The sequence below is a fragment of the Dermacentor variabilis genome, chromosome 9 (genome assembly GCF_050947875.1).
Source record: "Dermacentor variabilis isolate Ectoservices chromosome 9, ASM5094787v1, whole genome shotgun sequence".
NCBI classification, from domain to species: domain Eukaryota; kingdom Metazoa; phylum Arthropoda; class Arachnida; order Ixodida; family Ixodidae; genus Dermacentor; species Dermacentor variabilis.
In genome coordinates, this window is record NC_134576.1 from 53,729,642 (window position 1) to 53,801,730 (window position 72,089).

General features: G+C 42.6%; 1 protein-coding gene and 1 long non-coding RNA gene across 2 annotated transcripts in view; one reads left to right on the forward strand and one right to left on the reverse strand.

Moving 5' to 3' along the window:
• The first annotated feature begins 232 nt into the window (after positions 1-232).
• On the forward strand, positions 233-7,078 carry LOC142558008 (uncharacterized). The gene is made up of 3 exons (XR_012822914.1): positions 233-433; positions 5,153-5,297; positions 6,168-7,078. It is a non-coding gene; the product is annotated as an uncharacterized LOC142558008 (long non-coding RNA).
• A 53,527-nt stretch (positions 7,079-60,605) lies between these two features.
• The window catches only part of LOC142592696 (uncharacterized), a 409,269-nt gene continuing 397,785 nt past the window's right edge, over positions 60,606-72,089 (reverse strand). Inside the window, exon 6 of the mRNA XM_075704271.1 lies at positions 60,606-61,177. Within this exon, the coding sequence (XP_075560386.1) occupies positions 61,023-61,177 (155 nt within the window). The 3' untranslated portion in view covers positions 60,606-61,022. The remainder of the gene's footprint in view (positions 61,178-72,089) is intronic.

Here is a 72,089-nt window from a genome sequence, read left to right on the forward strand (position 1 = left end):
AACAAAGATCATGAGCTATAACATAAACGAATATGCAAAAAGCACGTATCGCTCGGCTGACTCCATCAGCGTTCGCAGGAAAAGGCGGGAAATTTGAGTCAATTGCATAGTCACTCGAACCATGGATCAGAGGGTCCACCTCGCGGTGGTGCTCTTCAACAAACAGGCCAAGCATTGGCCTTGCACGTGCTAGAAAGTTGTGCTGAGGCCCTCCGATGTGGTGCAGTCTCCGTCAAAAAACTCTAATACGGCACACGTACGGTTGCCCCCATAGTGCGCTGCTAGCCGGAGCATCCGGTGCCTTCGGAGGCTGCCGCAGAAGGCGGACCGGGCGAAATCTCTACTTGCGCACTGCGTTCGTTTTCGCCTGTTGCAGAAGATTTTTGTAGCCAAGACGAAGGAGCAGCGCCCAGATTCTCGATATGCGCTGAAGGTAACCTTTGTTTTCTTCAATACAATTTTTTCGGCTGCATTTAGTATGGAAACCACGCCATCTTCAGAGTTCTCCGAACGGCGCTTACTGTATGGACAGGCCATTTGGCCCTTAATACTATTTTGTGCATAATGAAGTCTATTAAGGCAATCTTGGGCTTCTGCAGCAAGCAGACTCGTTCCATGTATTTGTTTGCGGGGCTTTTGTGGTGGCGTCCTTGCTAATGCTAAGACAAGTTTTGAAAAGGCTTTACTGTATTTTGCGGACGAAGTTATTTGCCTACCGTAAGCAGACACGAAAAACAGCAAGAAGTATATTTCTGTATTGTGTAATTACCATTTTATTCATTACTGTTTGCAGTCACGGCGCTCTCTGCTTCGGGGGCAAATGAATGTTCATAAACAAGTAAATATTTCCATGCTTTGTAAGTTCAGGCTTCCTGCACACTTTCGCTGCTGCGTACAGCCTTCACTCTCTGGCCTGCCACAGAAACGCCACGGAGCTGTGCACACAGACTTTAATGCGTTCGCATTCTTAGGGCACTTCACGCACTTTCTCGAGGCGATGTATGTATGCATGTATGTGATCTATGTATGTATCTAGTGGGCTGCTGAGCGCGAGGTCGCGGGATCGAATCCCGGCCGCGACGGCCGCATTCCGACGGGGGCGAAATGCGAAAACACCCGTGTACTTAGATTTAGGTGCACGTTAAAGAACCCCAGGTGGTCGAAATTTCCGAAGTGCTCCAGTACGGCCTGCCTCATAATCAGAAAGTGGTTTTGGCACGTTAAACCCCATAACTTAATTTAATGGACGTATCTATCTATGTGTACGTGCATGTATGTATGTAGGCTACATATGTATGTATGTATGTATGTATGTATGTATGTATGTATGTATGTATGTATGTATGTATGTATCTATGTATGTACGTACGTACGTAAGTACGTACGTACGTACGTACGTACGTCACGGGTAGTTCAATGGCCATTGTCACTGATTATGCGACAGCGCGTAGAACGTGCCGCTCTTCAGCAAACCCTTTAACGTCGACATGGATCGCTGTAGCTGCGGCACTGCGTAAGTACCAGTGCTCAAAGATTTTGACGCCGACTAGAAGCACTGGATATGTGCCACTGTGTCTGTGCTGGTCTTCAACGAAACTGTATCCTGTCAACTTGGGTCGCTTGATATGCACCAGTGGGTGTTCGCAGCTCCTCAATCGAGGTCTTTTACGTCAATGTGGGTAACTAGGTACGTACCACTGAACGTGTGCGGTCTTACGATGCCGCAAAAGATCCCTTAAATTTCTGCGACGCTAAGCCGAATCAAACCCCCCTCACAAGTGTTCCACAAAGACAGCAACCCAACTCTTTAGCAGGCAGCGTCACAAGTGCACTGGTATATGCCACGTTTCATTGAGCGTCTTTCACGCCAGCGTTTTAGTCTTTCATGTCACCGACTATACCGGTGAGCATGCATTGCGGAGGCCATGCGTAGGTTTCGCATTGGCGATGCAAGATGGCGCCGAGTTTTCTTAGAGAAGCGCGAAAGAGTAGTCCCGCTGCAGTAAACGCCTTAACTTGTCTCGCCAGCGGCACCACGCTGTCTCACAACATTTATTCAATGCTGAACGCACTACCGTTGACCGTCGTTCTGAGATGGGTTCTACGGAAATTTTATCTATTCCACAGGGAAACCATTCTTTAAGCTTGCTTCGGTTCAGCTTAAACCTTATTTCTGTGTTTGCCCCTTTCAGCGACACTTGAATACTCGCCTTTGGATGCGCGCACTTATTTTTGATACAAATGTTTGTCAGTTTTATAACAAAACCAACACTACGTCCGTAACAATCTTATTTTTCCTTTCTCTGCCTTCGTATAATGACTTGAATACTTTATATACAACCCCTGATGCATTCTAAATCACCAATTTCAGTATAAGTGGCAATATGAATCCTTTCCAGCTCGTAACTTAGGACGACAACTAATGCCTCCTACTGAACACACGCACTCTGCATGCGAGTGGGATGATCGGAAAAGCACCGAGCGGGTATGCTCTTTAAGGCCATGGCCAAATGAGTTATATCTCAACTTGATCGGAACATGGTGTAACTTGACCGCAATAGCGTTAAAGTAACGAACTGGTTACGACTTCAGCTGTAATTTACGTCACATGAAATATATCCAGGTAACCAAAGCAGGCTAATGGCCACAAGACTCAGCGTGAGCTGGAGTGTTACCACTAGTGCCAGAACAAGCAATGGCAAAAACATTTATAAAACGACTTAAGAAATATATTATTTTTATGTATACTTTTACTTACTTGGTAGACAACGCTTGTTCAGGTGTCGTATGGGCGCCTGAAGTTGTGGTTGCAGACGTCTGCATAAACGTCTGCAGATATCTCTTAGATATGCATTCTAGACATGACACCTAATAGACATTGCACCTTTGGCGAATGGTTTTATAATAAATTTCACTATGTGAATGGTGCTTCGCAAAAAATATATCAAAAACATTTTTTTTTCAGGAAACCCTTCACCAATTTGAATTCCTTTTTAACAAGAATTGCAGCACTCCAGTGACTGTTCTTTGGAAATTTTTGTGCTGAGGTGGTCTTTTATTTCCACCAAATTTTCTAGACATTTCCGTCCACATTGCATCCATTTCCGTTAAACTACCCCCTTCCAACATTTTAAACTGTGATCATACCAATCTTTGTTGTACACTAGTAGGCACTTTCGATGCTCTTAGTTTTCAGATGCCAGTACGCCATACAACCCCACTGATTGTCATTAACGTTTCCCTGAAACCGTTGGCTCCCTCGAAGAAGCGTATTTCACTCCTACAGCCCATGCCTTTGAATACTACAGGCGCCGAAAGCGATGACAGCGCCACTACGTTTCGGACCCCATAAAGCTCAAAGCTGAATACTTTTTTATTCTTTACCATGTGTGTATTATTTTTGTGTTATTGTACTAATTATTATAAATATGTTGATGACCGTTTCGCTTGCTATACCCTATAGACGTGGCTGGAGTTCATATTTTTACGAGCCATACATGGGATAGCCAATAGAATCGTTCGCAGCGCTAGCATGATTTGCGCTTTTTGTATCTAATTTTGAACTTGCGAAACTGGCACGCCATAGGCAAACATGCAAAGCTGGGTAAGCACTCCTACGGGTCGACCAGTTAAAACCGCTTAAACTAGAAGAACTCGTTGAGTAAACGCACAACCGCGCTGGAAATTCGAGGATCACTACGTCTGGATTGCTGCCTCCACGCAGCGACCATGGAACTCGTCAGCTTTACTCGAGTAAATCCCTTTCAGTGGTTTCCTCGCAATGCATCCATTAAGTACTGTGACAAAATTGTATGTGCAGTGTTTATGTTACTTTCTAAATTATTGAACTTTTTGCGGCGGAAGTGGCTTGGCATTTTCTTGAGCAGAATTGTTGTGGCTACTCGCCGCACGCGTGTTAATCTTCTTCGCGTAGTGTAGTATTAATATTACTGATTACAACACAGTGTTGTCACACGCAAATGACTGTACACCTGTCATGAACGTTTTAAACACGTCGAAGTTGCTAATCTATGAGTTGCAGCGGTGGCTTTCTTTCAAAGTATGTTTTCAACTGCTTCTGGCATAGTAGCCTAATTATTTTGAATATAATTTGAAGTATTACTTTGCGTTTTCAATTAGTGGTTGTTACATGTAATATGTTACTGCTGCTTATTTTCATGCAACGCTTCTAGCATTGCACAAACGACAGAACCACATTTTTATGAGTCGCATTCGGATGCAGTCTAAGTTGGTTAAAAGGTTCTATCTCCTTTCCCAATTCTTATTTTTTCTTGCGAAATTTTGTTCTCCACATAAGTGAGCATAATGCCCCTTCTGAAGGCATATCCCAGACCCTCTTGAAATCTCTATGCACAGAATTGTATTGATAATATAGGCATGTATTAGTCATAGTTTTGTTGATTATTAAGAAAAATGCAGCAGTGTTCTGTTGTGAGTAACGTGCTTCGTCCCACCTTCTCGGAATCAACTTACATTCTACACGCTGCTTCACTTGTAAACCGGTTTCCGCATCCCTGGTGCATAGCTGCGTGAAGACTTGATTTGAAGATTGGGCAAAATTGTTGGCATTAGGCAAAATAATCTTTGTGGTACAATTTGTTATGTATCCTTGTCATTAGGAACTCTGTCACTTTGACAAACCAGTAAAAACAGGCAGAAGCTCGACATCATTGGTTTATATGTGACGATGACTGATACAAGCGCTCGTGCGGTATGTAGTGATTACCAATGGAAAACAACTGTGGAAAGCCTCCGCATTGTGCATGATGCAAACTGGTGTCTTATATTAAGAGCATTTTAATATTTGCGTATTTGCGTTCTGCTAATGACCGGCTGTGTTCATCTTTTGTTTTGCCATTTTAGTTTGAAGAAAATCCCTGATGCCTGATCAGTTAGTCCTTTATTACTGTTTGCTGTTTTTCATAACAGTCATATTAGAAAGTGTCAGTTAGGTTTGTCTTGGGTACAGTTAACCTAAAGGTCGCCATTGCTCTCGACATTGCCTACTGTTTACATTGAAAGCCCTCGTTTCAGAAATGCTGCTAACTACAAGGCATGTCGAAAACTGATGCAGTCACGCATAGTGTTCCTTGCAGCTACATAGATATGGTATACTATTTTCTTTGTACAGACGCTTCCAGCTGCAAGCAGAAAGCTGCCGTCAATAATAGTAAACATTTTGCATATCCTGTGCATTGGATTCGTTGGATTCCAATGCAGTGTTCCTGACAAACACACAGAAATGCTCGGCTCTTCCCTGCAGAGCATAACATAAGGTGAGTGTACCTCATGGACATTCAATGACAAAGTAGGTACTAATTAAAAGCAAAAAAAAATTGCCATATTCACATGCATGTTCGGGAATAAACACGAAGCAATGCGGCTTTTGCACCACTCTGCAGCGATGTGCAAAATTCCTTGTCTCTAAGCTCTTCCAACTATTGCCACTTTATTACCAAGATGTATATTGTGATGAAATGCACAACACTGAGATTTTCATTCTTGTGTTCTAATATATTGAAATAAATATAGGACCATATATGGTAGGCTTTACTGAATGTACATTATGTATTAAATCAAGAAATATAGAAATACAATTTTTAAAACCCACAATAATACCCACAGAGTGACTTACCGCGTAGTTCAGAAGCCATTTAAAAGGGCACTCATTGTATCACTGCAACAGTATACGCCATTTAGCAGAGAATTGCAGTGGGCCTTAACCTTCCGTCACGCAGATAGATTTTAATTGCACTAATAATTTGCATGAAATGGACCATCTGCTGCTGCTTGCCGCGTTTATAGCGGCAGTTAGTAATGCTCATTTATTTATGTTGTTTCTGCGTATAAATTGAAATGTGTCATGCAAATGCCTCACTTATATTGTCGGTTATGTCGCTTCCTAGCATTCTCTTTCTTGTCCGTAGTAATAGGCTTTGCGCCAAAAAGTAAGTATTGGCAGGGTTATTTAGCACGCGAACTAACTTTAGCTTTTAAACTCTTGTCTGGCAGCGCATATTCTTATGACCACATCTGCATATTTCTCAGCATTAGGAGTGGGAATATATTTTATATATCACGGTTCGTTAGGAGAACAATAGGTTGCCCTGAAAAGAAGGACTTCAATTTTACTTTTCTGATTTCAGGAAACCTGACGGGGCAGCTAGTGGTGAGCACTGCCTGCCATCGACATGCGCAGGAAGTGGTATGATCTCAGGAAGTGGTATGAACTTAAGTTGTGAGTTCAGCGCTGTCCTGTGTGTTCCTGCCTTCTGTCATCGTCTTTTTGCGCTGCCCCTTCAAGATGTTCAACCAGTACCAACTCGCCCAAATGTCGATCCTTCTCAATTTTTCAGCGGTTATTGATGCGAAAGTGTCAAATGACCCACTGAGCGAAAAGGCCGGCATCTCTCCTGTGCAGCAGTGAAACGGCGCGTCAATTGCCACGGGCTGTGATGCCACTTCACGACCGCACATCTACGGATCAGAGCGGACGAAAGGGAATTCCTGTTGTCGTCCTTGCGCGCCAGATGTTGTGTGAGGGGAAAGGGATTCGCAGTGGCGCCACGTCGCCTTCGCTTCGATCTGGGAAGCTGGCGCGCGGTCCATATCTCCCTCTCATGCCCCCACCGTGCTTAGCTGCTGCGCACGCCTGCCGGCCTTGGTGGCCGCTGCTGGTTCCTCGGTCTATCACCGCGCAGGATGTCGGTGCCGTGCAGCGTAGGCACCGCAGGCTGCTGCTGCTGCTGCTGCTGCTGCTGCCGCTTGGTGGCGCAGGCAGCACGCACCGCTAAGGACCGCTCGGCGGCGTTCACATGGACAACAATGCTTTCTCATTTGCAAGTCATAAATACGTAGGTGCCCTCAGGTTTTTTGGGGATCCAATGCTTTTAACTCCCCCTCGACGTAGTTTATTGCCACTTGATTTATTGTGATGACATGTATACCACTTAGATTAATTCTTCTTCTGTTATATTTTAATAGTTGTAGGAGCGTATTCTGTATGATATATTCAATGTATTGTTTTGATCATAAATAATCAAATTATTCTTGAACAACTATAGTGCCAGCCACAGTATGAATGACTGCTTGTTTCACAATTCATTTGCAAGGACACTCATAATTCCAATGCAAACAGCATACACTATTTAGAGGAGAACTGCAGTGCGCTTCGCATCATCTACCCTGCAACAGCACAAATAATGGTGTTTTCTTGCTTTATGATGCAATCGACACGCTGCTGACGCAGCAATTTGTACTTACAAGGGTGTTGCATTGTCGTGACGGAGAACAGTTATTGTCAAGCACCGCTAACGACGGTCGCTTTATTAGGCGACTTAGTGCTCAACAAAACTCAATCGCAAAGACAACCGCGAGCATAGTCGACGATAATATGAAATCTAATTTGTTGATCAAACGCGTTGACTATTTATTCATGACTCGTGAAACACTCCAACATATCTGCTGATACTCGCGTAAGTTCTAGCACTCCAAATTTTAATGTAGAAAGTTCGAAGAAAACATATACAAATGATAGAACCAGTGACAACAGCCGAGGAACTGCCTACACAGAAAGGCGTGCCTGCGCTGTGCGGCGAATTTTACCATTTGTTAGCCGGTGAAATGTACTGTCCGGAAGCAAACGTGTCCACGCCCCGCTCTAAAGCATAGTCCTGATGCTACACATATAACATGAGAACGAAAACCAAAAGCACGCGTAGGAACAATGAAATAAAGTGTCAAGGTTTGTTACCGCCGGTAAAACGGATTAAGGCCCCCAACATTGACCACTTCGCGTCGGGAGCGGCACCGCTGGGAATGATTAATGTCCTCTTGCAAGGCATCCTGTTTCAGTGGCTCAATACGTAGGAGTATTTTGTAGAGCGTGAAGTAGCTGGCAAAAGCTGCTCACTATGTCTTCGGTGGCGTATTGGGATCCAAATCCAAACCAAGCTGGTATTCCACGTAGCGTCGTAGCGTGGTCTGTCGGTCCTTTGCTTGTTTTTGATACTAAAGTGGTCGAGCTGTCGGCCTTCTTCGGTGTGCTGTGGATAGAATACGACGTCCAAGTTCTCTTTGTCGGTGATGTGCGGCAGCATGGCGACGAGTGCCGTCGCAGGGTTCCTTCCGTATGCCATCTTGAACGGCGTTATTTGCGTTGTATCTTGCACGGCCGCGTTTTAAGTGATGGTTAAGCACGGAAAGAATGTCATCCCACGTGCTGTTATCGATTTTGACATATATTGCTAACATGTCGGCGAATGTCTCGTTGAGCCGCTGCGAAGAAGCAATCGTCGGCGGGTGGTAGGAAGTTCTCCTAGTATGGCTTTCCTGGCTGTATTGAAAAGTCGCTTCAGTAAACTCCACGGTAAAGCCGTTCCTCGGTTGGTAATGTTGTAGCAAGGTATTCTCGACCAAGAATTTTACTACTTCGGTCGCAATACATTTGGCACGACTTTCGTTTCGGCATAGCGGAATAGTCAGCAGCCATGACGTTCCCCTTATTTCCGGATGTTGACGTCAGAACATGTCCAAGAGGTCAATCCCACTTTCCTGGAATGGTAGGCAAGAAGGTTCGATGGGCTGTAGCAATCTCACTGGCGTTGGGAGATGTCTTGCGTTGCTGACAGTATCGCCATGTATTCCGGGAACGCGGGACGTCGGTATTCTGGCGTGGCCAATACTAATTCACTTCTATCCAATCAGCGAAATGCAAACACCATGTTGCCCGCCTGATGTATCATCATTCAGAGCGTGCATAACTTCTGCCTACAATGCTGAAGGCCTAACGTGAAGGCAGTTTGCGCGGACTTGGCAGGAGTTCTTTAGGAGGACGTTTATTCCACGCTTGCTTACCTATAGGACACAATAATTTTTGTCTTCGAAGTACATTACAAGGCATGGTAATTGAAGGAGACGTGTTGCTCTTCAGCGAAGTCGTCTGCACGTCTCATCTTGTTGTTCGCCTTGCAGCAGCGGGACGACGGAGGCGCGAGACAGGTGGTGAGCAACATAGTGTTTACGTCCGGACGTGCAAATCACGGTGATGTCCAATTCTTTCAGTCTAAGGCCCTCCCACGCAAGTTAACCTGAATGATTGTTTCTTTGTTATTTCAACTTGGAATCAAACACAATGCGTGGTGGTCGCTTGCGACTTTTTAGGCGCTGCCATGTTGTTATGGGTGAAATTCAGCCGTGTCTAAATTAATGGCAATTCACACTTTTCCGTCGTAGAATAATTACATTCCGCGTTTGATTGCGACAGGCTAGCGTAAGAAAAAACACTTTCAATGTCTTTATTTTCTCTGTAAAAGCACTGCGCTGAACCCTACGCTACTTACCTCAGCATGCATATCGCTTCCAGCGTCTTCTTCTAAGTGTTGTTACGTTTCGCCTACGACGCGCGGTATAGCCGGCGTGGATGCAACGGACGCCGGGGCTTCGTTCAAAGCGGCGGACATTTTGGCCCGTTCGGCGCCGCCGCTACGCCTCCCCGCCAAGCGCGTCCAGGCATGTTTCAATGCCACGTGTCTTCAAGTGCGTGTGTGTGTGTGTGCATGTTGGTGCCCACGCTTGTCAAAGCGCGGCAGCCGGAGAGAGGAGCTCCCCCAACTGTGAAGCGAGGAGGCCTGCGGCGCCGGCCCGGCGGATGCGTCACCTACTCGTCTCAACGTGCCTGAGCGGCGCATCACGTGCACCTCTATCGAGGCGTTCCTTCTTGCCCTCAACTGCGAGAGTATAAAAGCAGCTGCTCCCGGACGCCGAGAGAGGCTCCGATTTCTTCTGTTGAGTTACGTGCTCTCCCGTCTCTCCACTTCGGTCGCCCTGACCTCCCGCTCTTTTGCGATGCTAGAATAAACAAGTTGTTCTGTTAGCAGTCGACTCATGCTTTTCCGGGACCTTCGGATGCTTCCAGTTGTGCCCCAGGCCGCCAGGCCAACGCTACCCTTGGGGCTTGCGACCCATTTGCAACAACGGGTGTCAGCGCTGAGATTCCAACAACTCGTGCCAGCGGTGCGATTACAACAGTGTGCAAGCACCAGGGGTCGTTTCAGTTCTTCAAATTCTGTGACCTGCTTCGTAACCTAGGTGCACTCAACGTCGAATTTTGTGAGATCGGTCAACGCTTGGGGGGGGGGCGATGTTTGAAATATACTTCGGTGCTGGACACTGTCCCGTATTAGACACGTAGGCCAAGAATCTGCACACCGTTTTTGTCGGCGGGCTATGGAAAGTGAGCGGCGACACCTGTCATCTGCTGATCAGGGCAGATTCCACATCAGCTGATGAACTGGCCCAGGACCAGAAGCCCATCGTAAGTGAAGCGACACTTTCCCGGTTTGAGAGTGAGCCCAGATGACTTGATGGCCTTTAGTACTCTGCCAAGCCACCTACCGTGATCATCGATATTTCCCGCCAAAATGACGACGTCATCCATGAAGAGGAAACAGGTCTGCCACTTAAAGCTTGCCAACACTGTCTCCATCACACAGTGTTACGCTTCATGTCCGGACCACAGCCGGAGTGGCACGATTTCGAACTCGTAGACGCCGTGCTGCGAGTTAAAGGCGGTCTTCTCACGATCCCTCTCGTCAACTTCTCTTTGCGAGTAGTCAATCTTTAGATCCTTGACAAAACCTACTTAGCACTGCAGAGTCGGTTAAATGAGTGGCCTATCCATGGGTGACGGTATACGTCGTTTTTCATGATCTCGTTCGAGTGACGATATTCAAAGCAAGAGAACTCCGATTTCCATCTTTCTGCTTCGATAAACTAAAGGAAACGCCCACCAACACTTGGGCGGCTGGATGAATTCGCCCTCCAGCATTTCTTGAAGTTGTTGCTCCATCACCTCCCGTTCTCGTTCAGAAACTTTGATGGAAGGGTCCAGCTCCTTTATCGGTTATAATGCTAAAATTTGCCATTACTATGTCTGGAATCCTCGATGATGTAAAAAGCAGTCGTTGTGTCGTCAGACAATACTTTTGATCTGTTACTGCTGTCCAATGAGGAGACATAAATTGAGTTTGAAAGCAGGTACGGGAACTGTGGCCGTTGATGTGGATGTGGGAGAATCCGAGAGGCCAACTTCCTTGCTGGATTCCACACTTTACCCGGTGTATGCGATCGTCGTGCCCAATACATCTGAGCTGTTGTTGCTCACCTATGTGGAGACTTAGATTGATTCTGAAAGCTGGTGCGGTAACTATGGCCGTAAAGGTAGATGCTATAGAGTTCAAGAGGACGAGTCCATTACTGGTTTCCACAGTTTCCTCGATGTATGCGATCGTCGTGCCCTTGTTGGGCTGTTGTGGTTGCTTATCGTGCCGATTTCAGTTGGCGTTATTAGGTGTCCTCCAGTACGGGACGTGGGGTGGCTTTAAAGGCATTTCCGTGTAGTCTTGACTTGGCCTTGTTCAACTTCTACCATTAAAGATTCAATAATGTTGCAATAGTCGGCTCGTAGTCCACAAGAGTCACAAGTTTTGTGCGTTGCAGCGAGCTCGGGGCGTAATGTCATGTCTGCATAGCATCGTCCCAGTGCAGCATCTCGTCATCAAATCCTGCCTCAGCGATGTTTCCTTTGCTTGTAGTCTCTGTCTGGAAGGTGGAGTGTTGTTGCCGCGTCGTTCGGATGGTTTTTGCAGCACCGTCTACGGCGGCAAAGGATCTTCGGCATTCCGAGCAACGCAACTTCAACCGCACCTCCATTGGTGGCTCCTTTCAGGTTTCCGAATCTGACCTGACAGATCAACCATGATTTGGACTGCTGCATGTTCAGTGTTGCGCCGAGAAGTAAAGCACTGGTGACGGCCAAACGGAATGTAGCCGGAATCTCCGATGCGTTTTTACGAGGTAGTCACCAATGTCGCGTGATTGTTGACATTGTTGTGGATGGGGTAGCTTGAACGCAAACCCCCTTAATCTCATCTTGCTGAGTGGGCACCGGCGGTTGATGTGGCCCGCTTCTCCGCTCTGATTACAAAGTGGGTCGCGGTTGGTACTGCATCATATGTCTGTATTCCACGGGCCATTGCGTGGTCTTTCAAGTGGGCGTGCTGGTTGTGGTGGCAGCAGCGTCTGGCGAAAGAATCGCGGCGACATGGGGTCCTGGCACAGGCGCGGGAGTGGCGGAGGAATGTCATGGCGGGCGACAGTTGCGTGGGCCATAACATTCGTTGGGGCTCCAGCGATTCGCGCTGCCCATCGGAAACGCTTGATTACCTCTAAATGACTTGCGAACAACGTCAGCTATTCAAGCCACTTGAGACTGCGGCTTTACGAGCATGCTTTGTACGTCCTGGCGCCCGAAAGCTGTGAAAGCCTCGCGCAACTTGTGGGTGGCTAGTGCTTGAGCTTTGGCGTAGTTTTCCGTGAACGTGCGGTGGTTGTACCGCCTGCTGCGCATCTCGAGCGTATTCTTGATAGTGTTGGCCTCCGACAGGGACTCAGCGATGGCCATGGGCAGGTTGCATATTAACTCGGCGAAGAGCTTTCACACCTAGCACGAGAAACGTAACTTTCTTTCTTTCAGACACGTTCAGGTCGGCATGGCCAAACAGACGAGTCATCTGCTCCGTGAACAACGCGACGTTCTCGCTCAGAAGCCATAGTTGGGTTCCCAGAGAACTAGAGCCTCTTAAACGAACAACACTCGTGAAGATGTTGCGGAAGCCGCCACAAAACAGGTGCCACGTCGTTAGGATGGTCTCCCTTTTCTCAAACGAGGTTCTTGTGGCGTATTCCAAAGTGAACATACGTGCCGGAATTTGTCTTCAGCGTTCCATGTGTTCAACGTAAAGACCCTTTCAAACGTCTCCAGCCATTTTTTTGGCGTCTTCCGACGATGATTCACGAAACGACAATGAGACCAGGTGTTGTTGCATCAGGATGGCTGCAGGACCGAAGCATTGGAAAATTTATCATTACTGCGTCGGTATTGAGGTATACACGCAGCAACCATGCGACTCGGCAGCTTTACTCAGGTAAGTCATGTTTAGTGGCTTCTTCATCTTCCTTACACTAAGCGTTAGAACAATTTTGTGGGTGCATTATTATTTTAGTTATTTTGCGAATTACTCAACCTACTCCGGCACAAGTGGCTTCTTAGTTTTGCTAAAGAGTACTGTTACTTAACGCACGCCCTTACCAGCTCTGCGCGTTTTGTAGTGTTAGTATAAGTGATTAGGTAATAGTATGATCTGACGTAAAACGACACAAAACTCTCCTGAGTTTCTAAATTTGCTAACCTTCCTACACTACATTTTGCTGAGGTGTCTTCCTTTCAACGTTTGTACATAGTGTCTGTTTGTACAAACAGTTTGTAGCATAGTGTCTTATTTTCGAGCATCTACTTTAAAGCGTTACGTCGCTTTATCAGAGACTGGTTGTTATATTTACTAGCATGCTGCTACTTATTTCCACTGATTCCTATTTTTCATTTTAGTTGTTCATTAACAAAAGAACACTTTTACTTCTTACATTTGGACACAGGTTACAGCCGTTGTACAGCCCCGTCAGTATTCTTTCTTAATTCCAATATATATAAGTTTAAGAGCATGGTTGTAGCTTAAAAAGCAGAAGACCGCTCATATTGGAGCGTTTGAATTACAGAATGGGTGCCAAGAGATGAGAAGCGTAGTCAAGTACATCAGATAATTGAGTAAGGCGCTGAAATTAAAAAAAAATTGTAGGTGAAAGCTTTGAATCATTTAGCTCAAAAAGCTGGAGATCACTGGGAGAGGGCTTCGTCCTGCTAGGGATACAACTAACTGGTTCATCGTAATAATGATTTGTGTTTGTTGAATTGCAATCTTCGCGCAGTTGAGCATAATACATCTTCTAAAGGCAATTCTCAGCGTGTCTTCAAATGTTTACAAACAGACTGGTATTATATTATAAAAATATGTTCTTCACCATTTGGTTGTATATACTTACCTATGAGGTATTCTTTTCTTTATTTTCAGATACCTTGCATGCCTTCGGGAAGGATGATGCAGTTTTGAGAAAAAATAAAGCGCAAGTTTGAGAGCTCTAGCTGCACTGAATACATCCACTACTTTCGAAGATAGAGGGCAGCAGTGCGCTGTCGCAAGTTTAGGATGCTGTAGACGTGGCGCTTTCTCGGCATCAACTCGCATTCAACAAGTCTCTTCACATGTGAGCATGTTTCTGTATCGTTATACATAGCTGCGTCATCGGCTAATTTCAAGGTTGGGCAAAAATACTAGCTTCATGAAAGTTCTAGCTTACTGGCTTATTTTTTTGTATTATGTTTAAAATGTTTAAATGTAAAATGTTAATGTTAAATGATGCAGTGACAGAAAAGGACGCATTTATGTGTTACATTCTGACGCCTACTAGAACCGTTGCATACTCCATTTTCTTTTTCAACTCTTAGTGTTTTTTGTTAAGATATGTAATTTGTGTTTAGGTTTACATTATTCTTGAATGCGTAAGGGGAAGGTTTAGTATTATTATGCAAAAGGCATTTATAGCCTGGCAAGAGAACAAGTATTGAAAATTGGTAGTCAGCCTCTATAATTTCCATTTAAAAGTCCCATTTATAAGCCGCTTCACTTAACGCCATATTCCTGCATCTTCTTATGCTAATCAATGTGATTGCTTCCTTTCAATACTGTGCAACATGGCTAGCTTCAAACGGAATCAGCTTTGTGGTATATTACCTGTCGTGCATAACTGTAATATGGAGCTTTGTGTGCTAGACAAGCCCGCAAACACAGGCACAAGCTAGGCATCACTCACATATATGTGAAGATAAATCATTTTGTGGTGCTTTATGCAATCATTACAAAAAAAAACAGACTGGGCTGGGCGTATTTTCTATATTGAAGACCACAGTATCTGCTGCCCGACTTTAACCATATTTTATCACTTTTGTGGCAATCATTGATTATTTACAGCTTTGGTTGTCTCCAGATGTAAGTGTTGCAGCGTTATCATTTCAGTTTCGAGAAAAGTGTCTGATCATGAAGTTCTTTTGCTTGCTGGTTCTCACATCACTTGTACTCAGAAAGTGACATGTAGTGACTCGCCTACATGGCACTTTAATGCTAGTATTCCCAACAATGTTTCATATTGCTCACTTCGAGAGTCATTACTTCAGGAATGCAGCTCATATGCAGATATGTTGGAAACTAAGGCAACATAACACCGTGTTCCTTTCAATGCTGAAATAACATGATATCTTTTTTTTGTGTGCAGTTCTCAAACAGTGGCAGGAACTTCAAGTCAGACATAGTAAACGTATGGCATACCCTCTGCACAGACTTCGTAGGAGTCCAATGCATTGGTTTTTGATCTACATGCGCAAATCTTCGACTCCTCCTGGCAGAACATTAAGGACTGTGTGAGTAACACTTCCGCATTTATTGACAAAGTACAAACATATCGAAACCAGAAAAACAACGCTTTATTCAGCTTAGATTTACATGCGTATTCAAGAATGAGCACAAATCAATGTACAAATCAATCAGGACATCACTCTGCACAGATAATAAAACTCATTAGCTGTTGTTGTACCAACTATTGCCTGGCAATATTTATGTTTGGATTATGTGCATAACACCCACAATATTGTTATCTTGTGTTCTGATAAACTTAGAGGAATATATATTTCTGTATGCTGAGCGATATGAAGATGAAATGTTCGCTGTTGAATCATATATTATATATATCTTAGTGCACCTACCGCCTTCGGGTGATCTGAACAAGTTTCTATGGTATAATTAGCAAACGTAGAGTTCATGGTACATGCAAACAAAAGCCTGCTTATACATGGTGTCTTCAACATCAATATTCAGACTGAGAGTACAGCCAGCCAGAATTTAACTGATGTAAATGCTAGTTGTAATGTAATTGCTAATAACTGTAGAAATGTTATAAATATGCCCGCGAGAGTTACTGCAGAAGTTGAAAACCTGTAAATTTCTGCTTCATGGACTACTTGTACACCTACGTCATCTCAGGTGTTCTTGCTTCCGATCTAAGTGATCATCTCCCATTTTTCGTTTCCTTTCTCAAAACTCAACAAAAACCGCCCAAAGTAGGGCGGTTCTCAACACACAGAAAAACAAACAATGATACACTCCTTTATGTTCAAGAATTGATATTTCAGATAGATTGGTCTGCAGTGCTCTATGAAAAAAGCTCGTCAATTTCTAGTTGTATTACAAGTCAGAAAAGTCAATGCTAAGGCCACCATCTATGCCGATCCGAGGCATATTATGAAAGGGAATGCACTGAAAACAGTATTTTTTGCTCCCACAAGTACTAGATAACTTGAAGATAATATTGCATTACTGAAGAATAAGAGCTCCACCTGAATTGACAATGCTGGAACCATAATAGGCATATGTGATACAATAATACTACTATTCTCGTGTATATATAATCAAGTGCTTCAACTTGAAAAAATTTATGAACAGTTAGAAATCGCCAGAGTGTGTCATTAATAAAAATGGCAGCTAGAATGACCGCAATAATTATAGCCTTATATCTGCGCTCCCATGTTCTCTAAAATTGCTCAAGCTGTTATAAACGTCAGGCTGATTTTCTGCATAAGAAAAAGGCTATTGCAGAGGAACAATATGGCTTTCAAAAAAGAACGTAAACTGAAACGACATCAATTAGCCGGACAGAGGACATTATTAACAATATCGAAAAAGCCTGCTTACCCTTCGGCTGCTTGAGGATTTCAAGAAGGCATTCGACTCAATAAGCCAGGGGATACTGCTTTGTAAATTACCTTCCTATGGTATAAGAGGAACAGAACTGTCGCTATTCACTAGTTACTTAACGTCCAGATTGCAATGCACACAAATATATGGCTTTTCTTCACCTTTCAAATCTATCGACGTTGGTGCACCGCAGGGCTGAATCTTGGGGCTCACTCTGTTGCTTTTCCACGTATATGCAGACGATGTCAACGTGCTTTTTAGCGGGTATAGTGGGAATCTTATTATCAAAAATGCGAATGCATGGTGAAATGAATTGGAAATGTGGCTCAGTCTCAGTTGGCTTCAACTAAATTTTAAGTAGACAAAGTACATGTTCTTCAAGCCTAAAAATAAACACAGACACGTTAGCCATAATCTTGAAGTAACACTTTTGAGCAATGTAACTAAACGCGTCTCATTGGCTAAATTCCCTGGTGGCACTGTTCATGAACAACTTTCCACAGAACACGTTAGAAACATCCGCGCAAAAAGTTCTCGATCTATACCGATAATTCAACAATTTAAGGCCAGTCTGTCTCTATGGCTAAAGAAAAAACTTTACGCTCATTCAATCTCATCTGCACTACTGTTTGTAGGCCTGTGCTCATAGGAGTTATACAAACTTAAATTCACTCTTTATTTTTCAAAAGAGGTAAGTAAGAGCTGTCGCCAACGTGCAATATTCTGAGAGCATTGGCACACATTTTAATACCCTGAGTATAACGACTAGAAAACAACTAATAGCCCACCTATATAGCCCACAATATAGTCATAACATGCAGCTATTATTAAAGGTATAATTGTTTCAAACTTAAGATACAATCCACAAATAAATTGAGTTCAGACATGTCTCAATTTCAGTACATGTCGTTTGTACTCCAAGACCGAACTTGGAGTACAAACGTTTGAATTTCAATCCATACATTTTCTTCGCACAAAGAAACACATTGAATACCTCACCTACCTGAGTGCTTCCTTTAGGGCTTACAAAGAGAGCATTATAAAGTGCTTGCTGCGTAGGAAATAGTAGTATACGTATTCAGTGCAAGTGCCACGTAAACGTAGATGCTACATGATGTTCATTGCGTGCTTTTATAATGTGAAACTGTCCCTGCTTTACATTCGCTATGTTGCGGGGTGTCCTTGCTGCTTTCTGTCCAGTGCGAGCACTGGTTGTAGGGGAATGGGCCTCGTCAGGCATTTTGCCATTTGCCCTTCTCCTAAAGCGTACTGTAAAACTGCTATACTTTGAATAAAACTTCGCTTCACCTCACACTAAATGGAAATATTCTAATATATCAAGTAAAAATTTTTAAACCTATAATAATTGTCACAAAGTGACTGATGGAGATTTTCATAAACCATTTGAAATGTCACTCATCGTTCCAAAGGAGCACCACACGCTGTTTTGCAGAGAATTGCAGCGAGCCATAACATTTCATCAAACCGATAAATATCACTTAGTCCAATAATTTGTATCATATGGGTACTATGCTGCTGCTTACTACATTTGTGCCAATAGTGAGTCAAGTCCATGTATTCCGTTTTCTGATGCGCACCATAAGAAATATGCTACCGGCGTTTCACTTTTATTGTCTATTACATGGCATTCTAGTACGGTGTTCCTTGTCGGCACTAATATGCTCTGCCCCAAAATTATTTAATATCACAATTTATTTGCACTTAAAATAGCTTTCAGAAATTTTTAGACTTTTGTCTGACAGCTGTTATCCTTGTCATCGACTCTGCTTACTTGTTATCAGAAGGGTTGGCCATCCATTTTACTATTCATGATTTGTTAGAGAAGCCGAAGGTAGTACCCAAAACAAGGACTTCAATTTAAGGTTTGTTCTGATTTCAGGAAAAATAATGGAGCAGCCACTGGGAGATGAGTACCTGCCATGAACATGTCAAGGAAGTGATTTCCTTTAATCTTGTTCCAGTATGGGAACCCAATATTTTTTACTTCCCTTGACACTTTCTTACCACATTTGGACAGTATTTCCTTTTCTTTTACATTCTTCATTGTTCTACATTCCTCGTTTATTTCTAAGGAAGCGTCCATTGAAGGCTCTTTTATTCAGCTTATTTAACGGAGCAGTTCCCTGTGCGAAAGTATTCATGATGAGCTGCAATATGTGTTCAGTATATATCACTGCATCGAGATACCTGCGCTAAACTAGAAGTTCATTCCATGGCTGCAATTTTATAAGACAATATTTCGGCATTCCTTGTGAAAAAATCTCAGTGTTATTCATGATTTGCTCAATACCTAAAGGCTCCAAGGAAGGAAATTTTCATATTGAGAGTACCTTGTCCTGCTCGCCGCTCACTTAGTACATCGGAGGCGTGATGTTACAAAAACAAGATTTTTGCTGTTTATTGAAATTAAATGTTCTGTTTTGGTCTTACTGATGTCAGCTATGGTAATTGGCGGCGAGGTGCTATCTTAGAACGCTTCAAGAGACTACAATATAAGCCACTTCAAAAGATCTCTTTGAAGTCTGCTGTTGAATATAGTAAGCTTACCTGATCCCATTGACAGCCTGCAAGCTGTACTCATGTTAGTCTTAACAAATAAATAGCTGAAATGCTATAAAAATTAAGGGTATAGAAAACCAGAAAGATTAGCCTTGTATAGATATTACTAAAGCATGTTACGATGAAGTGGAAGAAGAAAGTGCCACCAGAAGCTATGGCTACTACAGCTCCTCGCGCTTGCGGGAATGTAACAGGCCGGGTAATAATATTTTTACTTCAAAAAGGAATCAGAACCCTGGAGACGAAGAAATCAGTTTTTAAAATGTGCTTTGTGCATAATTTGTATTTATCACTTTTATACCTTTTAAACCGTTTTATCGCATAGGATTGTGATAGATAGCGTAGAATAAGCTAGTTTCTGTGTCATCAGGCATTTCAGAAGAATTTGTTCGCAGAACTTTGATGTTTTTGCCTATACAGCATACTGGTAAAAGAATTACCTCTAAAATAAGGTTATACTGTGATCGTGACATAATATACAGAGAAACTAAAGGCGGTGCCGATCAGGTGAAGCTTTAAACTGATATGAATATAATTTATTCTTTTTGTAGTCGGTGCTTATGACTTTTATTGTATGAAAGCGCAAACGCATTCTCTCTTCAATAAACGTAAAACATTAAACGCTCAATATCAGTTCAATGAAACAGTCATCGCTGCCGTACCACAAGCTAGATATCTAGAACTGAAGTCTTTACATGACCTGACTTGGATTTCGTATATTATACCATAACCCTTAAGACGGCACGGATTCACCTCATTAGGAGAAGTTGTACGGGCGCCTCACAGGAAGTTAGTTAAACGCTATATCTAACAACTATACGACAGATCCCCTAATAGGCATCAGTCGTATTGGAACACAATTGCAGCATCGTATACACAGCTGTAAATGGATAAAAATGGCACTGCTAATTTTGTCGGTAGCAAATATCTTTCTATTTCTCACAACTACGATAAAACGGTCTTTCGCATGGCCTGATTTAGCATCATCTGGCACGTACTGCGTATGCTCCTTGTAAGGCATATATATATATATATATATATATATATATATATATATATATATATATATATATATATATATATATCTATATATTCCTCGCATAGCCACAAACAGAGACACCTACCTCCTACAACCGTAGTACCTCACTGTTTCCACCTATGTTCAATTGCTTTTGTTTGTATAAATTAAATTGACTAATAACCTAAAAAGAGCAAAGTTTTGTTTCCCTGCTTACTACTTTTCCGGAGCAATTGACCATGTTTTTGTTATATTTGTTTCTCCTGCATATTAATGCAACAGTTCTGTATGTCTTATGGCCTTTTTTATTGTTTCACTGCTTGCGCCGTTTTTCCCGAATTCAAATATATCATCCCGCCTACAGCCCTAGTGCATCACCGTTCAAACCAATGTTCAATTGTTTTGTTTTCTTTAACTCAAGTTGAGAAATTGCCTGAAAAGAGCAAAGCTCTGGTTGACTGCTTTCTGTTTTTCTGTAGTTTTTGATCACGTTTTTGTTATATTTGTATCTTCTGCATTTTTATGCAACAGTTCCGTATGTCTTGCGCCTTTTGTTGTTTCATTGCTTGTGCCGTTTTTCTTGAATTCAAATATATTATCCCTCCTACTAACCTAATGCATCGGCGTTCAAACCAGTGTTCAAATATTTTGCTTTTGTTTAAACTCAAATTGTTTAACTCAGCTCTGTTTAACTGCTTACTGCTTTTCTCGAGTACTTGATCAAGCTTTTGTTATATTTGTATCTCCCGCACTTTTATGCAACAACTCTCTATATGTTGCGCCATTTGTTATTATTTCATAATTTGCGCAGTTTTTCCCGAACTCAAATATAGTACCTTTTCTACAACCCTATTACCTCACGGTTCCCACCAATGTTGAATTGTTTTTCGATTGTGTAAATTAAATTGACTAATAGCCTAAAAAGAGCAAAGCTTTGTCTCCCTGCTCACTACTTTTCTGAAGTACTTGACCATGTTCTTGTTATATTTATATTACCTGCATATTAATGCAACAGTTTTGTATGTCTTGTGTCCTTTGTTTTTGTTGCAATGCTTGCGCCATTTTTCCCTAATACATATATATTATCTCTCCTACAAGCCTAGTGCGTCACCGTTCCAACAAATGTTCTATCGTGTTCCTTTTGTACAAACTGAAATGGACAAATAGCCTGAAAAGAATAAAGCTATGTTTCGCTGCTTACTGATTTTCTGGAGTACTTTACCACATTTTCGTTATATTTGTATATCCTGCATTTTTATGCAACATTTTTGCATATCTCGTGCACTTTTTCCAGAACCCAAGCATATTATCCTTCCTACAACCTACTACAATGTTCAATTGTTTTTCTTTTGTAGGAACTCAAATTGGTAAACAGTCTGCGAAGAACAAAGCTCTGTTTCACTCCTCGTTTTGTCGTGTAGTTGCCCACGTTTTTGTTATATTTCTATCTGCTGCATTTTTGTGCCACAGTTAGTCTTGCAGCTTTTGCTGTTGTTCGATTGCTTGCGCCATTTTTCCAAACCCAAATATATTGTCCCCTTACTATAATGCTCTTTCGGCGACTGCAGAGACGAAAATAAATAAATACACGAAATTTCCCACCAGATATGCAACTATATATATATTTCTGTACTGGTAACTTTATACTTTATTAACATGTTCCCAACACACTTACACATTATCTGATGTAGGCCATGTATATGCGAAGATTAGCGATAGCATGTGGGGAAAATATGCAATTTTCCGTGCTACCTTATTTATTTCAAGTGTGATACATCAAAACCGGCTTCCCTCGATCTTGTCCCGTTTTGTCTTTCCTAGAAGCACCTGAAATGTCAAATTATGTGATATTTCGAACTTGCTAAATATCGGCATTTCATTACGTCGGTGTTATTTTGAGAGAGAATTTATTGTAAATGTAACAAGCATTTTTCACATGGAAGAAAGAACATTACGTGTTGTGTTAGCGCCTATGAAGCCCTCATGATTGCATTTTTAAAATTTTGCAGATGTCACGCTGCTAAGCTTGGACATGAGCAAAGCTAGTTGCATTATATCACCGCCTTTTATCTTCGTTATTTTCTACATTGTACAGGTTTATATAGGTACGCGTATACATCTTCGCAGATATACAGCTTGTGAACCGTGCATGCGACATTGCCGACTCTTTGATTGAGAATTCATTCGGGCATATGCGCACGTAAAAACTGATGCTGTTCGTGTGGAACTTTTATCTGATTCCCTAAAATTGTTTAATCAGTTTAGCAGCATTCAAAACTGCGGCTGTTTGTGTCCTATTGTCTTTTCTGTTCAATCTTGTAAGCAAACTTTTGCATTCAAATTATTTTGTCCAAGTATGTCACATTGTGTGCATTGCTTTTTCTATACTATAAATGATCTGTGTGAAAGATTTAGTTACCTCTCATACTTATTTGCTTTGCTAAAAGGTGCCAGCCATAGTCCTAAATCAACAACTCGAGAGCGCGCAAATTTCTCTGCTGTATAGAAGATTTGACAGTCGAGCCTGTACAGCTAAACTTCTATAGCTGGTAGCAAATGAAATTTTGCTTACTATGCCTAGGTCGTCTTACCAATGCCGTTCTTTATGTTTAAATCCTGTCAACTTTCGTTGAACACGTGTACATGCTGTTTTCAAACTAAAAGATTACGACAGCCGATATGTCAGGGTTGGATATGCTATCCGCATATTTGGTAAGCATGAAATATCTTGATGGGATCGCTTGTACAACAGTATAACAAACCAAATTAAACTCAAGCAATCCTACGAATACATGAACTAACCCAAACGAGGGACGTGTATGCTGCACAATGTCATTGCTTTATCAAAACGTCACCAAGACAAAAGTGAAGGGAACCGTAGCTCAGTTTCTTCACGTCTGTAGATTCTCTGATCTCCACCTACGTCTTCTCGTTCCGAAATATAGATGTCTTGATAGATTATGCAAGCTGGGAAAAAGACGCTTTTGGGATGAATCGCCCTTACTTGCGCCTAGTTAAATAAATTTGCGTGATACCTTACTTGACGCAATTGCAGTCAGCTTGTTACAGCTAATGCAAAAACAAGCAATAGACATTTAGAGAACGGCACACGATTTATGTCTTTCGGATGTATACGTTTTCAAATGTATTTCGGCAAAAGAGCAGCCGCGTGCCAACATAAACGGCCAAGTTCAACTGAAGCAAACTGATAATTATATACAATAACGCAAATGAGCAACATGCACAGTGCAGGTTGCCGCTGCTCTCTCAAAACGTCATCAAGACAAACACGGAGCGAGCGTTCGCCGGCTATTTGAAGTGTATAACTTTTCCGGTCTGCAAGTATAACTTGCCGAGCTGAAAAATAGGCGTTTTGATGGACACAGCAATAGCAAGTTGGGAAATAAAGTCTTTACGATAGGTCTCCGTTACCAGGGCTCTGATAATTGCCACTGGTTAATAGCTTACTTGACTCAGTTTGAGACCGCTTGTAGCAGGTAATGCTACAACAAGCAATTGCTATCTAAAGCGTTACTTACGTTTCATGTCTTTCAGATGCATACTTTTTCTTGACGTGCTGACGATTGCAGTATACCTTCTGTTTGATCTCTTCTTGATATGCATTCTACGCGTATACATGGCCGATGCTTTATGCTTGGACATCTTTGTAGAATGGTATTGCGAAGGCATTGTGCTATATGAATGGTACGTCACTAAAATAGAATACATTTACTGCATTGCCAAACCACCTCACCGATTTCAATGCAATTTTCGTATGAGAAAACGTCGAATGCTAGTGACTCCTAGGTATTATTTCTATACTAAGCAAGTCATTTTCCTTAAGAAAACTAAATTATTGCCAGTCCGCACCCTCACTCGTAACACTACGACCCTTCCCTGTTATTATACTTATCTCCATAATATTTGCTCTAGACAAATACGCAATATTGCTGCTATTTTTTCTTCGGTGTCCGTTGGCCATAAAATTTAATCAGTCGTCATCAGCTAATCCTCTAGAGCAATGGCTGCGTCGGAGCAACGATAGCCAGTCTTCTAGGCGATACCTTTAAATACTTGAGTCGGTAAACGCAATGGCACTGCCACGAGTTCGCCGAGGCCATAATGCCGAGTTCTAAAGCACCTTATTTTCGACCATAGCCGCGTTTTTTATTATTATGCTAAATGGCATAAACATGTTCATAATTTTCTGCTTGCCAGACGCTTGTTTGAGGGTACAATCCGGATTATTGCAAGCCCTAGATGTGATAGCCGAGGGAAGTTCTCATTGCCCAGCGCGGTTTCTCGTTTTTTTTTTTGCAATTCGTAATTTTCAAAATCGAAGCCTGAATATTTGAACAACAAGTAAGCGTGGGTATACACTCCTTAGTGTCCAGAGCGTCATACGTAATTGGCATTGAGACCAGTATAAGTAAATGGATTAAACCGTTGGATAATGTGAGCTCATTACGTCTGGCTAACGGTCCGCAAGCCGCGACAGTGCGACTCGGCTGCTTCACTCGGGTAAGTCACTGTCAGTTGTTGCTTCGTTTTCTTAAACTAAGCATTATGACAGAATTGTATCTCTAGCGTTTTGTTATTGCAGTTTGGTAATTATTTACCATAGCTCAGCGCAAGTATCTTCTCAATTTTTGTTGTGGAACTGTTAGGGTTACTCTTCACACGCCTGTTCCAGTTCCCTGCACTGTGTAGCGTTAATACAGTTGATCACAAATAATTATGGTCACACGTTAGCAACTGTACAGCTCTTACAACGCTGATGAGTTATTACATGCAATAAAGTTGCGTCGCAATCAGTTGCTACGGTGTTTTTCATTCATTTATCCTTTTTTTTCGAGTGCTTGCTTCCTAGTGATCTATTTCGTTTGTATATAACATAAAATTGAACTTTTCTTAACACACTGGTTCTTATATGTAGTAGCATATTGATGCATATATCTGTAGTTCCCAATTCCTTTAGACGTTTTCAGTATATCAGAGACAAAATCACAATCATGTGCTACAATCCGGCACAGACTATTCGTTCCCCAGTCCCATTTTGTTTTCACTGTTATCTCCGCCTTTTCTAATATATGGTGCGTTTCGGTGTACATTAACCGAGAAAATGTACAAGTATGATTGTAGTTGAATAAGGAGAAGACGTTATTATTGTTCAATTTCCTGTAAAAAATACAGGAATTTTAGATCTGCAGCTAGCACCTGTAATCTATGCCGCAATATATTTACCTAGGTAAATTGCAAAGTGAGGACAATTATCATTGCACTATCATTTACAGATGCACAAAAAAGGATTGGAGCGGATGCGGCAGGCATTACCAAACCATAACCAGGAGCTCGCTACTATCGTTCGAAACTAAGTGTATAATTATTTATTCTATCGCTTCTAAGATATAGAGCGGAAACTTGAAGGTAATAAAAAAGCATGAAGTTAAAAAAGGGATAGCGCAATGAGCAATGAGCGATGAAATGATATATATTTGGCATAACATTAACAGATAGGAAGGGAGCAGCGACAGTTTGAGAGCAACATGGTTAGCCGATATTCTAGTCGTAATAAAAGAAAAAATAATTAAGTTCTGCAATCCTTGTTGTGCAAAATCGCCGAAAGATGTCTGGTGATTCGTCAGAGTTGGACATTGGCTGCCAAGGGAACAGAAGCACAGTCGAGGATGGCAGAAATTCAAGTGAAAAATAAAATTAGGAAAGCTGGAGGCTTAATTTAGTGACATCAAGTGTAAGGTAGGGATCGTTGTTGAGATCTTCGTTGCATTGGGTGCAGAATAAGGCGGATGAACACGATAATGATGACCTGCATTTGTTAAATTGTAATTGTCTACTCGACACAGCTGAGCGTAATGCTCCTTCCTAATGCAATTCCCAAGCTGTTTCAAAACGTTTTATGCAGACTTGTTTTTATTATAGGCACATGTTCTCTTTGTTCGGTTATTTTTTCACTTATTGATAAGTTATTGTGCGTATTTGCACGTGCCCTTTATTATTGTATAAGTATGCTGGATATTACCAGGCCTTTCAGAAAAAAGTGAAGAAAAAAATGAAAGTGAGAAAAAGACGAGCAGTTGCTGCATTGAATAAATCTAGTGCTTTTGAATACGAAAAATAGTCGTGTGGGATTTGTTACTTAAAGATGCTGGTGATTTGGCTCTTCCTGGAATCTACTCACATTCAGCAAACTGTTTCGCTTGCGAACATCTTTACATTTTGTAGGATTATCTTTGTGCTGGCTTGATTTGTTATTGTGCAAGGCTGCTAAATTCAAACGAAATACGCTTTGTAGTATAGCTTCTTGTAGGCAATTGCAGTGGGGAGGTCTTTCTCTGAGACACCAGTAAAAGCGGTAACAAGCTAGGCATCATTCATACATTTTTCAGGGTGAATAAACCTATTTGGTGCTTTATGTAGTCCTTACAAATCAAGAAACGCTATTAGAAGGCTGGGCATTGCTTCTACCTCAAAGACAGCAATATTTCGTGTCCTATTCTAACTTTGTGATGTCCGTTTGACTCTGCTAATGACGGAATATTTTTCTATTTTGTTGTGTCAAGCTGCATATTCTGCAGACCTGTCATTTCAGTTCCAGTGGTAATGCCTTGTGGCGGCCAATTTATTGCAATTTGATGTTTGCTGCTTTTCATAGTACTTATGCTCAGAAAGTCACACAAGTGTCTTTGCTCATGTACGGTGTACCCAAAAGCTGGCAATACTTCAAATGCTTCTTGCTGTTCACATTGAGAGTCGTCACTTCGGGAATGCTGCTCACTACATACTATCTGGAAAACTGATACTTTCTCACATGTTGTTCCTCGCAATGTGTAGTAAAATTATCTCTTCTATATTGTAGTTAACGAGGCTCTCAAACCATGGAAAAAACTTGCGATTAGGAAAAGCAAGCATATTGCACGATATGTGCATGGGCATCGTTGGAGCTTAATGCAGTATTCCTGCATTGAGAAACATATCTAGATATTCGACTTTGCCTGTACAGGATAAGTGAACGTGAGTGTGACACTTCTTTATTAAGTATCAAGTACTACTTATTGCAGTCACGATCAAAAAGTTGAATACATGCGTTATAGTTACATGCATATTCTAAAACAAGCATAATCCAATGGAGCTATTACATCACTGTTCAGCGATAAGGAAAACTGATTGACTATGAAATGGAACAAAGCTGTCGTTTTAACGCATATTCATATGTTGTGATAATTTGCATAACTCAGATTATCACTATTCTTCTCTTATTTCCAACAGATCTATTATAATTCTGGAGTTCATAATTGCCACGCAAAACTCATAGCATAAGCCGAGACTCGCAGTGTGCCTGAGCAGTGCGTCAAGCCATTAAATTTTACTTGTCTAAGTACTGGCATTATGTTGTCATTATGCTTCAGCCTGATGCGCTAGCAGAGACAATTACTCCTTTGTATTCATTCACCTTTCTCACGTATAGTAAGATTTACCAGGTCTATACTTGAAATGCACATTGCGTAGTTGTTTAGAACAGTGTTTCTTTTCAATGCTCTGATGACCTGCGTCAGAAATATCTCATGAAAAACGTCCCTTGCACTCAAAAAAGGATCTCCAATTGTTTAGGCTCCTGTCTCACAGGACTTGTATTTATTATTACGCCTGGACGCTTCTCATAATTAGGGGCAGACATCTGTTGTAATAAAAACAATTGTTCGGAGAAATTGAAACAAATCGATGACGAGAAATACTACAATTTGTCGCTTTTTCCGGTTGCAGGAATAACGGTAGTCCAACCACTGGTGTACGACACCAGCCGTGTACCGGGGAGCGAAATAAGTTGCATCGCAGTTTTTTCGCGGTGTATTTGCCGTTACATTGTTTTTCACTGTCCTTGACACTTTCTTATTCCATTTTGATATCATTCCTTTTTATTAAACTTTATGTAATATTTCATTTTTGTTTTATTCTTAAGTAATCGTCAGTCGAAGGCTCTCTCATGATTTGTGTATAATAAAATACTGTTGCCTATGCCAAAGTATTCGTGATGTGCAAGGCAATATTTGAATAGAGACTAGTGCCTCTATATATCTGAACTAAAGCATATCTTTTCCAGAGCTGCTATGTTTGACAGATTGCATTCGGTTGTTTTTAGCGAGCAACTCTCGGCGTAGTGATTTTTGCAATACGTAATGGTTCCGAAACTTTTGAACTAATTTCGCCTTATGAGTGAACCTCGTCATGTTCTCAGTGTGCTCAGTACAGTAGTGGAACGATGCGGCAACAGTGTGGCGCCTGTATGTTTAGGCAGTGATTCTTACGGATAATAATATATTGACTTTTCTTCTTACTCCAGCCATCTGTCGTAGAGGGATGGGGTAGGGGCGAATAGCAGACGCTTCAAGAATTGACCATACCAGGCTCCGCACAAGCTCTTCTCCAATTGTGTTATTAGATCTAGTCAGCTGAACCGGAGGTATTTCATCGCGTGATAGCCGCATTTGCGTTTTTGATTTCATATTGAATGCCTCCAAAGCTGAAATATTAACAGAATATAATTTTAGGAAGGCTTGTTTTCGGTTGATTTTACTTTAAGCTGTTTCAATGTGGCGGCAGAAAAAGTGCTGTTGATACGGGCTCCTATTACAACTAGTCGCGTATCCTAGCATGTAATTGGACAAACAATGGTATTTTTACTTTATAATGCAGTCTACAGACTGCTAATGCTGCAACCAATTTTTACTATACGCAAACACATGTGTTATAATTTACATTTCCACTTTTCATTTTTTTAGATGGTATATCCTGAAAATTCCAATACAAACTAGCATAAGCTACAGTTTCCTCGCCATCTGGCGTCCCTAAGGGCCAGTTCATAGACCTGCTGTCTTTGATCTAGGTAATAATACTTGTGAAGGAACTACGTTTAGAATTACGTTACATGCTGATAATATCACCTTATGCAGTGAAAATCACGACGGTGCTGGATGACATAGTACTACAAAGTGCGCTCAAAAAAAATTTATCCTTGCTGTAACCCATGTTTTATGGCTGAAAAGCAATACCGTGCAAACATATTACACTTCCACGTTGAAGCAAACCGTAATATGCTTAGTACTTGTTGAATGATGCAATCACGGCTCGTGTATCACAATTTAAAATTGATAAACTACGTTTTTATCAGGCTTAACATGCAACTCTCATATTTATAACACAACTCTTAAAGCACCACGGATTATTAACCTTGTTAGGAGAAATTTTAGAAGCACTTTACGGGACCTTGCAGAAATGCTATATGTAAGAATTATTCATCCGGGTCTCGATACACATGAGTCGTATGCGGCCCAATTGTTGAGAATCGTACGCAGAGTCACGAGAGGATACAAAATCTCGCTATTTGTTTCGTTACCAGTAATTATATGTTTCAATTACATCTCTAGGGTAAACTCAATCACGTAGCCTGACTTAGTATCAAATCGCACGCAACTTCGCATAATCCTTTGAAGAAATATCTGTTTTAATCGCACAGGCAGTCATAAACAGAGAGGCGGTTCTCAAACGGCCATACTACATATGCTGTCGCATCGAGCAGGTGCTAGATATAAATGAAATCACAGACCGTACCGTTACTTTCATGAATGCATTTTCTCTGAGCACCATTTGGCTTTTGAATACGCTTCCTGTTGAGGCCGTGTAAGTCAATAACTACAATGGGTTTCTGAAAGCATTGCGTGCCGAAGTACATATATGTTGCTTTGGGTCATGTAAAATTTTCTTCCTGTGAAAATGCTTGAGAAATTTGCTCCATTTGCTCTTTACCGAAGCACTGCATTGCGCTCTGTTTATATAGTGTATGTTAATATTACGTACAAGTGTTCAAATATATCTTTTTGTATAAACACAACGTCGCAAACATCGTGAAGTAAGCAAAACCTCTGTTTCACTGCGTGGTGCTTTTCTCATGTGGTTGGCTGCATTTAAGTCATTTCTGCCTTTCATTATGCAATCGTTGTGAATCTGCTCTACTCTTTGGCATTGTTCCTTTCCTTGCGCCGCTTTTTCTCCCATGTGAATGCATTACCCCTAGAGTATCATTATTTGGGCCACTCTATGTATTATATAAATATAAATGAACTTCTTTAAATCGTGTGTGCCGTCAAATTCTGTATTCGCAACTTAATATTTTTCAACATGTTCGAAACACCTAGGTTTACATCTTCCGACGCTATGCACATGTGAAAAGTGATGATACGCATATGCTCTGAATATACAATTTTCTATCACCAAGTTCTGATTATTCCTAGTAAAAATCTTCATTGCCTTTTTCTTCTTCGCAAACACCGCTAATATAAAGTTATATCACATGAAAAATTAGTCCAACATCTGCACTAAGGGACATTTGTTTCGTAAGAGAGTTTATTATCAATGTATCAAGCATTCTTCACGTGGAATAATGAACAGCCTGTGCAGTGTTAACGCATGGAAATCGCACATGATTAAATTTTGTGAAATTTCAAGATGGTGGGCGGCAAAGCTGGTACCACATCACAAATTATTTTACATGAAGGGAAATAGTTACACCTTACCAGTCCTTTTTATGCATCCCATTTTTTACCGTGTAGCTTATGTTCGTTCGCAGATCTTGTAAAGCTTGCTTGTTATCTTCTCTAGTATTCGGTTATTTACGCGTTCAGTTGATTGTATCGGCATAAGAAGACCGGTACTGATTCTGACCAACTTTTGATTGCTCCCTAAGAGGCTTTAGCATTTGAAAGTACTCATGACTACTGCTCTGTATATATCTCGATGTCATTTAAATTTTATCGTGTAAACAAACTCTTTTTAAGAGAATTTTGTTCTCACACATCAGGCAGTGAACATCCATTATTCTATACTCGCCATCGTCTATGTAATGAATTTTGTCATCTTTCATTGATGTTCCTTTTGGAAAATGGTGCTGACACACTTGATAGCAGTCCCTGTGTCGCGCATGCACTTTTTTCTTGGTCATAAATCTTTAATGTTATCCTTTAAAGAATATTCGCAGATGGTGATCAGTGAAATTTTCGTTCACATAGCTAGGTCAGCTGACCTGCTACGGTTTCGAAATTGGTTGCAGCTTTCTGTTTCAAGCTTAGCAACATTAACTGAACATGTATGCACACTGTTCGAAAGCTTTTGGGTCACGGCAGCGTATATTTCGGGTTCAATATGCCATTCACACACTTGAACAGAATGAAGTATCCCCAGGAGAATAGCCACCTCACAGTGTAAAAGAACAAGTGTAACTGAAGAAAACGTTAGGAATACATAAAGTGACCCACACTAGAAATGTGTATTGTACAGCTTTCATTGGCTTTTGAAGAAACTCTCCTAGACAAAATAGGAAGAAACTTTAGCTGACTATTCGACGTCTATAGCTTCTCCAGTTTGAACCTATATACTGGCGAGCTAAAATACAGACCTCTAGGCGGATGTGGAGGACGCTGAAAGGACGTCTTTATGATAGAACTCCGGAACCCTGGGCCAGGAAACCGAAGTTTTCGAATGGCTTCCTTGAAGGATCTTGAACCCTCTTTTTAAATAAAAATGCTATAACAAGCAGCCGACATCACTAGCATGACTTACTGTTAATGTCTTTGAGACGTATACCTTTATTCACCACGTTTATGTCAGATTACAAATGATCAAGCATGGCCCAAACGTCTGAGGTATGACTAGTGATATAGCTCTTCTACAACATGCAATATAGACATGACATGTATTCTATAAAATGACATCTCTGTAGATTGGTATTGTAATATTTTGCGCCATGTGAATGCTTCAGCACAAAAATATATGCAGTAATATTTACGGTATTGCAGTGGCGCTAAGCGATCCTTTCCGCTTTTATTAGAACTGTTAATCCAACTTCTTTTGAAGATTTAGTCCATTTCCTGTGATACTTTAAGTAATATTTTTATTCAAACTGTCTTGATTTCTTTGCAAAAAATATTCCGTCGAGGTAGCATCCTCGCCCGAAACAATCGCTTTCCCTGCGGTTATAACAGGCCACCCTTCTAATTTTGCTTTAGATAAATACGCAACTTTACTGCTTCTTATCTTCGGTACCATTGCACCATAAGATATTATCAATCTTATCAGTATTTATAGCACAGCAATGACTCCCTCGGAGCAACAGGAGCGAATCTTCAGGTTTGCGTTTTTACTTACTTGAAGCACTGAAAGCAATGGCAGCGCAACAACATCGCGCAGAAAAGCATGCAGGGATATGGAGTGTTTTCTTATTCTTGATCAAATCCGTGGTAATCGGTGTTATAGGGCTAACTAATATCAATTTGTTTTGACAACTTTCTCGCTTGCTGCACGCTAGAATGCGGCTGCAGTCTGCACTATTGCGAGCTAAACGTGTGATTACCCGTAGAGGTGGTGGTTACGCCAGCATTGTGTGTCGCTTTTTGTGTTTCGCAACTTTCAAAATCTAGGATCGAATGGTTACGGAAGCAAGTCAAGCTATATATATTGCACTAAGTGTTTACAGGTAAGAACAGTTGGACCATTAAGGCCATAACGAGTAAAATTACCGAGTAACTGGGATATTAAGGAACACTGAGTCTGGATAACGGCCCCCACGCAGTTTCTGTGCGACTCGGCAGCTTTACTCAGGTAAGCCACTTTCAGGAGTTCCTTCGTCTTGCCTACTTTAAGCATAATGACCAGATTTTATGGCAATGTTTTATTATGTTAGTTGCCTAATTATTAAACTTATTCCGGCAGAAGTATGTTCTCATTTTTGCTTGTGGAAATAGTAGGGTTACTCGCACAACACCTGCTTCTCTTCGCGCTCTGTAGCGGTAATGACTCATAGAACACTATCACGGCCATATTTAAGAACCGTACTGATTTTCTTAACTTTTTAAATACGATAAACTCATAGCGCTCTGAGTGGCGAACATGCCTTTATGAGCAGTATTTCTTATATTCTCATAGCATAATGTTTTGTTTCTTATGCGTCTAGTCTAAAATGGTCCTTTGCTGAAGACTAGCTATACGTATAGTAGCATGCTGATGCTTATTTTTAAAGATTCCATTGCCTCAACCTGTTTAATAATTATTGTAACAGAAGCAGGCTTTTAAGTGTCACATTCCGAGGCAGAACGCATTCCTGGCGCAGTCTGACTGCTTTCCCATTCTTTCAGTCTTTGCACTCATATGAGACATCCGTCTGTGTTTTCGCAATTACTAAAAACGCTTGAAGGTAGGGTTCAAATTCATAAGGCACAAGTCAAAGGTCATGTTCAAAAGCCTCGTAAAACAAAAAGAATTCACCATTTTCAGTCAGGTTGACGAATCTATGCAGGGGTACATTTGTCTAGGTCAAATACTCAGAGGGGGCACTGATTGTGATGCGGAAGGTACAGAAGAATAAAGATAATATGGCGCGCATACGGCATGTATTACCAAATGAAGCCCGGGCGCCTACTCCTGCCATTGAAGTTAAAAGTGTACTTTAATATGTCCTGTAGACATTGGTAAAGGAAGTTGCAAATGAACGTAATATGCAGACCAAATTAAGCAGAAAAGAGATTTGTAGCTGCATTGACTGCACCTAATGCCATTGCAGATGAAAGAAGTGTGCCGCTGTCCTTTATAGATAAACTTGGCGTGGAATTCTCGTAATCAACTAATATTTCAAATCAGCTTCACTTGTCAGACGGTTTTACCGTTCTTAAGCTTTGGGATTTTACGGCTTCATTTCAATATTGTGCAAAAATTCAGCCTTCAAGCAACAATGAACTCTATTGCATGCGTGTTATGCCTAACTGTGATGACGAGCTTTGGCTTTTAGGCAAATCAGTAACAATACGCAAAAGCTACGCTTCATTGACAGATGTGTGAAAATCAATAAAACATTTTGTGGCATTTTCTGTTCTCATTACAAATAAAAATGCTATGATAATGTTGTATTTTTACATTGCGGAGGTCACTATTTAGGTCTCCTATTCCAACAATATTATATATTTCTTGTGGTAATGACCCATTATGCAGACCTGTGGTTGTCTTCAGACATTTTCCACACTTGTCATCTTATTGTCAATGAAAATGCATGCTTTTTTATTATTTCTTTACTGCTTGTCTAGTGAATTTGTTGTACTCAGAATGTTGCATATAGTGACTGGAGTGGCTCCAGTACTGTGGTCCTCAAAGTTTATGTGTGTCCCAATGTTTCCTCTTTCAGGGTTTCAAACATGGCCACTTTAGTTGAACATGTACGCATGCTGCCTCCAAGGCAATGGATTATGGCGGCAAGCATGTTCGGATTGAATACGCAATTCGCACACTTGAAAAGTACCGTATACCTGCAGCGCTATAAAAGGCAAAGATCAAATGAAGCAAGCTTACGAGTACGTAACATATCCCAAGTGAAGAATGTGTACCGCGCACCTTTTTGGTGCCTTCTGAAGATATCAACAAGACAAAATTGGAACTAGAATTACCTGAATATTTCACGTCTCCTGCTTATCCGGTCTTCACCTTTATCCTGTCGAGCTAAACTATAGATGTCTTGCGAATTGGGCAAGATCGCAAAAGGCCATATTTAAGAAGGATTGTCTTCGTTGGCCTTCTTATGTCATTGCTTTTCCTGGTTTGTCTTCACTGTCGCCGTCTGTCTACGTTCGCGCTGTCAAACATGCTTTAAGATGGATTTTTGCTTCTCGAGCCTAGTCAGCAAAGTTGAGTAATAGGTTATTTGGATATGTTTCAGCCACTCGGTTACAGCCAATGCTAAAACCAGCAAAACGCGCCTAGAGTATGACTTACAGTTTATGGTTAAAGATGTATACATTTAGTTATTATGTAGACGGCTTTGGGAGAACACACGTTGTTAGCATGGCATAGACGTCTATAGTATGGCTCGTGTTCGATTTCTTCTATACGTGCATTCTAGACATGGCAGATATTTTCTGCAAGAACAGCATTGCATACCGGTGTAGCTATTCACCTAGCATGGTGCTAAGTAAACAGTTTGTCGCAAATGTGTAATAAAATGTTTAATGATTTGCGATGACAGCAAACAAATTTTCTCGCAACTGTGTCACCAATTTATTGCATTTTCTTTAGCTGAAAATTCTAGAAAAATCCCTCAAAATTACCCACTCATTCGTAACTCTGTCACCCTACATCTGTGGTATCACAACCAATTTTCAGTATTTCTGTGGCCAGACATGCAATTTTAGGGCTTTTCGTCTTCGAACCTGTTGCTCCAAAAATTTTTATCAATCACCTTCAACCATTTCCCTAGATCTATGGCTCCCTAGAAGCAATAGGAGTCAATCTTCCAGGCAATGCTTAAAGATAATTGAGGCGACGAAGCGATGCCTACGTAATATATATTCGAGAGCATGATGCTGATTGCTGAAACTTTTCTGTATTATTTAGTCTGTTGTGCTTTCTTGTGTGTTTTTTTTCTAACTCTCAAAATATGTTTTTGATAACTTTTTCCTTACTGCACTCTTGAATACGGCTGAATTTCGCACTATTGCGAGCCACAGATGTGATGGCCGGTAGAGGTGTTCGTAAGACCAGCGTTGTTTGTCATTTTGTAGCATTTCGGAACTTTCTGAATTGAAGTGTGATATTTTACGCAAGCTTGTAGATGTCTTTAGAGACCACTTAGCATCCACAATTTGAAAATGTTTAGGCATTAGACCCTCTACAAGTCAAATGACCAATGGTTTGGATAATTTGGTATCACTAGGTCTCTCGAGCACCCCCACGTTCCGACCGTGCGACTCGGCAGTTTTAGTCAGGTAAGTCACTTTCAATGTTTGTATCGTCTTTCATACACTAAGAATTATGAAATGATTGTATGAACAGCCTTAGTTATGTTAGCTTCCTAATTAGTCAACTGAATTCGGCACAAGTGTTTTCTCATAATTTCTGGGAGAACCATACCGTTACTCACCGCATGCCTTTTTCTCCTTTTCACGCTTTGTACAGTTTTTATGAGTGATCACACACTAGCATGGTCCCACGTAAACGACCGTTCAGCTCTGCTGAGCTTTTTCGATGCATTAACCTTACTGCACGATCAGTTACAAACATTTTTTTGTTCAACGTATTTTTATCTGCTCGTAGCGTAGTGCTTTATACCCTGTACGTCTCATTTAAAATGGTACATTGCTTTTTAAAACCCTATTAACTTTCCAGAATAGAATGCTCATGCATAATTTTCCAGATTACAGTCCCACAAATGTGTTCAGTATTGCAGAAAACAGGCACTCATTCATGCCTTACATTCCAGCGCAGAATGTGTCTTTTGAAGATTCCATTTTCGTTCCCACTCTTCTTTCTATTTGTTTTCTTATTTAGTATTTTTGTGTGTGGACGATATGCAAAAAGCTTTAAAGGTATGGTTGAAGTTTATTAAGCAGAAGACACAGGTTATGGTCAGTAGCCTCGCAATGGAGTAAGAATTCACGCTCCGCATTCAGCCTCTATAATCTATACAGGAGTAACTATGCAGACCATCTACTCACAGGGGTCGTCATTATGAGACGCAAACTTAAATAATAAATATGGCTCAAATCTTTATGGCAGGCAATACCAAATCCTCACTGGGAGTTTACCGTCTCATTGAAAATTATAATTTTTAAATGAATTCTAGACCTTGGTAAAACATGTGGCAATTGAACAATACATTAAGAAAATGTGATGCACAAAGCTCAGTTTTAACTGCATTGAACGTACCTTCTGATGTTGAATATTGTAAGTAAGAGTTTCCAGTTGTCCGTTAAGGATTAAGTTGACGTGGCGCGCTCAGAATGAGCTCACATTAGAACGCAGCTTCTCTGATGAGCGTGTTCTCCATTTTTATGCTTAGCGATGTGTGACTTCATTTTAGTATTGTGCGAAATTTTAGGCTTTAAAAAGCAAACTGAACTTGGTGGTGTAACATGTAATGCATAACTGTACTGAGGAGCATTTTATTTTAGACACCACAGTACTAACAGACACAAGCTAAGCACAAATAAATATGCATGAATATGATTAAAAGATTGTGCACTGGTTTTTGCGGTTATTACAAATGCAGGAAGAATATAACACAGCGTACGTTTTGTTCCGCGTGTCCCAATTAACGTTTTCCAAACTGTTTAGTGAGAAAACTTAATAAAACACACAGTCTAAGTAAAATGATGAACCTGTGATGTTCGGTGGTCGGCATTCTGACAAGAGAGCACCACATATAATAAAGTTCTATCTTCGACCATGTTTATTTTAATAATTTACATGAATAGCTTAGCTAAATTTTGCTGCGACACACTCTTCATTTAGACGCTACCTCGTGTCTTATTTTAGCAATGTTTCGTAATTGTTTATGCTAATGACTGCTTATATACATGTTTAGTTGTCTCTATCTGCAGTCATTTTAGCTTTCTCAATTTAAGTAGAATGCCTGCTATCTGGCTAATAAACTTTCTTTTAAGTGTTTCCTGGTTTTCATATCAATTGTACTATGAAACTAACTGATAATGTGTAGTGTTATTCCACAACATGCACCCAAAATTTATATTGGTCCGACTGTTTCTATTTCAGTGATTCAAGCATGGCAACCTTAGCCGACCATCTGTACATGCTGTTTTCATTTTAGTGGTTCATGGCAGCCGATACGTTCGGGTAGGATATGTCGTTCCTATAATGAAACAGCATGGAATATGTTCGAGGCAGTAGACACCTAACGCGATAAAAGGCCAAGTTAAACTGAAGGAAGCTCACCCGTACATGAAATGACCAATACGGGGAACGTGTATTTTACATCATGCCATTGCTTTCTCAACACCTGACGAAGACAATACTGGCTGGAGCAATTAACTAAATATTTGACTTCATAGCTTGTCCGGTTCGCACCTTTATTTTATCGAGGTCGAACATATATAGTACAGAACATCTTGTTTGCCATTCTGTTTTCTATTTATTGCCCTACATGTCATTAGTGCATGTGACAATAACTGAAGTATCTAAACGTAGGGCGGAACTTTATTAAGCAAAACACAAAGTTAATGCTTAATGGCATGGCAAGGAAACAGGAATTCACTTCCAACAGCCAGATTCTACAGTCTATACCGGAATTAGGCTACACAGGTCAGTTACTCACAGGTGACCCGATTGTGTGAAAGAAATTTACAGAAGAACACAAATGGTTTACATCGCACGTAGCAGCCATTACCGAATCATGACCGGGAGTTTGCCCCATACGTTGAAAAGAAACGTGTACTTTTAGATGACTTGTAAACCTTGGTTAGGTATGCGGACGTGCAAATTAAGAGAAAACGCGTGCAGAGTAAATGAAGCAGAAAACGAAGAGTTCTAGCTGCACTGAACGCATCCAGTGTTGTTGTAGTTCGAAGGTATCGCCGTTTGTCATTTAGGGATGAAGCTCAAGAAAACGTCGAATTCTAGTAACATTAGAGAATTACTTCTTTACTAGGCAGGTCATTTCGTCTTTCAAAATAAAAATTATGTATAAGTCGTACATTCACTCTCTATCTACGTGGTATATAAGCTTGTGCCTAACCGTTTCGCCGCCTGCCTGGGTCACCTTGCATGGTGTGGTCTGCTTACGTAACACGGTTCAAAAACCAACTTGGGGGACTGAGTATGTGCCAATGTGCGCATACGTGCCGCTTTTCAACGAACCTCTTTCACGGGGACTTCGGTCACTGCGTTTGTGCCACTCGTTCTGTGTTGGTCTTCAGTGAACGTCTTTGATGCCAACATGGGTTAATAGCTACGTGTCAGTACGTGTATGCCGGTCTTCAGTGATCGTCTTTCATGCCTACATGGGCCAATGGCTAGATGTTAATATTGTAGCACTCTTCAATGGTACACACCAAACAAACTGGTTCATTGTGGGTTAACTGATGCCCGGAAACTCAATACTAAAGCTTTCACACAATTTATATAAGAGTTACCCGGAACCTATTCAACAGTCAACCGCGTCTCCAAACCGAACGCCCTTTGATGCGCCCCCGAAGGGTAGGAGCCATGCCGGGGCTTCTCATCTGACGGGAGACCAGGGCGGTGCCATATGCGCGTGCACGAGAGACACGCGCTGTATCGCCATGCGCGAGGTGCTGCTGCAGCTCTTTTAATGGCTATGCTCTGAGTAATGCCTGGGGGCTTTAGCAATGAGGCGCTTGGAAAGGTACCTCACGAGAGTGCTCGTAACTGGCATGTGGAGAGCTCTCTGCGACAATATGTGTATGCAGCTCTTCAGTGTACGTGTCAATATGTGTATGCAGCTCTTGAGTGATCCTTTGATGCCAATATGGGCAAATGGCTACGTGTCAATGTGTGTATGCAGCCCTTGAGTGATCGTCTTTTATGCCACCGTGGGTAAATCGCTACGTGTCAACATCTGTATGCAGCTGTTCAGTAATCGTCTTTTATGCCAACATGGGCAAATTGCTACGTGTCAACATGTATATGCAGCTCTTCAGTGGTGGTCTTTTATGCCAACATTGGTCAATGGCTACGTGTCAATGTGTGTATGCCGCTCTTCAGTGATTGTCCTTGATGTCAACATGGGTCAATGGCTACGTGACAATATGTGTATGCCGCTCTTCAATGAATTTATTTCATGCAAACATGGGTAAATGATTATGTGTCAATATGCGTATGCCGCAGTTCAATGAATATCTTTGATGTCAACTTGAGTACTTAGGTGAGTGCCACTGATAATATGACGCTCAACAATGACGAAAAATCTTCAATATATATATGCGATGCTGAGCGCAATCGAACCCGCTTAACGGGGATTTCTCACAAAAGAAAAATCTGAGGCATGAACAGGCTGCACCACAAATGAACGTGGCATGTGCCGCTTTTAAGTGAAGGTTCGGTGTACAAGAAGGTGCCGAGTGTTTTTAGGGCAGCCCGAAAAAGGACTTCCTCTGCAGTACAGGTCTCATACACTACCCTCTCGACGGTGACAAGGTGTCGTGTCGCTATATTGATTCAATGCAGACGCACTACCGTCGGCAGTCACCGTGAGATGGGTTCTGCCGCCATTCTTTTATTGTTCATAATCTCTGCGATATGTTGTGTTGTTGCGATACTCCATATAAATATAAATAAGATATATTTAGTAGATATCTAGTAGCGCCTTCGTGTGTGGTCATTTTTTTCGCATTTCGAAACTTTCAAAAGTGAAGCGCAAATAGGTCTATAAACGAATAAAGCTAGCGAAACATTACTTCGTCTTGAAAAGTTCAAACAGGTTTAAAAACAAGATCTCTACGAGTAAAAGGACCAAATCCTTGTAGTGTAGGCTCACTGCATCTGGGTTCGTATCTCTAGGCAGCGAGCACACGACTCCGAAGCTTTCCGCAGGTAAGTCAAATTCAATGGCTTCTTCGTCTTGCCTCGTTCCTTTCTATATTTAGTTTGGTAATTATTTAATTTATTTCAGCCCAAGCGGCATCTCATTTTACTGAGCGGGAACATAACCGTGACTTCCCGCACGCCTCTTTCTCCTTACCACGCTGTGTAGTGTTTTCATAAGTGATAGCACATTAGTATGATGGCACGTAAAGGACTGTACAGCTCTTCTGAACCTATTAAATGCATTAAACTTGTTTCAATGTCTGTTGCACGTGTGTCTTTCTTCTATTCTATCATTCCACTGCTTGTTGCATAGTGGTTTGTTTCGAGATAATCTAATTTAAAAAGTGATTTCGCTTTAGCGAGGGCCGTTTGTTAAATGCCGTACCATGCAGATGCCTGTTTATTTTGCCAACTCAAGAATCCGCTACTTGCGCTGGCAGCACTGTCCAAATAAACCAAATTGAGACGACGTCCAGGTTCCCGGCGGCTATTAAGCCTGATGCTGTGTTCACGAGTGCCTTGTTAGTAGCGTGAAATCGAAGTGTATAATCGAACTCGAAGCGGTCCTCCCTGCAGATTACATTGTTTTGATCGTTCTCAAGGATTTCGGTGACAAAACCGCGGAAATCGTTTCGCTCTGCATGTGAACGTCCAGCCTGCTCAACTAGACGCGTCAGCTTTACTCGGTTAGTTGCTTTCTATGATTTTCTTGTCTTGGGTAAACTAATCACTATGAGTGCATTGTATGTGCAGTAAGTTTTTAGAGTAACTTCTAACTAATTTATCTCATTTCGCCAAAGTGTCGCCTCAATTCCGCTAGGGGAAGCGCTACCGTTATTCGATGTGCGCCTGTTCCTCCTCTTCGCACTATGTTGCGTTAATATAAGCGACCATATATTAATTCTGTTACAGGTAAAGAAACGTATAGCTTTCCTTAGTTATTATATGCCATAAACTTTCTCCACTATCAGTTGAAAAGTGTCTTTCATTCAATGTAATTTTTCAAGTGCTTGAAGCGCAGTGGTTTATTTCTTGTTCATATTGTTTAAAATTGGGCCTTTCTATTGCAAAGACTGCTTCTTATATGTAGTAGCATGCTCATGCATAATTTTATAGATTCTTGCGTCTAAGCCAAGCCAGTTACAACAGCCACAAAGAAGGTATCATTCATGTGTTTATGGAGATTACTAAAACGTTGTATCGTGCTTTATGTTGCCACTACAAATCAAGAAAGGCAATGACAAGACTAGGCACAATGTCTTTATTGAAAACGACTGTAGCTGATAACCGATACTAACAAGTGCCTTCTTTCCGGCGAATAACATTCGGAAACATATCTCATTTTCTGAAGCTGCATGTTTGGCAGACCTGTCATATTAGTTTACCGGAGGAAATCTATAGTCTGACATTTAGGTTATTTTCCGTTTGCTGGTTATCATTTTAGTTGCACTGCGGAAGTGACACATTGTGCCCTGAGACACTAGAGAGATGTCTACCCTAAACTAGACATTTGTCCTACTGCTTGGCATTTCAGTGTTTCAAGCATGGAAAAATTAGTCGAACATGTTGCAAGCTGTTTGCATTATGTCATGGAAGTCGCAAATATTGATGAATATCTCGTATAACTTAACCCACTTTGAACTCAATTACTAAAACTTACTCTCAGTTGTGAAGTCCCAGCTGTATAAATATGATGCACTGTATTCTATTTTTATGGTTAATGAACTGAATAATAACAACAATTAGCCCGATACACGAATACGCATCAGTCATGTGGGACCCACATCCCCGGAGACTTGTGCCCAATAGTGAGGGGATACAAAATCACGCAGCTTCTTTTGTCGCTAGCAGTTATGCCGTTCAAAGCAATATCATTACCTAAAATGTTCTCTCGCGTGGTCTGGTTAAGCATCACGTCGCACGTATTTTTCTACAGCACTTCTGAGAGGCCTGTATTTCAATCACGTAGATATAAACAGAAAAGCCTTCCTCAAACAACCATCGTACATCTGCCATCGCGGTGAGCATGTACATGCTAAAAATAAGAGATTCCAGCTCATGCAGTTCCTTTCATGAAGAAGGCACCATTTGTTTATGGCATCAGCTTCCCAGGGATGTCATGCAAATCGCAAACCTTGATAGATATCTCGCAATATTGCTCAACTACCCACACATATCATGCGTTTTTCATAATATTTTTTATTAAGCAGTGCCCGAGCCATTTCTTCAATTTGTTCTTTGTCAATCCACTGCTTTACACTTTTCTTATTTTGTGTCATGGTAGTGACGTTGAATTGTTTCTCAAAAAACCTGTAGTGAACAAAGCTCTGTTTAATTACTTACATGTTTTCTTGCGTACTTGATCGTATTTACTCGTTTTGGTATTGCTGCGTCCTTTATGCAATGGTTGTGTATCTCGTATGCCCTGCTATCCTTCCTTTGCTTGTGCCGTTTTCCTCCACGTCAATGTATTGCGCACTACTACAATGCCCTTAGCGCTATCGTAGATACATTAATAAATGAACGAATAAACAGGATTCCACTCACAACATGTTCAGATATGTTCAGATATCTGTACTGGCAACTTTGTCTTTTTCTAGGTGCTCCCAAACCGCCAAACTCTATATCTTGCGTAGGCCATGCAGAGGCGAAAACGCGTAATACCCATGTGCTCGGGAAGTACAATTTTATATGCCACCTCATAATTCTTAAAAGTAATATATTTCAAGACCAGTCTAACTCTTCTCTTGTTTTCGCTTTCCTAAAAGTGCCGGATGCATGTTAGATTCTGAATATGCCCATCTGCATTTGGTTATCTTTGGGTTTCTCGAGAGAATTAATTATAAGTAGAGCAAGCATTCTTCAGAACAAAAAAAAAGAACATCTTGTGCACTTTAGCGCATCTGAAGGCCCCATGACCATACTTTTGAAAAATTCATGATGACATGCTACAAAGCTTGGGCTGTAGTTTCAAATAATTTTATATATAGAAAAATAGTTGCAGGATACCAGCACTTTATCAGCTCTGTATCGTCTCTACTCTTTGGCTTAGTTTCTTTCCTTGCGCCATTTTCTCCTTTGTCGATACATTATTTCTACAATATCGTCATTTGGTAGAGTCTGTATGGTTAAAAAATAAACTTCTGCATAGCGTATGGGCCGTTAATTTCCGTATTCCCAGCTTTATGTTTTTATAGATGTCCGAAGAAACCTAATTTTACATCTTGTGTAGGCTAAGTATTTGTGAAAAGTAATCATACAAATGCGCTCGGAATATGCAATATTCAATCCCCAAGTGCTGATTGTTCCCAGTAAATTATCTCATTTCCGGTTTTCTTCTTCTCAAACATGGCACATATAAAATTATGTAGCCTGAAAGATTAACTCAATATCTGCATTTAGTGATCTTTTTTTTTCTTGAGAGAGCTTATTACCAATCTATGAAGTATTTTCACATCGAAGAATGAACAGCCTGTGCAGTGTTAACGCATGTCAATCTAATGTCATCACATTTTCTTGAATTTCAAGGTGGCGTGCAATAAAACTGGCACCCTTTTACCATATATTTTACATGAAGGCACATAGTTTCACAATACCAGTCTTTTTATACATCTTCTTTTCTACCATGTAGCTCACATACGTTTGCAGGTGTAGTATCTTGTAAAGTTTGCTTATTGCCTAGTATGCGAATATTTACACGTTCAGTTGATAATATCGGCATAACAAGACGCGCTTTCTTCCAACTTTTGTTTGCTTCATAAAACGTTTTCGTTCTTAAAAGTCTTGTGAAATACTGCTGTGTGCATATCGATGTCATTTAAATTCCACGCTCTCCCTTTCCTACGATGTGTAGAGATGTTATTAAATCAAGAAATAATGTAACCACAATTTCATCATGCAAACGGATTTTCCTTTTCAGATAGTTTTGCGCTTATGTGTCCGTTAGAGAAATGCCGCTATACTATACTCACTGTCACCATTGTAATAAACTTTGTGACCTTTCATCTATGTTTCTTATGGGAAATGGTGCTATTTTACTCGATAGCAGTCATCGGAGTCGGCACGCAAGTTTTTCCTTCCTGATAAACATATACAGTATGGCATGTAGAGCAGAACATTCGCAGATTGTCATCAGTGGAATTTTCCTTCATATAGCTAGGTCAGTTGAACTGTTAGGGTTGCAAAATTGGTTGCAGCTTTGTGTTCTAAGCGTAGCACCATTAGGAAAACATGTATGCGCGCTGTTCCCAAGTTATAAGGTCACCGCAGCACATCTATTAGAGTTCGATATGCCATTCACACAGTTGAACAGACTTTATTATGTGCAAGAGAATAGGCATCTAACACTATAAAAGAACAAGCTCAACTGAAGAAAACCCACGTGAGACCCATATGAGAATTGTGTATTTTACAGCTTCTTATTGGCTTTTCAGAAAAACTGGCCAAGACAAAACAGGAGGGAACGTTAGCTAATTCACGTCTATAGCTTCTCTCGTCTGCACCTATGTATTGTCGAGCTAAAATGTAGACCACTTGGCAGATTCGGCAAGCTGAGAATAAGACGTCTGTACCGTACATCTCTGGAAACCTGGCCCAGATAAGCAAATTTAGCTAATAGCTTCTTTGAATAAATTTTAACCTCCTTGTTCTATGAAATGCTAAAACAGCAACCGACATCTATAGCACGACTTACTATGTATGTCTTCCAGATGCATACCCTCATTTACAATGTTTATGCCAGATGACGACTGATCAAACTAGGCCTAGACGCATAAAGTATGAATAGTGATATAGCACTTCTACACATGCAATATAGATACGACCTATACTGTACACTTTGACATCTCTGTAGATTCGAATTTTCATTATGCTGTGCTATGTGAATGGTTCGTCAGAAAAATATATGTAAAGATATTTACGGTGTTGGTGTCGCTGACCAATTCTTGCGCCAACTGTCTAACAAGTTATCATTTCGTTTGGAGTTATAGTTGATTTCCCGTGACATCTAAGCGAATAGGTTTACTCAAAAGATCGTTATTTCTTCGCAAAACAGATTCCATCGAAAGGGCACCCTCGCCCGAAGGACTCCCTTCCCCTGCTGTTACAACAAGCCACCCTTCTGCTTTTTGCTTTAGAAAAATATCAAACTTCGGTCCTTTTTTATATTCGATGCGTCATCATCATCATCATCATCATCAGCCTGGTTACGCCCACTGCAGGGCAAAGGCCTCTCGATGCGTATTTCCCCGTATATTTGCCAACGACCATCATCATTTCTTCCTCGAGAGCGATGGCTCCTTCGGAGCAACAGGAGCGAATCTTCAAGACCATGTTTTTACTTACATGAACCACCGAAAGCAGAGGCAGTGCAACAACATCGCGCAGGCAATCATGCGGAGATACGGAGTGTTTCTTTATTCTTCACCAAATCTGTGTTATCTCGTCTTATTAGGCTAACTGATGTAAATATGCTTTTAATAACTTTCTTGCTTACTCCGCCCTGGAAGCCAGCTGCAGTTTTCACTTTTGCGAGCCACACATGTGGTGACCAGTAGAGGTGGCCGTTACGCCAACATAGTGGGTCATTTTTTTCATCTCTCAACCTTGAAAATTGAAGCACGACTAGGTATGCAAGCAAGTGAAGGTTTATAACAGTACTTAGTATTTACGAGTAACGACAGCTCGAGCATTAAGGCCACTACGAGTAAAAGGACCTGGGAATTGGGACATCCAGAAATATTAGGTCTGGATAGCGGCCTCCACGCCGTGACAGTCCGACGCAGTAGCTTTGCTCATGTAAGCCACTTTTCTTGAGTTTCTTCGTCTGCCCTGCAATAGGCATATTGACGGGATTGTATGGCAGTGGTTTGTTTCCTTTTTTCCTAATTATTCAACTTATTCCGGTAGAATTATCTTTCCACTCTTGCTAGTCGAAACAGCAGGGTTACACGCGCCACGCCTGTAACTCCTCTTCGCGCTCTGTAGTGGTAATATGAATAATCAAACACTAGTCTTGTCACATGTAAAAAGCGTAGACTTCCTGAAAATCTAAGTTAAGGTAAACTTGATGCACTCTTAACTGCAAACTTGCCTTCATTTCTAGAATGTTCCTAACTGCTTTTACAGTAGTGTTTTATTCTTGAGTGTTTAGTTTAAAATTATACTTTGCTTTCTCGAAGACTAGTTCTTACGTATAGTAGCATGCTGATGCACATTTTTGAAGATTGCATTCCCTTAAACGTGTTTAATAATTCGTACAAGAAAAGAACACTTTTATGTGTCACATTCCGATGAAGATCGCATTCGTGACACAGCCTGATTTCCTTCCAATTCTTATTTGTATTTATCTTCATAGATGGTACTTCTTTGTGTGTTGGAAATAGCCAAAAACACTTAAAGGTAATTCATTAGGGAGTAAAGAAAGGTAGTGTTAAAAAATCTGGCAAAAAAAAATATTTCAAGATTTTAAGTCAGGTTCTGCAATATATGCAGGGGGACTTTGTCTAGGCCAAATACTCACAGGGGACACTTATTGTCAGTCGCAGATTACAGAATAAAAATGCTTTGGAGCGCACACCGTAGGCATTACAAAACTAAGACCGAGCGCCTACTATTGCCGTTGAAATGAAAAATGTACTTTACGATGCTTTGTACATGTCGGTTCAGGAGGTTGCAGATGAACATAACATTCAGACCAAATTAAGCAGAAAACTGAGACTTGTAGCTGCGTTGACTGCACCTAATGCTGTTGAAGATGGAAGATAGCAATGTGCTGTTGCCCTTTAGAGAGAAGGTTGCGTGACACTCTCGTATTCAACTCATATTTCAAGACAGCTTCACATGTCAGGCTGTTTTTAAAGCTCTTATACTTATCGAGGTGATGTCTTGATTTCAATATTGTGCAAAAATTTGGCCTTCACGGAAGAATGTACTCTTTTCTATGCTTCTCATGCATAACTGTTACGAGGAGCTTAGGCTTTTAGCTAAACCAGTTACAACAGGCACAAGCTATGCTTCATTGATATATGTGTCGATATGACTAAAACATTCTCTGGCGCTTTCTGTTTCATTACAAACAAAGAAACTATGATAAAGTTGTATTTTCCATATTGAGGAGGGTATCATTTAGGTGTTCTATTGTAGCAATGCATAATAGCTTATGTGGTAATGAACCATTATATACATCTGTGGTTGTCTCGACATTTGCCACCCATGTCATGTTAGTGCCAAGTAAAATGCATGCTTTTTTATCATTTCTTTGCTGTTTCCTCTTTCTCGCAACAATTGTGCTCGGAAAGTGATATAATATGACTGGAGTGGCTGCATTACTGTGGACTTCAAAGTTTACGTTTGTCCAAATCTTTCCAGTTTCAGTGTTTCAAGCATGGAAACTTTAAGTTGAACATGTACACATGCGGTTTCCAAGGTAGCAGGTATGTTTGGGCTCAGTATGCCAGTCGCATAACTGAAAAGCCCGGAATATCAAGAGCAGTATAAAAGTCCAAGTTCAAATTAAGCATGCTTTTGAGTACATGACAAATTTCAAATTATTAATGTATAGAGTGCTCCTTGTAGGTGCCTTCTCAAGATGCCAACAAGAAAATTGGAGGGAGAATTAAGTGGCTATTTCACGCCTACAGTTGTTTCGGTCTTCACGTTTGTCCTGTGGAGCTGCAATGTAGATCTCTTGACGGATTAGACATGATGCAAAAAGGTCATATTTAACATTGATTGTCATCGTTTGTCTTCGATTATCAGCGCTCCTCTTTTTTGTCGCCTCTTTCGCCATCACATGTAAACGTATGCATGTCAAACATCATTTATGATGTATTTTTCCTGCTCGAGCCCAGTTATCAAAGCTGGGTTACAGCTTAGTTGGATAAGTTTGCGCCATCCTGTTGTGGACAATTCTAAAACCAGCAAAAGATATGTATAGTACGATTTACAATTTATCCTTTCAAATGTACACTTTTAGTTATTATGTAGACGTCATTTTGAAAACACGCTTTGTTAACCATGGCTGAGACAACTGCAGTAAGGCTTGTGTTTGATCTCCTCTAGAATTGCATTCTACACATGGCACTTATTTTCTGCATGAACAGCTTTGCAGAACGCTGTAGGAATGGCATGGTGCTAGGTAAATACCTTGTCGCAAAAGTATAGTAAAATATTTAATGTTTTGCCATGACAGTCAACAAATTTGCCAGCAATCGTCTTGGCGATTTATTGCATTTTCTTTAGCGGATAATGCTGAAAAATTCCCTCCAAATTTTCTAATCACTTGCAGCACTGCCACGAGACTCCTATGGTGACTTCTTTAATATTTGCTGTGGAAAAATACGCTGTTTTCGTACTTTTGTTCTACGATGTCATGGCGCCAAAAACATTATCAATCACCAGTTCCCCTAGAGCTATGCATCCGTCGAAGTAATAGGAGTCGATCGAGCTGATTGCTCAAGGTTTTTTTTATTTTTTACAATCTCTGTTGCTTTTTGTGTGTTATTGTGCTAACTTTGCGAAAACGTTATGGATGACTTTTTGCTTAGAGCGCGATGGAATACGGCAGAAATTCTCACTATTGCGAGCCACAGATGTGATGGCCGCAGCACGTGCTGATAACGCTAGCGCCGCTTCTTATTTTGAAGCATTTCACAACTTTCAAAATTGAGGTGGGATGTTTAGGCACTTTCAAAGGTCTTTAAACACTGCTGAGCATAAAAAATTTGAAAATGTTTCAGCATTAGGCTGTCTACGATTCAAAACGTCCAAGCTTTGCATAGTTTAGGATTACGAGGTCTGTCGAGCAGCCCCCACATTCCATCCCTGCGACACGGCAGTTGGTAAGTCAGGTAAGTCACTTTAAGTATTTGCATTGCCTTTCATAAATTACGCATTATAAAAGAATTCTAGCTGCAGCGTTAGTCGTCGTAGCTTGCTAATTACTTAACCTAACTCGGCAAAGCGGTGGCGTAGAGGTAGAGCATCCGCCTCGCGTGCAAGAGGACCGTGGTTCGAATCACGGTGCCGCGCAATATTCCACCGGATTAAAAAAAATCCGCGTGTTGATAAAATTAGATAAACAGGCCTGGAGTGCGACCTGATCCCGGTGACAGGAACCGGTGACGCACTGCCTCACCAGAGCAGGATTGGCCACCCTGGTGCAGCACTTGACCACAACCTCCTATATGATTTCAACAATCAAACCCCGGCCCTCAGTCCCCAGCAGCTGCGAAGCAACTGACCACGGCGGCGGTCAGGCCTGTGATGCAGCAGAGGGTGCTAACAATCACTGGATCCGGACAGGCGACCATTGGAATCTGAACCTGGCAACATTTAACGCTAGAACGCTATCTAGTGAGGCGAGTCTAGCAGTGCTATTGGAGGAATTAGAGGGCAGTAAATGGGATATAATAGGGCTCAGTGAAGTTAGGAGGACAAATGAAGCATATACAGTGTTAAAAAGGGCACGTCCTGCGCTTCCGGGGCTTAGCGGAGACACGAGAACTAGGAGTCGGATTCCTGATTAATAAGAATATAGCTGGTAACATAAAGTAATTCTATACCAATAACGAGAGAGTGGCAGGTCTTGTGAAACTTAATAAGAGGTATATATTGAAGGGAGTACAGGTCTACGCACAGACTTCAAGTCATGGTGACTAGGAAGTCGCAAGCTTCTACGAAGACGTGGAATCCGCGATGGGTAAAGTCAAAACAAAATACACTATACTGATGGGCGACTTCAATGGCAAGGTAGGCAAGAAGCAGGCTGGAGACAGGTCAGTGGGGGAATATGGCATAGGCCCTAGGAATAGCAGGGGAGAGTTATTAGTAGACTTTGAAAAACAGAAGAATATGCGGATAATAAATACGTTCACCCGCAAGCGGGATAGCCGAAATTGGACGTGCACGAGCCCGAATGACGAGACTAGAAATGAAACAGAATTTATACTCTGGGCTAACCCTGGCACCATACAAGATGTGGACGTCCTCGGCAAGGTGCGCTGCAGTGGCCATAGGGTGGTAAGAACGCGAATTAGCCTAGAGTTTAGGAGGGAACGGAAGAAACTGGTATATAAGAAACCGAACAATGAGTTAGCGGTAAGAGGGAAAATTGAGGAATTCCGGATCAAGCTACAGAACAGGTATTTGGCTTTAACTCAGCAAGAGGACCTTAGTGTTGAAACAATGAACGACAATCTAATGGGCATCATTTAGGAGCGTGCAAGAGAAGTCGGTGGTAACTCCGTTAGACAGGATACCTGTAAGCTATCGCAGGCGACGAAAGATCTGATCAAGAAACGGCAATATATGGAACCCACTAACCCTTCAGCTACAAAAGAACTGGCAGAACTTTCGAAGTTAATCAACATGGGTAAGACCGCTGACATAAGGAAGTATATTATGGATGGAATTGAACATGCTCTCAGGAACGGAGGAAGCATAAAAGCAGTGAAGAAGAAACTAGGAATAGGCAAGAATCAGATGTGTGCGTTAAGAGACAAAGCAGGCAATATCATTACTAATATGGATGAAATCGTTCAGGTTGCTGCAGACTTCTGTAGATATTTATACAGTACCAATCGCAACCACGACGATAATGGAAGAGAGAATAGTCTAGAGGAATTTGAAATCCCACAAGTAACGCCGGAATTAGTAAAGAACGCCTTGGGAGCTATCCAAAGGGGGAAGGCTGCTGGGGAGGATCAGGTAACAGCAGATTTTTTGAAGGATGGTGTGCAGATTGTTCTAGAAAAACTGGTCACCCTGTATACGCAATGTCTCATGACCTCGAGTGTACCGGAATCTTGGAAGAACGCTAACATAATCCTAATCCATAAGAAAGCGGACGCCAAAGACCTGAAAATTATAGACCGGTCAGCTTACTGTCCGTTGCCTAAAAAGTATTTACTAAGGTTTTCGAAAATAGAATCAGGAACACCTTAGACTTCTGTCTATAGAAGGACCAGGCTGGATTCCGTAAAGGTTACTCAACAATAGACCATAATCACACCATCAATCAGGTGATAGGGAAATGTGCGGAATATAACCAACTTTTATATAGAGCTTTCATTGATTACGAGAAACCATTTCATTCAGTCCAAACCTCGGCAGTCATGGAGGCATTACGGAATCAAGGTGTAGAGTAACCGTAGGTAAAAATACTGAAAAATATCCTTAACGGCTTCACAGCCACCGTAGTCTTCCATAAAGAAAGCAACATAATTCCATTAAAGAAAGGCGTCAGGCAGGGAGATACAATCTCTCCTATGCTATTCACAGCGTGTTTACAGGAGGTATTCAGAGACCTGGGTTTGGAAGAATTGGGGATAAGAGTTAGTGGAGAACACCTTAGTAACTTGCGATTCGCCGATGATATTGCGTTGCTGAGTAACTCAGGGGACCAAGTGCAATGCATGCTCACTGACCTGGAGAGACACAGCAGAAGGGTGCGTCTAAAAATTAATCTGCAGAAAACTGAAGTAATGTTTAACAGTCTCGGAAGAGAACAGCAGTTTACGATAGGTAGCGAGGAACTGGAAGTGGTAAGGGAATACATCAACTTAGGGTAGGTAGTGACCGCGGATCCGGGTCATGAGCCTGAAATAAGAATAAGAATGGGCTGGTGTGCGTTTGGCAGGCATTCTCAGATCATGAACAGCAGGTTACCATTATCCCTCAAGAGTAAAGTGTATAACAGTTGTGCCTTAACAGTACTCACATACGGGCAGAAACATGCAGGCTTACGAAAAGGGTTCTACTTCAATTTAGGACGACGGAACGAGCTATGGAAAGAACAATGATGGGTGTAACGTTAAGGCATAAGAAAAGAGCAGATTTGGTGAGGGAACAAATTCGAGTTAATGACATCTTAGTTGGAATCAAGAAAAAGAAATGGGCATGGGCAGGACATGTAATCCGGAGGGAAGATAACCGATGGTCATTAAGGGTTAAGAACTGGATTCCAAGGGAAGGGATGATGATGATGATTAAAAACATTATTTATCCCTCTTTAAAGGGAAGGGGGCAATGGAATAGAGGGTGGGAGGAGGAACTACTTGAAGTAGGCCTCCTTTATCCTCTCAGCCCACTCCAGGATGGCCTCCTGAAGATCGGGCCTGGAGCTGCGCAAGGCAGCCTCCCACTGCTCCTCACTAGATATTAATTGCTTGAGGAAAGGGGGAAGGGGGTGCTTAGGGCACGCCCACATGATGTGGTTTAAGTCTGCTCTGGGAGAGATACAGAATTTACAAGAGCGAGAAAGGTAAATGGCAGGATGAATGCGGTGGAGGAGGTAAGGGGACGGAAAGGTGCGACTCTGCAGCTGTCGCCACAGAACTTCACACCTACGCGGGGATTTTCCCATGAGTGGCAGAAAGGTTAAGCGGTCTAATCGGTAGTGTGTGCAGATGTCGTGGTAAGTAATAAGTCGATCCCGCGCTGTAAACGGCGCCTCCTCCGTGGCGAGGTCCGACACATCTGATGCCTGAGCCCGGACTGGAAAGGGAAGCGTAGCAGAGGACGGCAGAAACTTAGGTGGGCGGATGAGATGAACAAGTTTGCAGGGACGACATGGCCACAATTAGTACATGACCGGGGTAGTTGGAGAAGCATGGGAGAGGCCTTCGCCCTGCAGTGTGCGTAACCAGGCTGATGATGATGATGATGATGATAATGATGATGTCCTCTCATCACATCTAGAAGAAACAGTGCCGTTACTCACCGCACGCATTTTGCTCCTCTTCCCGTTTTGTAGCGGTTCTATAAGTGATCACACATTCGAATGGTCTCACGGAAGTTATCGTACAGCTCTGCTAGGCTTTTTGGGTGCGTTGATTTTGCTACACGTTAAATTGCAAGCATGTTTTCGTGAATGCGAGAGAAGAAAAGCGCAGCGACCTGCAAAATTGCCTCTGCGACGACATGGCGCCAGAGAAGTGCATGTCGTCTGTATCGGAGGAAAGCGTTGCATGAGCGGAGGTCTGTCTGTTGCGCTGCTATGGATCGTACCCACCCTGGAGCGACCTTTACCCCGTGTCACCCACGCGCCGCCTCTCGCAATCTCCCGATTACAGGAAGTCGCGCCACACATGGCTTCGTTTGCAACCTGCCGCACGAAAGAGAGTGTCCGCCCGCCCCCCCTCCTGTGTACATATCGCGAAACGAGAACACGTATGCAGCGGCGCTCAAATTTTGCGTTAGGGAGGATCGTAATCAGGGGTTAATTTTATTTATTGTGATCGTGCCTGCTCATCTCTTTACTCAATAGCCGTTAACTCTTATATGGTGGAAGACGTGACTGGACGGAGCCGCGAGCCAGTCCTAAGTGGCCTATGTCAATTAATTTACTGTCTCATCTGCAGGTTTGAATACCGCGCCATATTTTAGCGCTTGTTTGCTAGGTAAATGTTGCCACCCCATGTGGATGGAAAGATTTTTTTTTTGCGACTGTCTTTTGTTTCATACTTCACGCCTTCTTTGCCGTAGTCTGCCACTCGCGCGCTGGTAGTTTGACTTCCCGTGCTTCTTCCGTTTGCTGCGCTCAGAAACAGTGACGTCTAGATGATGCACAACATTCGATAGGGTAAGTAAAAGATGCTCGTCTGCCTATTTATCACAGCGGTGCGAATAAATGTGTTTGGAGGTCGGCGCTGGTCGACGACGCGGCCGCATGCCAACGCTGCCGCAGTGCCTCCGTCTCCTTTCTCAATGCCCGTGAAGATTGATTACCCCCTCGTTGGCGATACGACAAAGAACTACTGCAAGTTTCTCACTCGTTTGATTTTATAACGGGCACACGATCACGGAGGTTTCTTGCGTGCGCTCACATACACACTTCACTTGCGGTGCGGACGTCGGAGCCGGTTGTTCTGCTACAAAAGAGTGCAGGAGTGATTGCTCCGTCTGCGAACAATATTCCCTCTTGTATGTCTATTATTTGTAGTCATAGTTCTTGCACATCGCATTCATAAGTGAACCATGCATGTATACCTACACAAAGTATTTTTTTGTAATTTAATGTTGCGTAAAAAATATAGCAATCACTTTTATTGCGATAGCGATTATATGGACACTCCAGGCGCATTCCCACCGTCGGCGTCGCCGTTATGCCACCTCTAAAGTGCAAGTGCAATAACGTCGGGGCCTCGCGCCGTGTGCTGTGGGTGCGAGTGAGAGCGTGGAAGGGTGAATCGAGCATGGCGGCTCGATTTCGCGCTCGCGGAAAGGAAGCGCACCGCCTTTTATTGCATGCAAGGTCCAGGGAGCAGAGAGGGCGTGTTCTAGTCCGGTGCTTGCTGCTGCTGCCGCTTTTGCTGACGCTAGTGTTTTGACAGCGAGTCTCCGCGGTTATCGAGTGAAACGTGCCAGTTTGTCTCTGCACATGCTTGTGAATGTAGTTAGTAAGCGAATTCTTACATCTTTATTCCGCTGATAAAACTACTATCCTTACGTCGTATAGCTGTGGAGCAATTTGATATGGGAGTCGACGCGTCATCTTTCGGACGAAACTACGGCTTTTTTTTTTCGACATGTACGCCACTGAAACTTTTTAAATTTGCAATAACAAAATTGAATGAGGGTCGCACTTCCAGTAAAAAAAAACTGGCCTACAAAAAGCTAAATCGTTCAAAATTTCTGCAATATTTTGACGACATCTATTTGCACGTTTCTTAGCTAAGCTACGATATTGTGTGGTACCACGTTTTGGCTTCAAACAAATGGGTAACGTAAATTGCCTGTGTGAACATGCGTAATACAGTCAACATGCCGAATGAAGTATAAAACAGATTTATTTCTTATTGTTTAATGCAGTAGATAACGAAAAAATCATATGCATAACGCGAAATAAATAATCATGACAAAAGGGTATACGTAGCCACGTTTCTTTAGCACAATACCGCTAAACTTAAGCATTTCGGCAGCGCAAGTTAGCACCCCAGCGTGGCATGGCTTCCACAAAATTTGATGCCAATGCCTAAGCTCTCACCGAGTTGACGGCGCGTTTTAGCGTTAAAATAACCCCTTTGTATTTACTTTTATTTGATAAACTCAGAGCAACAACAGGTGTCACGTAGTCATGATTGTGTACCACAATTATTTCGAAAATTCAGGCTGCTGTTCCAGTCTCAGTCGGCAGCTTCTTCTCCTTAAAGTACCTGATAGCTTCAGGTGCTTCACGGAACAAATGAACAGGCACCTATACTTTCATCTTTGATGAGAGGTCGCTTGAACACGGAGGGTGCTTAGACTACGAGCCCAGGTTTAGCTTTAAATTTCGCAGTATTTCCACTTACCCAATCGGCACATCACTTATCGCTATTTCGTCACTGCAGAGCATCGAATCTTTCCGCCCGAGCTGCCCTTAGACATTTTTTTTTTCGGAATGTGTGGAGGATCGGGAATAAAAAGCAGTGTCATAGCATTTTCACATGGGTTGGGCTTTGCGCAGGTATTGACAGAGTAGCGGGAACTTGACAGGTTTGAGCTTCACAACATAGCGCGGCTGGAACTCCCCAAGTCGAATGTCACGCAAAGCACGAGCGATGAAGTTTCTGCGGAAACCTTGATTACATGAAAAACAAAGTGTCTCAACTTCTATCTCTTACCAAAAGCTTCCGTGTACTGAAAATCAATTACCTGCTTCCAGCGCGTGTTTACGTCATCAATCATCACTACCAGTATGTAGTTTGCAGTTTGGTCCGTTTCTGGGAGCGTTGTCTTGTCAAGGAGCCGTCACCGCTGCCGTCTTGCTCGACGCTCTTACTAATATGGCGGAACCTTTCCCGATTACATGCATCGCAGCCACTTTCCCCTTTTTTATGCTTATGATCGCCTTCAAGACACCGGGCTTATCGCGCATTATTGTACAGGCATAAAAATGAAGATACGCGTGTTATGGTAGAGGCATGGCATATCTATAATGGCGGAAGTGCATGTGTGAGTCAGCCTTCGATTACTTTACATAAGGAAGAGATTAAGTGCTTTAACAGTTATCTCCCACGTAGACCAGCACATGTACCCGACTGACACGTGGTGTCACCATTCCTATCAGTGCTCCCTTCAAGTGATAGTCGGCGTTCGTGTTGTTGTCCACTTCTCTACTGTTGTGTCCTGTCTGCACGCCTCACCTCGTTTTTGAATAATGAATCCTTGTCAACTAGCTCAGCATTCTGTCGTTCTAAACCTGATTATGATGCGAGAAACATAGACAAAAACAAATGTGTGAAGGTACCTCACTGTCATTGACTCAGAACTACTGCTACTGCTGCTGCTGCTGCTGCTTGCTGCTGCTTGCTGCTGCTGCTGCTTGCTGCTGCTTGCTGCTGCCGCTGCTGTGAAGCACCTGCAGCTATCAGGCACTTTAGGGAGAAGAAGCCGCCAACCGAGACTGGAACAGCACCATGATTTTCCTAAATAATTTTTAATGTGGTACACAATCATGACGACGTGATACCTGTGTTTGCTCTGAGTTTATGAAACAAAAGTCAACACGAAGGGGCCATTTCAACGCTGAAACGCGCCGTAAAGTCGGTGAGAGCTTAGGCATGGGGAGGGGACATCAAATTTTGTGGAAGCCACGTCCGGCGGTTCTAACTTCCGCTGCCGCGATGCTTCAGTTTAGTGGTATTGTGCTAAAGAAACGTGGCTACGCATGTGCTTCTGTCATGATTACTTCTTTCGCGTAATGCATCTTTATTTTTCGTTATCGACTGCACTGAACAATAAGAAATAAATTTGTTTCTTACTTCATTCGTTACGTTGACTGTACTACACATGTCCACACAGGCAAGTTACGTTACACATTTGTTTCAACCTGTAATAAAGCTTAATTTCACGTCGCAGTTATTTTACTATCAGCCAAAACCTGGCACCACGCAATTTTGTAGCTAAGATAGTAAACGTGCACATAGATATTGTCCAAAAATGCAGAATTTTGAATGATTTATCCTTTTGTAGGCCCGTTTTTTTTTTATTGAAAGCACTATCCCCAGTCAATTTTGCTATTGCAGATTTAAAAATTTCAGTGGGGTACATGTCGAAAAAGGAAAGCCGTAGTTTCGACCGAAAGACGAAGCGTCGACTGCGATATCAAATTACTGCACAGCTATAAGAAGTAAGGATAGTAGTTTTATCAGCCGCATAAGCATGTAAGAATTCGCTTATGAACTACAATGGCAAGCATGCGCAGAGACAAACAAGCACATTTCACTCGATGACTGCGGACCCTCGCTTTCAAAACACTTACGTCAGGAAGAGCGGCAGCGGCAGCAAGCGCCGGAGTAGAACGCGCCCTCTCTGCTCCCTGTGCCTTGCACGCAATAAAAGGCGGAGCGCTTACTGCCCGCGACCATCTCTCTCGCGGGCGATATGGAGCCGCCATCCTCGATTCACCCTTCCACGCTGTCACTCGCACCCATAGCACACGGCTCGGGGCCACGATGTTATCGCACTTGCAATTTATACGCGGCATAACGGCGACGCCAACGGACGAAATGCGCCTGGAGTGCCCGTATAATCGATATCGCAGTAAAAGAGATTACTATAACTTTTTACGCAACAGTAAGTTACAAAAAAATATATTTTGTATAGGTATACATGCATGCTTTATATATGAATGCGAGGGGCAAAAAATATAACTGCAAATAATAGATATACAAGAATGAATATTGTTCGCAGACGGAGGAATCATTTCTCCACTCTTTCGTATCAGAACAACCGGCGCCGACGTCCGTAGCGCAAGTGAAGTGTGCATGTGAGCGCACTCAAGAAAACTCCGTGGTCGTGTGCCCGTCAGAAAAATCAAACGAGTGAGAAACTAGCAGTAGTTTTTGTTGTACCGCCAACGGAGGGGGGGGGGGGGGGTAATCAGTCTTCACGGGCACTCAGAAAGGAGACGCAGGCACTGTGGCATCGTTGGTTTGCCGCCGCATTGTTTGTATATACCAGCGCCGACCTCCAGACACCTTTATGTGCACCCTTGTGATAAATAAGCCGAGGAGCATCTTGTAGATACCCTCTCGAAGATTGTGCACCAGGTAGACGTCACTGTTTCCGAGCGCAGCAAACGGAAATAGCACGCGAAGTCAAACTACCAACGCGCCAGCGGCTGACTACGGCAAAGAAGGCGGGAAGTATTAAACAAAAGACCATGGCAAAAAAAATAATTTTATCCACATGGGGTGGCAGAATTTACCTAGCAAATAAGCGCTAAAGAATGGCGCAGTTTTCAAACCTGCAGACGAGATAGTAAATTCATTGACATAGGCCACTTAGGACTTGCTCGCGGCTCCATCCAGTCACGTCTTCGACCATCGAAGAGTTAACGGCTATTTAGTAAGGAGATGAGCAGACACGATACCAATAAATAAAGTTCACCCACGATTACGATCCTCACTAACGCAAAATTAGAGCGCGGCTGCATATGTGTTTTCGTTTCGCGATATGTGTACAGGTGGGCGCGGACAATCTCTTTCGCGCGGCACGTTGCAAACGCAGCGATGGGCGGCGCGACTTCCTGTAATCGGGAGATTACAGGAAGTCTAGGAAGTCTATAGGAAATGTGCTACGGATCGTGCCCACTCTAGGGTGGGCAAGATCCGTAGCATCCCCACAGGCAGACCTGCGCTCATGCAACGCTTTCCTCCGATACAGACGATGCGGGATACTCTGGCGCCATGTCGCAGGGTCAATCTCGCGGGGCACTGCGCTTTTCTTCTCGCGCATTCGCCGTAACTTCGTTCTCCGCTTTCCCCATCATTGTGACATTGCACCTTCCTCCTCCACTTTCCTCCTCGCGCTCTCTCCGCTCTCGCAGTCTTTCAGCTACTGCTGCGCGCCGCGTTCACTTTCATCCTTCGCTGTGTTCGTTAGCTCGGCTGCGAGCGACAACGCCGACTCTCTCCGCAGAAACGGGCGCCGAGGAGCTGCGCTTTAAAAAGACTCAGGTCAAAACACTTACACGCGCGTCGTGAGTAGCACTGTTTGCGAACACCAGAGCAGCTGAGTCACATAGCTCGTGTGAGTAAATATGGCTGCACCAGCGGGGTTGTCTCCACCCTGTACAATACAAATAAGGCATGGAAGCAACATATTTATTCATGAATTGCTAATGCAATCTGCCGGTAAAGGGTGTCGAACAGTCGCGTCACTCAATGGGGCACGAATTTTACAAAATTATCGATGGGGCAACAATTCTTCATGCACTCAAATAGCAAGGAATTGCACAGTCTGGCTGTATTGCATAATGCCTTTGGGGATCCATGATTGCTTTTTTATACGACTGAAACGCTGTATGGTGGTGTTTATTATTTCTAAAGCTAAGATTAGTGTAGTATGGCATTTTATGTCGTAGTCATTAAATACTGACGTAGCCACCACAATACACTCTTCGTACATGCCTTGCTTGGTTTCACTCAGGAATGTCGCCAAGCCGACCAGCGTTAGATATGGGATTTTGTAAGCGAAACTCTGCTTTGAAGCAGTATTACAGAGCCATGTGCCTTTTACGTGACCGTGGGCTACCGAAGCACAGATTAGCTAGCCTTCTTGCAGGCGGGAACGAGCAGCTCGCCAATGTTCAACAGCAGCGTGGGAAAGGCACTCTCATAAATGAGAGATTCACCATCAAGGCTGCTCTATCGCGTGTTGTGCCTGAACTAGAACGGTTTTATTTTTCAGTACATCGCGTCCGCCGCGCCCCGAGCTGCACAATCGGGCAGGTGTTAATGCATGCAGCTCGCGACGGCACGTTCTCGAAGAAATGCGAGTTCAAATCTCCGGGCGGCACTTGGGAACGAAATCATGAGGCCCTTAATTGATTATCTTCCAATTTATTTCGCTCCCAAAGCGGAAACACAATAACGTCACAGGAACTAAAGAGAGAAAAAGCACAGAAAGCACATGACAAAGTAATTTTACTTCTCAAACGGCGCGTTAGCTCGACGAAACAGTCCGTTGCCGGTGCTTTATCGTTTAACTTGGTCTGGCATTAATAAGCGACTCCTCTCTCTGGCGCGGTCGCTGTTTAATTGCTGGCCGTCATTCGGCCTGGATAGGCAGGTCCCCACAATGTCCACCGTGCGACGCCTGGGGGCTCTTGGAGCGTGAGGCACAACTAGTGGAAATCGCCTCGGAGTCGTGCGCTGAGGCTCACTTTCTGCAGCCGGTTGCGGGCCCTCACTTTTCTCCTCGCCTGCCTTCTTTCTTCGCAGTGGCCACAGCGCATCGTTGAATCGGTATCGCTGGCTCTGGAACGCACGCCGAGTGGTCCGGAAGTGTTGCAGCCTTCCTTAGCATCGCCGTGCGTGCGCGAGTCATGACTCCGGTGGCTCCGGTATCACGAGGACCCGATGGCCCACTGCTGGATACCGAGGCGGCCGGAAGCACCGAGGCTGTCGTTTGGTCCCTGGGCATTCTCTACCTGATGGCGGACGCTCGTGAGTAGGTTTGTTTTGGCTTGGTTTGGTGCCTGTAATTATAGCACAACCCATTACGGGGGAGTGGCCATGAATCGGGTGGGAGTGGGTCGAAAAATAATGAATACCTAAATAGCATTATTTTTACTGAAAATGAGATTAAATGAATTCTAATCGTTAATAATAATTTTCATGCTATAGTTTCTTAAAATTAGAAGTTAATATTGTTGGTTTCTTGTTGTCGAAAATAAAACTAAAGTTAGCATGGAAGTCTCCTTGTGTCTATTATAAAATTATATATGGCATCACATACGTTCCTATTACAGTGTCCTAGTGCCGACGCCCCCAGAGACAGAATGATAGGTAGCGTAACGGCTAATCCAAGTTGGCGGAAGGGACCTTCTAGAAGTCGTTTTCTATGCACGTTGAACCTACGATACTCTATAGAGAAATGATCCATAGTTTCGGGTTCATTGCAGTAAAAACGTTTAGGAGAAGGTGCCAAGCCAGACCTATGGGAATAGAAATTTAGCCGTGGTATTCGGCAACGCATACGCGTAAACGAAACTTCAAATTTTCTTGTTGCACACCATCCGCTGTGCCAAGCAAACCTAAGGTGCTGAAAATCGACGTTATCAAATACACATGATTTTGCATGTTCTTCTTGTATGGAAAATTTTTTAAACCTTGCAGAAGTGACGTATGCCGAAGGTTTTAGGATCCTCAGTACCGGGTCTTTAAGAGTGCGTCTGCTGACTCGTTTAAAGTGAGCCCCACGTGCCCTGGCACCCATACCACTTGGATGAGGCGTAAATGTTGGGGAATGAATGAATGAAATTCTCGGAGAATGATACTTGAATTGGGCATAGATAAAGCGGAGCAAACAGACAAGAAGTCGGTTAATATTACGGCTGAAGAAATAGATGGGGGGAAGTTTCCGTAGAACTAGGATGATCGCCAATAACTCTGCTTGAAATCTCGGCGTAAAGTCGTGTAGTCGAAGAGAGAAAGACCAATTTAATGATGTCGAAAAAATGTCCACTCCGGCCTTCTCTACACTGGCAGAAGCATCTGTGGTTATTGCTGCATTTATTTGGAGGTTTTCAAGGTGGTCATCTAATAAACCTTTTAGGTATCGAATAGGTAGGAGCCTAGCGTTATTGGGAAATATATCGCCAAATTCAACACTTGCTGTCGAATACGTAAATTTTGAAAAGCCACATCACGGATTGATATTTTTATTGGTTTTAATAGCTTCTGCACAAAAACTACCTGGGGACAATGCAGTTTGGACCATTGATTCTCAAAGAATGCAGTTGGTTCTCGAATAAAAATATAGTAGGAGCGTCTCTGGGGAGAAGCATAGATGTTTAGAAATGTTTGGACTGTCACTATACGAAATCAAGTTTGAAGAGAAGACAGGTGAGTTTCATGATATAAAATATAACTGGCTACAAATTTTAGAAGGCCGAGACACAGACGTAGTATTTCGCGTTCTAAAGGAGCCAGAGGACGTAACTTATACGTAGGATCTCCTGAAAATAACACACATCCAAACTCTAGAATGGGGCGGACATACATACAATAAATCATCACCAAGGTCTCCCTGCGCATTCCAAAAGGACTGCTGCAGAATCCTCGTAATAAACCAACAGCGCGTGCTCCTTTAGATGCCATGTATTTTATGTGTGTCTGCCAATTAAGCTTTTCGGTGTAAATCATTCCCTGATATTTTAAAGAATGTACCTGCGGAATAAGCTCTTGGCCATAAGACAGTGTTATTCGGATAGAAAAAGTTAAGGAAAAGACAATGATCGCACTTTTGTTGACATTTAGTGACATTTGTATTTCTTTTAGCCAAATTTCAATCTGATTCAAATACGACTGCAAAGCTTTATATAGGCTATGTATATCATTCGATGCCGTGAAAAATGCGATAACTTCAGCGTATACGTATACCTGTACGTCATGATGTGTCGGGATGTGATTTAGTAAAATATTGAATAATACTGGGGAAAGTACTGCACCTTGAGAAACGCCCCTTGTTTGTTTGTAACTTTCAGAAGAAACACCGTTTTGATAGCAATAAAATGTTCGTCCGCTTAGAAAATTTAGAATCCATGCAATTATATACTGTGGAAGATTCACACTATTGAGTCTGTTGATTAATGTACTGTGGTCGACACTGTCATACGCCTTCGCAATGTCTAATGTCACTAGGGCCCCGTACTGGTTGTTGCGGCGAGCGAGTTGAATTCTACTCTCCAAGTCAATATGAGCACACCAAATTGAGCAGCTGGGCCTGAATCCTAATTGAGAATCACTTAATATTTGGTTCTCGCCTATCGATCTATCGATGTGGCCATACAGAACTCTCTCGATTAACTTTACGAGATTTGAGGTCAGGGAAATAGGTCTAATGTTGTCTATTGTATATCCATCGCCTGGCTTTTTGAGTAGTGGAATTATTTTGGCAACCTTCCAATCTGGATGAATCCATGCATATTTAATCGAGTAATTTATAAAACCCGGGAGACAATTTGAATAATAATTTTATTATTGCTGTAGTTATGCCATCAGGACCTGGGGCTCAAACTGGCAGCATCGTTACCTCTCTCATTAATTCTTCTAATGTGACCGTTATGTACTCATTAGCTGGTTCAGGTGCCGGCATATGATAGGGGCGGAGTGATGTGAATCGACGCTCTAAGCCTTTTGCAATATCCTTCAGTGACTGCACTAATTCATTGGAAGTTAAGCTTACTGTCTCTACATTTATTGGGGATGAAACAATCTTTTTAGACCGTACAAACCGAAATAGGGCTTTGTTATTACTAGACTGCGATAGGGAACTGTATTGTTTGAAGTTATAATTTCCTTTCGCTTTGTCAAGTGTTTGCCTGAATGTAGCTGCAGCAAACTTATAGTCAATCCAATTACGTGGACATTGATTATACAGCAACTTTCTCCAGGCTGCCTTTCTTCTTCTATATTCGCTTGCACAGTCCGGATTCCACCATGGCGAAGAAGTGCCACCTTTAGTTAACTGCATACTGAACTTGCGTTCTTTATAACTGTCACATTGCACTTGACACAAATTAACTGCCTTAACTTCATCATTTAGGCCAACCTGTTTTTCTAAAGCTTATCGCAGTGAAACTTGACATTTACTATAGTAAACATAGGTGCGGACATGCTTTTCAACCAAATTAATTGGTTGCGTTATTTCAAAAGTTATTGGAAGATGGTCGCCATTTGTGGCCGAGGTAATAGCAGACCAGGAGGAAATTACACAGCCCGAACTGGAAAAACTTAGGTCTAACACCCAACGCGATTTGCCGGCTACATAAGTTGGGGTACTGGAATTTACGCAACTAAGGTTATTTGATGAAACCCAGTCTAACAATCGTTTACCACAAGAGTCGGACCGATAACCCCATGATACGCGGTGAGAATTAAAATCACCAGCTATGATTATATCCTTTCTGCATGCTGAAACCGCGGCGTCAAGAGAGCCTGTATTGCGGACTCCTGTAGGGAAATAAACATTGATTATCGAAAATGGGGCGCATCCAGGAAGCGTTACATCTAGAATCTCAATTTCAGTGGAGAATGACTGGTGACTTATTTTAGCTCTATGACAAATTTTTGTTGAGATGAAAAATGCTAATTCCCCTCTACGAGAAGGACGATCTAGACGAAAACTGCGATAATTCTTTAAATGATCTCTTTTCTGTGAATAACCAAGTTTCTTGCAGAATAATCAAATGAGGAGAAAGATCTTGACAGAGATATAAGAGATCAGCGGCTGCAGCAAAAATGGAACGACAGTTCCACTGCAGCACTTTCAAGCTTGCTATGTTGACGATATTCCGGCAGTATTAATTGCCGTCTGTAGAACGTTATCCTTTAGGAAATCATCCTTTGATAAGCTCTTATTATCACTCTTTTTAACTTTTAGATTGTGGAGGGTAGTAGCTCTCGGGGAGTATGGAGAAGCACGACGTTTACAAGTTCTAGCATCCAAATCCATGTTCTCCATGGTATCTGAACCAGATTCGTGACTGTGAAAGCCCTCATGTTCGACATGAGTTGCAGGAGCTTCGGAGGCATCAGTACTGCGAGGCGAGGCCTCTGCCGATACGTGTTTCTCTATGTTCTCATCAGAGACTGTGATTTCAGAAGCAACACTTGGACGCGCAGTAACACGCAAAAGTTGCGACAACTGAGAGGGGAGAACTTGTCCAATTGTCTCTGAAAGGTTCGTATATAAACTGTCAAGCGCTTCTGACATAGCTTTCTCTACGGCAGCAGCTACAACATTACCAAGAGATGCATCCATTGCTTCGGAGTGACGAGCAGCAGCTTCAGCATAGCCACATGATTTCTCTAATGAGAGTGCACGAGCTTCACGACGCGAACACCGTTTCCGTTCTATAATTTGCAGAATTTCGAGCTCTTGGTCTCTCGCAGGGCATTGCGCACAGTCCGCAGGGTGGGAACCTTCACACAAACAACATCGTTCGCTCTGAGAGGAACACGTTTTTCCATCGTGGCCTTCTCTGCAAATGCGGCACCGAAGCTCTGATCGACATCCCTTAATACTGTGGCCATATCGCCAACACTGAACGCATTGCACTGGGCGGGGAGAAATTGCTCCCACCCTGTATAACAATGGCCACGCCTTGATCTCTGACGGCCTATTTGTGCCTGCAAAGGTGACAATAACCGACTCTGTGGGGGTTCTTTGATTCTCACAAAAGCGTGAACGTTGGTAGACGAAGACGGCACCTGCCGGGGAGAACACCTGCAGGACTTCGGAAGCACACAGACTCGCGTCGACTCCACGAACTAACCCCTTAAAGCAAGCTAGATGAGCTGGAATAAAAGGCCTCACCGGGTGATTCGCGAACATCTGGCACATCAGAAGGTCAGAGACACAGGTCTGGTCAGGCGAACAGCATAGAATGCCCCCTCTGCCAAATTGTCGGACATCGGTTATGATTTGGCAATGCGGGGTTGCTTTCCGCAGCTCTTCTTGAATCACCTTGGGATTCTTCACGCGGATGAATCCCCCATTGGTCGGCACTAGGGCCACTGGAACACTGTGAATGCCACTGCGCAAGAAAGCCTCTATAGGCATGTCATTAGTGGGAAGCGAAGCCGTCCAGAGGAAAGATCTCTGGCCGGGAGAAGAAAGAGACATTAGGAACTCACAATCAGATTGACGACACACTAAGAGGAAAGTACGAAACAAAACTAAAGAAAATTAAACCGCCCGATACTTGACCAATTCCCCGCAGAGAACAGGACAGGGCCACCGCTCCAGGAACTTCTCGGTCCCGGAGAGAGAAAGAGAGAGAGAGAAACATCTATTGAATCATAAAATGGAATTCTCGCGGATCGAGGTCTTCTCTTAACGCTGTCTTCTCGTCGAAGGGAAGCCTCTTCAGCGCGGGTGGTCCCTCAGTCCAGGGCTCCACTGAGTTTGGCCGCGTCCCTAGCGTCCTCCACCATCCTTCTTTGGACGGCGAGTTCGCAGCTGACGAGGCGGCTCTCCCAATGCCCCGCACTCGGGGGTTTGTGATCGCGGAATGCGTCGTTTCGTTCGCACTCCCAAGTTATGTGATAGAGTGTGGGTGTAGCCCCGCACCAGGGCCAGGTGTCCCTATATTGCGTTGGGAACATCTTGTTGAATATGAAAATGTTGGGGAAGGCGTTTGTCTGGAGCCTACGCCAGCCCGTTGCTTCCTCCTTCGTCAAGGAGAACTGGCCCCGGAAGAACAGCACGTGAACTTTCTCTTTTTCCTCCAAAGCAAATCTCTCGTAGGCACAAGAAATCAACAAGTAAAAAAAAAAGATTGATGCTTGTTTTAAAGGAAATCGTAATAGCACGAAAGCGAAAAATGTTCTCCAAGAAGCAGTGGGCAGCTTCATTGAACATTCACACCTGGAAAAAACGCGTTGCGATCCAGACCTTCAACTGGTATAGAATGGTCGCAGGGCTCCTTCACGTTAGTCGGCATTTTTTTAATACCACGGAAGATCTGGGCTCCTTTACACGCTGTCATTTTAACGCGATAGCGTTAAGGAGCTCGTGTCGCAGAAAAGCCGGTGTCGTCGGCGTCGGTGTCGGCGTCGGCGTCCGCGGCGTTGGCCGTGAGCGATAAATCACGGCAGGCACTTCATAAATAAAAAGCAACTTCCAAGATGGGCTGGGTGGGAATCGAACCAGGGTCTCCGGAGTGTGAGACGGAGACGTTACCACTGAGCCACGAGTTCGATGCTTGAAAGCGGTACAAAAGCGCCTCTAGTGAACGCGGTGTTGCCTTAGAAACGAGCTGTTTCTATGGCTCAGGCGTGCGTCGCTTGCTTAGGCGCACATTTAGTTGTCGCGCGGAACGCTGCGTTGCTCGACGCTGACCGCGTCCGATGCGGGGCGCGTAGTCGCTGCGCCGTAGCCCATTGTCTTACACCCCTTGGCGGGTCGACGGGAACGCTGTCGCGTTCCACTCTTGAAGGCGAAGCTTAAGCGTCCTCCAATTTTTTCGACATTGTCCAGAATTTTTGCATTGAGGCCTTGCCTATTAGGTAAGACAATTCAAGGTTTGATAATTATACCTCATTAAATCATCATCATCATCATCATCAGCCTATTTTATATCCACTGCAGGACAGAGGCCTGTCCCTGCGATCTCCAATTACCCATGTCCTGCGCCAACCGATTTCAACTAGCGCCCGCGAATTTACTAATTACATCGCTCCACCTAGCCTCCTGCCCTCTTCGACTGCGTTTCCCTTCTCTTACTACACATTCTGTAACCCTAATGGTACAACGGTTATGTAACACGCGCATTGCATGACCAACCCAGCTCCATTTTTTTCTCCTAATCTACATTAGAACATCAGCTATACCCCTTTGCTCTCTGGTCGAAACCGCTCTCGTTCTTTCTCTTAACGTTATTGCTAGCATTCTTCGTTCCTTCGCTTTTGCGCGGTCCTTAACTTGGTCTCAAGCATCTTTGTCAATCTCCAAGTCTCTTCCGCATATATTAGCAACGGTAGAATGCACTGATTGTACACTTTTCTTTTTAATAATAATGGTAAGCTTCCAGTGAGCATCTGGAAATGTCTGCTGTATGCGCTCCAACTCATTTTCATTCTTCCCTGCGCGAAGTGTACAACCCATGTCTGACTGATAGCAGACGCGTTTGCCGCAGTTTAAAGAAGCCGTTGTACTGCGACACAGAGCCCAAACCGCACCTCGCGTTTAAAATAATACTGACGTGCACGATGCGCTCGCTTCGATCACAAAAAGGGGGCCATCTCCACAGACACATATCGGCAGCACGTTACGGAAATTTCTCCGGCCCATTTCGTAAGTCCTAGATGGCCAAAAACTTCTTTGATTTATTCGCAATAGCCATATTCTGCTGATCACGATGTTGTAGCTCAACATATAGCGATTTCTGAGCGGTTCTGGCCGTACAGTTCCGGATATTTCGCGTGTGAAGGAAGCCGTGAAATCGGCTAGGCAAACTGTACAGGCGTTCTGACGGCCTCAAACATCACTTAAAAAACCAGTAAGGTGCAAAATAATGGTGGAAGTGGTCGCTTCTCTGAAGCGGAAAGGCGACGAGACACGGGGCATTTCCATCTTGTGCTGCGTCGAAATGCCGAGTCGTCGAGAATGGGTAGCTGCACTGTCATATACACGTACGTCATATAACTTTCGCTTCTGAACGGATCGCAAGACTTCGCCAGCGGGTTCACTGCGACACAGGGTCCAAACCGATACTCATGTTTGAAATAATAATGGCGTGCACGATGCGCTCGCTTCGATCAATACATTTCATTGAAATCATTAAAACTCGTAAAATACTTACTCCTCTTACTCTTAGCCTTTTGGCTAAGAAAACATACTGCTACCTAACATACCTACATATCTAGGTAGGACATTAGGCAATATAATAGCAAGAGCTTGGTGGCTCAACCCACTGCCCCGTTCCAAAGATCCGTTTTTTTTTATGCTACTTCTCACTTTGTTTTTCTTTTCGATGATTTTCTCTTTTAATAATTTTCTTCTCATTCAGCCAGAGCATATTAATCGCCAGTTACGAAGGGTACGTACGGCCACAAGTTCAGCTCAGTCCAAGTTTACCTTCCGGTTAGATGGGCTGTCATACTTTGTGCCACTTCATCGCGCCGCAGAAGGTGAATTAAAGTGAACTCTTACCTTGCTCCTATCATGGTGAAAAAAAACACGCGAGAAATGGCTATGCCCGACGTGGACTCTGTGGCCGACGCCAGTTTCGCAGTGGTTTGGCTTGTGCCCCTCGGCTCCCAAAACACGGTGCTCGCCGACCCTTACGGACTCTTCACCGTCCAGTATGCCGTACGAAATGTCTTTCCGTACGGTAAAGTGCGTGCATACACAGTCCTCGACCGGTACGGTATTGCCGCACTGACCGTACGGTAACTTGGCACTGCTAAATCTCTCTAATGACGGACAGTCGTGAAGGGGAAGACTGGAAATATAAATTGAAGCATGGAGCTTTATTGCAGTCATCAGTAAGAAGCACACTACCGCTTTTTAAGGTCGGGATGCGAACTGTTTCTTTGCTCATTGCTTTTAAACACTTCCACATTTATTTCGGGCTATATAGTAACTTTGGGCCCAATGATAACAATTATGCATTATGCAAAAAAGAAGTGAGGCGTACAGAAAGGACACAAGAGTAGAGAAGTGGACAACCCGAACGCGACTATTCGGGTTGTCCACTTCTCTACTCTTGTGTCCTGTCTGCACGCCTCACCTCTTCCTTGCATAATGAATCCTTACCAACTAGCGCAGCCTTCTGTCGTTCTAAGCTAACAATTAATTTCCTTACCAATCTTGTTTTCTTTTGCTTTCGTATAATTTCCAATGGAATTTAGCATTACAAATACTCAAGGGTTACGCTGCTTTCTACAAGCATTCAGAGGACAGTGTCCCTTATTAATGAATCGCTTGACCTCCCGAGAAAACCAAAGCTTATCACTACGTCTTTTTTTTTTTTGCAGGCAAATGTTTACATGGAATATGTGTGTGAGCCAACTGCTCCTGTGGGGAGCAATATGTATCCCATAAGGCATTACAATCTGCGGATGGAGTTAAGTGCCTGAAATCCTGCAGAAATATCGCAAGCTCATTAGATAACCAAACACAATTGCCTTTCTCAAAAAAACATACCTTCCTTGGGTGATAATGTACACACGAGAAGGGGACGATCTGAACATCCTGCAATTAACAGCGCAAAATGTAGGCAAGAGACGAGACAAGAAGACACCACAAGCGCTGACTTTCAACAACGTTTATTCTGAAACAAACACGGCTTCTTATAGCCATTGCCCACACGGGTCGCAGTCACGTGATCGCACATCATGTGAAACATGCGCTTTTCCTTTTTTGCACTCAAGATAGTGGTTGCACGTGCAAAATCTCAAGTTCTTTTTTGTCGGTAACAAGCACGGCGTGCTAACGCATTGGTCACGAAGTCTGGTAATCTCGGCTGCCTCAATTATCTCCCGGACCAGCTGGTCATTGTGTTTCTTCAGCACTTTACAGCGTCTGAATTCTGTGGCGCAATCTTTTGAGGGGCAATCCCTGACATGTATGCCCAGATTCCTGTTAGCCTGCTCGACGCTAACTTTGTGTTCCTTTAGTCTTTCATTTGTGCATCTAGAAGTTTGCCCTAAATACCTTTTTCCACATTTCAGAGGTATTGAATACACCACCGCTTCTGTGCACTCCACAAAACGATTCTGGTGATTAATCGTGCACCCTTCCTGGTTTATCGGCTGTTCAGCATTGACGCGTCGGCTGAGGCTTTTTAGTTTTTTCGGGGCAGTAAGCACTACATTAACTCCAGCTTTGCGCCCAATCTTTTTCAAGCGGTGAGATAAGTTGTGCACGTATGGCAGGGCCACGTGCACATAATAATTGAGGCAGCCGAGATTACCAGACTTCGTGGCCAATGCGTTAGCACGCCGTCCTTGTTACTGACAAAAAGAAAGAACTTGAGCTTTTGCACGTGCAACCACTATCTTGAGTGCAAAAAAGAAAAAAGTACATGTTTCACATGATGTGCGATCCCGTGACTGCGACACGTGTGGGCAATGGCTATAAGAAGCCGTGTTTGTTTCAGAATAAACGTTGTTGAAAGTCAGCGCTTGTGGTGTCTTCTTGTCTCATCTCTTGTCTACATTTTGCGTTGTTAATAGCAGGATGGAAAACCAACAAGCCCAAGCTGCTATTCTAGCGATCTGAACATGCTCTACAATACAGTCGTCGTCACTAATACCGCAAAATACGGCGTTGCCAGACACAAGCAATGGCTGGTTTTTAAAAAAAGCGGATCTAAGACAGAAGAGCTATTCGGACAACACCTATTGTTACACTGGCAGTTTCGGTTTCGAAACCGTAACTGACTCGCTCTCAGGGGGCAGTGACGTAGCGACGCAGAGCCTATTTAAGGCGGCGCACTTCCATCTCAGTGTTGCCAGGTTTGCTAACATATTGCAAAATCTGCCTACAGAAACAAAAATTTTGCATCCACTTGGGCGAGTTGGCTATGTGGCTATGATCAGGCTACTGAAAACCTGTGACTTGGCTGTGTTTGTGCTATAAGTACCACCCTAATCTACGCTCTAGAGGTGGCTCTCATCGAGTAGAAACAAATTTCAAAGGCTATGTTTTAGCTGGCTGAGCCGGCAGTGCGACCGCTTGTGTGTGCGTGCGTGCGTGAAATGCCCTCGCGCCCTTCACCCTGTGCCGCTGGCTTTGATCTCTGATGCGCTTAAATTTACATCGTGCTTCACCGTGCTAACATTTGTGTTAGCAACATAGTCTCTGTTTATTGCTTTCATTCATTGGACACCTGGTCCCCGGGCATCGGGATGATCCGGGGAGTAGAGGGTGTTTCA